The following is a 72,089-nucleotide window of genomic DNA, read 5'->3' as shown; positions in this document are numbered from 1 at the left end:
TTCATGTTAGTAAATTATTTTTACTATTCTCTACGTTATTGGAATATGCATATTCAGGGTGGCTACAAACAAGCAGAAATGAAATTCCCTGACTTTTCCAGGTTTTCCAGGACAAAATTTACATTTTTCCCTGACAATTACAAACTAAACTAAATCGATGTTTTTGCAAATAGAAATAATAAACTCATACAGATCCACGTATGGTTTTGTTAAGTACCAATATTATCTTCTATGAAATTGACTTAATTTCTCTATTCTCTATGATTTGAATTCAAACTGCAAAATAGTGAATTTGGAAAATTATTACAATTCACAAGCTAGGGAAGGATTACGGAATTTTGTCATACGCAGTAAGTTTAAAATAAAATACTTGATTATTTTTAAAGTTACGACTAAATGAGATAAGAGTGAAGAGTGAATGATTTAGAAATACAATTTGTAATTTATCACTCTCCTTCTACATTCTCGGTATTATATGTTGATATTTCCACTGAGGTTTGGAACCCTCTGCTTGCAAGAACCATGAGTGCGGACTCATTTTTCAATGCATAAAGCTACTTCTCTCTTCTCTGTAAAGCATACAACTTAACTCTTGCATATAAGTGAAACAATTGAATTGTACAAAAGAAAGTGTCATATTTCCTTACATTATCTATGTGATTTCTGCTTCAGTACAGTATATCCAAGTGAAGTACTGTGAAACTGACAACATGCAGTTATACCATTAATGCTGACGAAAAGGGTACGTAGGTACGAGGGATGATCGGAAAAAAAGGTTACAAAGCCTATTATGGCGTATGTGTTAGACATAGCTGGAAGATCAACACACCTGATGATGGAGGGCACTCAACACTAATCCTCGATGTAATCACCTTTTTTGTTCAAGCACTTGTCACAACGGTAGATGAGGTTTTCCATACCGGTTGCACAGAAATCCGCGTCAAGTTCTCGTAGCCACCGTGAGGCAGCGGTTTTGACATCATCACATGTCAGATAATGGTGGCCAGCCAACCAAATGGTAGTCCCAGCTCAGCTGATATTGAGCGTAATGTTTTTCTTCTGTCCTCACGAATACGCTCATCCACAAGAGCACAGTTCACGTCAGTGGTTGAGGTACTGGGCCTACCGCTGTGTCCAGGGTTGTCATTAACAATACTGGTCCGTCCTTCTTTGAAGGCACGACACCTCTTCGCTACATGTTGCCTTGAAATTGTCCCCTCCCCATACACCTCCACAATCTGCCTATGAATGTCAGCAGGTGTAGTGTTTTTGGCCCACAGGAACCGCACCACTGCCCTCACTTCTACTCTTGACCAATTTTCTAGACGAGTCACCATTTTAAATGTCCGCTTCTCGGGTATACATGGTCAAAATCTGAAGTCCTCAAACCCGCAACAAGACAAACATGTTATTAATTTACACATAAATTTTCGTTAAGTTACAGTGAATAAAACAAAAGTTATATGCTTTGTAACCTTTTTTTCCGATCATCCCTCGTATTAGAAATTAAAAGCAAGGAATTTATAGAATTGCATTGTATAGGTACCTGATTTAGCTAACCACACATTAAAACAGGAACACTCTAATAATAAAACCTTCTGAAAGTTCATATACGAGGGGAATCCTGAAAAAAGCTCCAATGGTGCCTATACGCAGCAATAGTGGTCGGAGTGAGGCAGGCAGAAAGAAGTGGCATATAGCTGTAATCTGGTACAGTTGCAATGCAGCCGTTTTAGGACAGTTCTAGGTTAAAGATTGCAGCTCTCATACAGTCTCCCACCGACTGTGATGTAGCCTACATTGCACGCTCAGAATTTGGCACAGAGCCACCAGCAATCGTGTGAGGTGTGCAGACCGGAAGTCGTGAGTGATAGTATGGTCAGACGATGGTGGAGACAATTCACGGAAGGCCAATCGAATGTGCACAACCCCATACAGCTGAGTACACATGGGCCCTTTGCATTACTTCAGGTGAGAGATCTTGGACCACTCCCTGTACAGCCCTGGCCTTGAATGTACAGACTTTCATCTCTTTAACTGAAGAGGTTTCTGGCAGGACAAGGATTTGACAGCTACACTGCGGTAGAGATACTTCCAGTCTTTGCTGTCAGAAACATATACCATGGGCATACAATATTTAGTGCCATGCTATGACAAATGCCAGAACAAGGGTGGTGATTATGCCGAAAATTAGGTTAGGACTCATTGTTCCTAATGCAATAAATTACAACTGATATTCTTGTTTTATTTATGCCTAATCGGTAGGGACCTTGATATTTTGTTATTTTTTTCAAATTGATGTATTCTCTTATTTTTTATTTTTACTATACAGTTTTATTTTCCCCAAAATTCATATTTTCATTTTAGCGCATTTTCTGGCAAATATCTGAAATTATACCTTCATGGTGTTTTTAAGCTACTGTTTCAAATTGTAAGTCACATGGCTTACGCCTCTTCGTGACAGTTTGATATCTTGAAAGTTATTTTGGGAAAGCTATTTTCCATACCCCATTTTTAATTTTAAGTTAAGGATTTTAGATAATGGAATATTCCCCGTATATACTGAAGGGTGCACAATGATCATAAGTGGCGACGCACACAAAAAATTGAAATCAATCATCTCACGTGACAGATACCGATATATTATGGCAAATATACCGAAACGTAATACTCCATTGTGCTTTAAACTATTATTTTAAATTGTAGGTCACATGGTCTACGTATTTTCGTGACAGTTTGATATGTTGAAACAGATTTTTGAGGAAGTAAAAGTACGGTGCTCCCCTGCACTTTTCCATGAAGGTGTATAGGAGTGTGTAGTTAGGGCCGCACACTTTCTTCATCATGGCTGAAGGTAGGGGTGATGTGATCAGCACCATGCTCCCGGCTACCTTTATCCCTCAAAGTTTCCTCAAGGTACCAGCTTCATATGAAACTGGGTGGGCGCCAGAGCAGTTTGAATAGGTGGAAAACATCCCGGTTCTCCCCCGCAGGGGATCGACACCGGGTCTCTCGCATAGTAGTCAGATGCCCTAACGACTGAGCTCCATTATTACTCGCTCGACAAATGCCGATGGTGTACACTTAGCTTGGTAATTCAAAACATATCTCGTGCGACAAATCCGAAGATGTGGCTTCCGTGTGACGGTAGATACGCACTCGATCTTCTGTCAGAACCCTGCCACTTTGGTCTGTGATGCAAATGGTTTTGATAAAAGTTGAAAAAATCGTGGGAAATACATGATTTAATGTGGCTGTCGGAATTATTCCATGTACGTATAACTCTATAGTTTACTCTTGAGTAAAATGTTGGAAAACTTGCATGTTCTATGTACACAAACATGGCCTAGAAAAGACAAGAATGTTGGATTTCATGGAATTTTTTGTTGTTTTAGGACATTCCTTTCAAAAAATTGCTAAAAACGCCAACAGTTTGCATTTTGTACCAAATTCGCATTATTTTGATATTTCGAAAGGGCGAAAAATGTGTCCAGATATCACTGCACATTCCTAAACATAACTTCGCAGCAATTATCATTTTTCACGGTTTTGGCGTTTGCGAAAAATCAATGTCCCTACTAATTGGAAATTACTTTCTGGCCACCCCTCGTATAAATCAGTAGATGGAAAGTGAAAATTTAGCAGGGCTGGCAGAGAAAAGTCAATTCTTGAAGAAAGTGATTTGCTTATATGATTGAATGATTCGAGTAAATATGATATTAAAATATTTACGTATTTATTATTAGTATTTTATTTCATAATATTGGACATTACCTTTGCTCAGTGAGAGATTAATGACCATTCTCACGAGTTTAAACAGACAGGACAGAGAGTGGCGTTAATTTCATTGCAATACTAGTGTTGCAGTAAATTTGAGGTTGGGAGCATGCACTTGCCAATCTTTATAACGTTCACCAATGCAGTTTTATGTTTCACTTTTTCGTGATAGTATTCAATATATATCCCGTTTGGGTGGATTCTTCTTTATATCTAAGAATATTGCAATGTCATTGTAAACGTATGTTAACGTGTACGAAACCAGTAATACGTCAGGATGATGAAAGAAAACCTTCGTAAGCACTGCTACATTAAATAAGGTGAAGTCAACCAGAAGAGTCATAAAATTCCAGCAGCATATTTGCAGTCTAAAGCTCTTCTTGTTTACGCATGCGATTTTTCTTGTATGTTGCAGTCCATGCAATTTCTGTCGCATGTTGTAGTGAGATACTTTGTCGGGTGGCGATATTCGACAAAAATCGTATGTATCAATTGAACATATTTGTTTCCATGTTCCTTCAGTTTGCCCAACAAAATGCCTTACTACGACGTCCGACAACTATCGGACGGCGCCACCCACTCCCATCCCCTCCATCTGTTGACAAGGCCCCTTACTACTCCCATACGGACAAAAAAAAAAATGATAATTCGATGCATTTTCCACGTAATATTTAGAGGTTTTAACCTTTACTCCTCCGATGATACCGTATGGTATCATCAGAGTAAGGTCGTACTCGCCCGATGATACCATATGGTATCATGGTGCTGATTACGAAATGAATGTGCTTTTTGGACCTTCATACTCTTATATTTGGGTGGAAACTTTGACACAGGTCTGGACCAAAGCTGGGAAATTCATATTGATGACCAACCTCTCCACAACATATCCATGCCAAATTTCCGAACAGAGTTTCACATTTTGGCTCATTATTCAACTTGTATGGCACCCAGGAACATGAAACATGTTTCAATCTCTTTGGAAACGTCTATTACTTGAAGAGAATACTAAAGTTTGCGCATTCTCCCCAAAATAGCGGGAGAAGAGGAGGTAAACTCCAGATTTTTATTTTTTTTCATTGAAATTCGGTGGTGGCGTCCCCAAACCCCCCTTCCTCGGTTCGGTGTTCTGAATTGTACACGGTTGCATGGTATGAAGTTTTAGCTGAAAAACAAAACTTATCCGAAGTAGATTGCTCCCATAGTGCCCGAGTTATAACAATTTTCATCCAAAAATGCAAATTACCTATTTTTCGTAAAAAACAGTTTCACATTTTGGCTTATTTTTCAACTTGTACGGCACCCAAGAACATGAAACATGTTTCATTCTCTTGAGAAATGTCCATTCTTTGAAAACAATGTAGCAAACTCCAGATTTTTGTTTTTTCCATTGAAATTCGGGGGTCGCACCCCCAAACCCCCCTTCCTCAGTTCGGCGTTCTGAATTGTACACGGTTGCATGCTATGATGTTTTAGCTGCAAAACAAAAGTTATCCGAAATAGATAACTCCCATAGTGCCGGAGTTATAACAATTTTCCTCCAAAAATGCAAATTACCTATTTTTCGTAAAAAAAAAATAAAAATAAAATCACATTTTGACATATTATTCAACTTGTATGGCACCCAAGAACATGAAACAGTTTCATTCTCTTAAGAAATATCCATTCTTTGAAAAGAATACTAAAGTTCGCGCCTTCTCCATAAAATATCGGGAGAAGAGGGGGCAAACTCCAGATGTTTGTTTTTTTTTCATTGAAATTCGGGGGTCATGCCCCCAAGCGCCCCTTCCTCGGTCCAGCATTCTGAATTGTACACGGTTGCATGCTCTGATGTTTTAGCTGGAAAACAAAACTTATCCGAAGCAGATTACTCCCATAGTGCCCGAGTTATAACAATTTTCCTCCAAAAATGCAAATTACCTATTTTTCGTAAAAAAAAAAAAAAAAAAAAAAAATCACATTTTGACATATTGTTCAACTTGTATGGCACCCAAGAACATGAAACATTTTCATTGTCTTGAGAAATGTCCATTCTTTGAAAAGAATGTAGCAAACTCCAGATTTTTGTTTTTTCATTGAAATTCGGGGGTCGTGCCCCCAAGCGCCCCTTCCTCGGTCCGGCGTTCTGAATTGTACACGGTTGCATGCTATGATGTTTTAGCTGAAAAACAAAACATATCCGAAGTAGACTGCTCCCTTAGTGCCCGAGTTATAACAATTTTCCTCCAAAAATGCAAATTACCTATTTTTCGTAAAAAAAATAAATCACATTTTGGCTTATTATTCAACTTGTATGGCACCCATGAACATGAAAGAGGTTTCATTCTCTTGAGAAATGTCCATTCTTTGAAAAGAATACTAAAGTTTGGGCCTTCTCCCCAAAATAGCAGAAGAGGGGAGCAAACTCGAGATATTTATGTTTTTTCAATTGAAATTCGAGGGACGTGGCCCCCAAGGCCCCTTCCTCGGTCCGGTGTTCACAAGTTGTACACGGTTGCATGCGTTGATGTTTTAGCTGCAAAACAAAAGTTATCCGAAGTAGATTGCTCCCATAGTGCCCGAGTTATAACAATTTTCGTCAAAAGAGTGTTTGAAGTCAATGAAGACGAAATTCCCTGACATTTCCCTGACTTTTTTTGACACCTCAAATTCCCTGACTTTTCCCGGTTTTCCAGGTTTTCCAGGTCTGTCGCCACCCTGTTATTCTGTGAAGAACAAAATATAACTTTCAGAATACTAGAGATGCATTTTTGCTACACATAATATTTTCTTCTTTGAAGTTAGAAAGTTAAAATGAAATATGCATAAATTCTCATTTGAAATTAAGTATTTTTTTTAATGTACATATAAACGCACAAACATTGAAATTTAATTTATTGGTTGGAATAAACCTGATGTGAGTTGTTCTTTACAGCACTTTTTAAAAATATATTTTGCATTTTTCACTAGTAAATTTGATTCAGCAACTTTTAGCGCATGTTGAAGATTTAGCAACTTCTGCGTTTCAGTTGTTGGCAACACTGTTGCTGTTGGAGACCTGCAAGGGACACGTTATTTTTGGAAAGGTCAAGTTCCCTTCCTTTTGCGGGGCAATAAAAAAGCCTATGCTCTTTGGCGGCAACCGGCAAAACGCGGTTAGAGTGGTGTCGACTGTTGGAGAGCGCGATATCTATTGGCAAGCGGTTGGGTGACCTTATGTGCATTGGCTTTCAGACGTGCGTGCGTGTGTGTGTGTGTAGTGTAGTGTTGTGTTTTGTACACTATGAATACTGTTAGGAGTTTGAAAGAAACTCCATTTTCGCGAATGAGCGAAGCAGAACGAACTGAAGTAAAAAGGATGGGCCCTCACCAGCCGGACCTCTACATTGTACAAGATGTAGAATACAAGTAAAATTCACCACAGTGGTTGCAACAGAAATTACTAAAGGAACTGTATCCTCTATAAAGGTAAGTGCCAGCATAATGTAGAATTTAGTTTCTCTTGATATCATTATGAAGTGCATTGTGCGTCGGTGCGTGGCGTTCAATTACTCGACCCACAGTGAGAATTTTATTTTTTTCTGTGTAATATCTAGAGCTCAATTATAGGCTTCGGCCGGTTATCCTTCAGGAGGGAGTTCATGTGCAAATGTATAATTGAAAGTGCATATTTAGAGTGTGTTCTTTGGCCACTTATTCGGACAAATCAGTAAGTAGTCTTGTTTGTAATAGATACATTTAAAAAATATTTTAATATATCTAAAAGAGAATTGTTATTCTTTTTTCATCGGACAGTTCTTGTAATTGAACAATTCACTCGAAGCATGGATGGGCAAAGGACACATTCTGGGCGTTTGTTACCATTTGCACATAGCTATACAAAAAGACTGCCTCTGGAACGATTAGTTTCGTGCAATGCATAAGATCAAGGATGGTAAATATGTTTGATTGATTTTTTTGGTGTTTTAAGTCCAATTTATGCTCAGTAAGACTAATCGGGACTGGACCTACAGTTTTAAGTGAGATTCGAATAACTAAGTTCCTCCACGGGTATCGAACCGAGGACCCCTCGATTAGAAGGCAACGACGGGTAAATATGTTAATAATAAGAGTGTGCCGCGGCATCCTGAGGGGCGCGAAATGTTCCAATATTTTCACTGAATTGTTAGTCAGTGCTATGGATGTTTCAAATATGTGCTTATTTAGTACATTTTTACATATGAAATGTTTCTGAATTTGAAATACGTGTTTAATTTTTAACTTAAGGTATGCAATCTTACAAGTAACTGACTGATGCAAGTGTTAGAGAGGGCTACATTCTGGGCGCCGCGAAAAAATCTTGAAACTCTAAGGGCCCCGTGAAGCAAAGAAATTTGAGAACCCTTGCATTAAATGGTCAAAAATCAATCTCTCTGAACCATGGCAAAATGATGCTAGGAGGGAAAATACGAAACACAAGGGAAGAAGGAACATATGGAATCTCACATTGATCATAAGCATCCCAACCGAGTTATTGTGGGCGGGGCGAGGTCATTCTGTATAATTCCCAAATATCTTACATACAAAATATTTTTTTTCTGGACTGGACGCGTCCTCCCCTCTGTCCCGCTAACGATGCACGTGCTTTCAATGCTGAATGAATGTGGTTGGTTAACATATGGTCGGTGTAATAGAAAGTAGATTGCGAAGTATGGTAGTCTTGCATTGTACATACCTGAGATTGCATGTTATTCTAATTAGGTTGCACTAACCATTACTAATTGTAAATTGCGTAATTAAAAGGGTGTTAATTGAATAAAAAAATGTATTACTTCAAATATAGCGTGATTTTTGTGGGAAATAGTTGAAAATAAGTTGAACTGTTATTCCTACTTTTTCAATTGAAGATGAAGTTACAAGGGAGAGGAGTAAATCTCCATTCAGTATAAAAAAATTATTGTGAACACCCGTATGTGAACCGCACGCGACGCCACTGCCGCTGTGCAATTGTTACTTCATGGTTCATTGCTTCTTTTGTCCCTACCGTTGTCGATCGCTACCCTTTCCCTTCACTTGTCTTGCGGGACACTTCTATTTCCTTTGTGGAACCCTATGCGCATGCATTGCGCAGCTGCCGCCTGGTGTTTTTCGGATGGGCGACATTGGTGTTCCTTTTGACTTCTTTTGTTCCGCCTTTCTATCTTCACTGGTACTGGCTGTACAGAGGTGTGAAGTTCATTTTCACACGTTTTCGGCGTTGTCCAGCTCCTCACGGAGGCATCTCTCGGCAAAGTGGAAGGGGCACTTTCGTCTCTATTTCATGGGAGGTATCTGTGGTTTTCGTTTGTACCCTACCTTTAGAATCACCCTGTATGTAATAAATAAGATTACGATTTAAAAGGGAAGAAATAAATTAGAAGAAGGAAAAGAAGAAGAAGCCTTTTCCCAAAATAGAAGGAAGAAAAGAAGAAGAAGCCTTTTCCCAAATCAAAGAGAAGAAAAAGAAGAAGTCATTTTTTCAAAAATAGAAAGAAGAAAAGAAGAAGAAGTCATTTCCAAAATAGAAGGAAGAAAAAAAGAAGACGCCTTTTCCCAAATCAACGATATAAAAGTAGAAGAAGCTTTTCCCATAATCAAAGATAGAAAAGAAGAAGAAGCCTTTTTCCTAAAATAGAAGGAAGAAAAGAAGAAGAAGCCTTTTCCCAGATCAAAGATAGGAAATAGAAGCTTCGCTGTATATTTTCTCTGTATTGTGTATAGTTTCCAGAAAATAGATCCGCATTTAACTATATCCTCTTGGCTATAAAACGCTTTCTTATTTGGAATTCTCGAATAAAGAACCTATCCCCCGAGATTAAGATATCTGTAGCCGTGGTATAACTTTAGTTTAAGAAGTGCACTAGAGGGAGGTTGCAATCAGGAAACCACCTTGCTTTTGCGCAGGGGTGACTAATTTTTTGTCCGGTGAGCTTATATGCAGAATGTAAAAATATTTTGTTCTTATACTGTAATTGCTTTTATACCATACCTTATATTTTCATGTATCTGGACGAAATCCATACCCATGAAAAAATGGGTCAACGGATGAATAAAGATTATGATTATGATTCCTCCGTTTCTATATCATAGTTGTTTCTTTTTCCTATTTCTCTGCGTCTTTCTTTGTTTATCACCTTTTTCTGTTTCCTCTGGTTCCCTCTTTGTTGTCGTTCTATCTTTACATCAATCTTTCGTTTCATTTTTTCTTAAAACCTCTGCAGTGAATCTCTACTTTCTCTTATCACTTTCTCTATTTCGCCCTCTCCTTACCACCCATCTCTCACACTCTCTCTATTATTATAATTATTTTTCCTTGTCTTTCTCTTTCTTTCTATGTCAGTTTCTCTACTGTTGTTCTGTTTCCGTTCTTCCTTCCTTTTTCTCTACCTCCTTTCTTCTTTCCTCTCTTTATTCTTCTCTCGCGCTCTCTCTCTTTCCCTCAGTCTTCCGTATGCTTTTGTTTATTCCCCGGCGGAACTATGAAATTTTGAGCGCACGCCATCTCACGTACAACTCTAACCATAGGAGACTTAATTACGTCACAAATATGGATTGAGCCAAAGTTTTTCTGTGCGATCTACATTCCTAAGAATAGCAGATCACATTCGCCTGTTTCACAAAAATGACATCGGAGCGACACAACGTATGGATCTAGCATTTATCAAAGAACTCTTCGATAAAGACTTGGATGCATCAAAATCGGTTGTTCACTCGTACTGACGCACGAGCGGACAAATTTAAAATCTTCAAGCCTACGCACTCAGCTTTCAGAGACCTTTCACATCTAGCTTTTACTTAAATCATAGGCAACAAAACCAGTCGGACGCCAGGGGTCCCGGCTTCGAATAGTGGCCTGGACATGGATATTTGTGAGTGTCCATTCATCAATTTCATCATATCATCACTCATCCCCATCTTCGCAAATTAGCCAAAAGTGGCACAAAAGTGAAGTAAAATAAAGTAAAATAAAGCAAATAAATCAACCAATCATTACATGGAGAAAATAAGTCTAAAATAATTGAACCAGCTTTTGTAAAAAAAATGTAAAAACAAACTCTGCTGGGCATTCACTCATCTGGGTCGAGACGAAAAGTCTCTCCGAGGATGTAATAATAATAGAAATAATAATAAATTTGGAATACAATTGTTTATTCTTATTATCCCAAAATAGTTATTATTGTATAGTAATAACCATGACTACCATAATAATTATTATTATCTATGCTTAGGATTACCAGATCGCTATAAGGGAAATGTAGGACATAATGTCCCAAAATGTAGGACACAAAATAATACATGTTTGTAGAACACGTTAGAAAGTCATTAAAAATGTACACTTTTTAGTTGTTTTTTTAAAGATTTCTTAATGAATTCTTAAGTGCATATTTTCATACTAAACAATACACCTCTTACTATATGTTTTAACTGGTACTTCTCAGAGGCATTATGCAAATTAACGGGGAGGTGGCGGTGATTCCCAAACCCCTCCACAGAATGTTATCCCTGTCAAAAAAAAAATATCTTTATCCTGCCAAGAATGTTTTTATCCCCCTCAAAGAAAATTAAATTGAAAGCGTATAGTATACCCTTTCTTAACCCTAGTTTACCCGATGGGGGAGGGGGTGTTGTCAGACCCACCACATCTATTTTTACGATTTATAAAATCAAAATATTGAATATGAATGGGAAACAAGTTGTTCCATCAATATAAACCTCAAGGCAAGAAATTCCGCTCAGACACTGAACAGTGACATCATCAGAATGTGGCCCCAAAACTTTGTTCATTAATTGCTTCCATTTTTCTTCTAGGAAGACAAACTTTTATTTTCTTCTGTTGTAATGACGGAATCAAAATTAATTTCACTTTTAGGATTGGGAGTGCAGTTCAGACTTGTAGCTTGCATGATTTGTCCTTGTTCAATTGAAACACATATTTTACTAATTTATATTATGTGACGCTCAAAATGTAGGACATTTATTATATTTTTCAAATTCCTCCCGGACGCCGGACATAAGACTAAAATGTAGGACATGTCCGGGAAAACCGGACGTCTGGTAACCCTATCTATACTATTCAAGTTTTATCAATGGCCTGATACCCTGATATATCGGGGGTAGAGGGGGTAATGTGTATCAGAATATATAAAATATGTATCACTGTTTTGTGTTTGTGCAGTTATTAAAAGCTTTATTTTCACTCCCGTTCAAAGGCAAACTACAACATTTCCAGATCTCATACGCAACTAAACTTTGACTTAACGATCTCATGGCAATAAACAAAACGAGTATATAAATGGTTAAAATATAGTTTTTCTAACTATGCAAGGTTTTACAACTTTCGCCACTGCTATAATTTTCATGTCTCGTGTCTCGAAATAGTCATGTCAGCCCACTTGCTTCTTGGAAACTAATGCAGAAAACCCAACCGATTTATTGGAAATAGTGCCAACCAAACGAATTTTCCCGTAGCCAAGAATCGCTTGGACGACGATACCACATTCTTCGTACAGGATAGACAAAACCAGAGTGTCTCCTCGTTCAGGGCAGAAGCTAAGCAGGGAGGGGAATGAACGAAGATAAAAGAGCTGAAATGCAAACAGCAAATGCAGCCATCTTACGTAACCACGTTGCATCAACAGGGTTGCCAAGTTTGCAACGATCGTTACAAGTATACTTGTGAGACACAAGCGTAGAAGCGTATTTAGTGGCTGTCAAATTGGATGACTACATGTTATGTGCTAACCGTAAAATGTTTTTACTAGATCGCAAGAACACATTCTTTTGTTCCGCAACACTCCACCCTTACCAGGCCGCTTCTGGCAGGAAAAACCCAAATAAACAACTAAATAGGCTCGTTAGTCCTGGGTTCCCATCCCGTTCCTCACCAGAGCGCTCGGAACCAAAGAATCAATCACAGGCAAGAACTTACTGAATTAATGTTGCAGGGTGATTGCTGAAAACTCGCAGAAATGGGCTTTATACATTTATTTACAATTTAACAAAACAAGGCTCGGATTCTTCCAATAATTCTCTAATTTACATTATTTACATTCCTCTAACTTGAGCCCCACGGCAGAACTGCCAAGTGGAAGCTAAGCATCGGCAGAACTGCCTCGGGATGCTTTTTCTCAAGGGAGGCCACAGGAGCCCGAAGATCGCTCTCCCTTCTGCTATCCAGTTCCTAAACACACTCTCCTGTCCTCTGCCAGAGGCCATATTTATACTTCCTCCCTCGTCGCATGGGGGAGGGCTGAAAGTTCAAACCTTATTGGCTCTTTTAAACTACACAGAACCATGGAAGAAACCCAAGAATAAAAAATAAAAAAATAAAAAAATAAAAAAAAAAAACCGTTTGTAACACTTTCTAACGTACAGTGGGATCCATGAGTATTACCTTGCACATTGTCCATCACCATGTTCGTGCAATTTATTTGACCCAATAACAGCTTCAAGAATTAAAAGAAAACTCAAAACAAGCTGTTGACAACTTCTTCACCAGCATACATAAAAATCCATCGCTTAAAAACACACAGGTTTTAAAAAAAATAATAATGAAAATAGTCATGGACAATTTGCACGGTAATACTCATGGATCCCACTGTACAGTTTCGCATAAGGCGTACATTTTTCAATTCTGTCAAAATGTCCACGAGTATAGAAAAAATGGAACATTCGAGTTCTAGTTTATTCTTCACACTTTGCAGTTATGAACGAATCTCTTGTTAAACTAGATAAAGTTTATTTAAAATGTCGTAAACAAATGTGTTTTGAGTGAAAACGCTCTTTAACTTTAGTTTTAAATAATGAGAACAATGATTTTGAATTTTTGTAACAGCTAGTTCTTCTTCAAGTCTTCCTCTTTCCGTTCATATGCTGTGTATTTATAAAACATATTCGTATATTACTTACTTCCGTAAGTAAAGTTCTAGCTTGTGACCCGATATTAGGCCTCACAAGGTCTCACTTTTGTTCAGCTCTCCTTGCTCCGTGAAGCAAACTATACATCTTGACGTTAAATTACACATTTTTAGTTATATTAGGATAAAACGAAGTAATTAAAACTAAATGAAGTCATCTTACTCACCTTATACACGCGATTTCATTAGAGTCGTTTCAAAACAAGAATTATATACCCATCACGATAACCATCATCCATTAGCATCCTTGATCAGCACCACTCACATTTTCTTTAGTTTGAGATTATCACAAATAGTTGATAATCGATGTCAATAATCGAATATCAACTAATCGACAGTTGATGTTCGATTATTTATATGGAGGACCACCAAAGACATTGCTATCACTAGTAGATCCCAAAAACTAGAAAATCAAGTCGCATATTACGAGTTCTAAAAGTTCATAATACTTACATCTGGTACAGTGGGATGCATAAGAATTACCAAACAAATTACCCATCATCAAGCTTATATTTTCTTTATTTTACGCAATGAGAGCTTAGTTTCGAGAACTGAAATACCAAACAAGCTGCTGACAACCTCTGCACCAAATACGTAAATATCCATTCCTTTAAAATAAGTATGCAAGAGAAAAATTAATGAAAATAGTCATGGTCAAATTGACGATCAGTACTTGTGCACTACGCGTATAGTGGGATGCACAAGTATTGCTCGGCAAATTGTCCACGACTATTTTCATTGCTTTTTTGTATTGCATCCTACGTTACTAAACTAATATATTCCATAAAAATTTAAAAAAATAGTGTGTGCAAAGCCGTTCTTAAAATCGCTATTTACTGCTGAACTAGGCCAAGAACCTTTAGTATAATACCTGAAACAAATTCCCAAGTACAATCAACAATGTAACATAAAATCAGATATACACATAGAATAGGGAAGTTGTGTCTGATCAGTCTGTAGAATGATTTCAGCGTTGAAAAAACAAACAAATAGGTTTCCTGCCCTTGCACAAGAATGAAAGGCATTCACCGCGTCCTAACGAAACGAAAAAGAAAACATGCGTAGTTATTGTCACGGAGCTGGTGACTAATGCTTTCAGTATCATAACAATTCCATATTTGAGAGGTGTACTCTGAGATTCCACCTACCCACAGAAAACCGCTAATGATAGAGCCAAGGTTATTTACCCATAAGGCAAGGCGAAATTTCCATCGGCTTTCCTGAATGCGAAGTGACTGCACGAACCTGTTTATGGAAGAACTTCATTGAATATGTACTTAATGGTCCCTTCGAACAAGTTAAGTTGGCATGGTATCATTCAGCAGTGTGTGTAAGTTACCAGTAAACGATTCTTGGTAGCGGTGACTCTATTCTACCGACAAGTTTCAACCTTACATAGTTACGACATACTAGCAAGTTACATAAACAGCAGTGGGCGAACGTCAACACTGAACTCTTAATACACATGGAACGCTCGCTATTGATTTGATTTGTTGTTTTAAGTCCACTTTATGCACAGTAAGGCTAATTGGGACTGGACCTACAGTTTAAAGTGGGATCCGAACCACTTGTGCCTCCACTAGGCATCGAACCCGGGACCCCTTGATTACAGGCGACGACGCTACAACTGCGCCGTCGGGGAGGCAGAACGCTCGCTATTAATTGACCTGGAGAATATTATTTTTGCGATTATTTTCCGAAACGAAACTATTCCCGTAGAACCTACAGTAGCTTACTTTTCAGGTTGCTGGAGAATATTTAATTTTTGATTTAGTAAACAAATATCTTAAAAGAGTGTATGTTGCTTCCAGTGCCGGATCTACAAGTCTACCTACCTACCTCTACACACACGCATATATACCGATATATGTGTATATATATATATATATATATATATATATATATATATATATATATATATATATATATATACACATACACATACATTCATACATACACACACATATATAATGTATGTGTGTAATTATTGACCTCATGTTGACAAAGTCAGATATAAGGGCCTAGGGGGTGATTCAAAAGTCCCTTAACACCCCCTATAAAAAGTAATGGAGTTAGGCTGGGTACAATTGGTCATGATAAAAACAGGTTAGGTTTAGGGGGAACTGCATTGGTGTGTTCCAAGCAGACGGCCGCCATATTGACTTCAACTCAAAAATTTTAAATGGAAAGGGAGTAATGTGATTATATATATATATATATATATATGATACTGTTTTCTCACATCTGGAAAATTATACATTTGTTACAATCATGCAGTCATAACATTTTCCTGATTAAAGATTGGTTGAAGAAACCTTCACCACTGCATTTCTCGTGAAATTCTAGTCTGGCCTACTTTGATTCTAATCTGACTGTCACGCGGGAAACCCGGGATGAGTGATCAAAGGTCAGAATTTTTCCCGGTTTGCCCCCCCCCCCCGCATAAAGCGGCTCTGTGGCCCACCCAGCCTCAAATCAAATGGTACCCAGGGAGGGGGTCATGAAGGCCGCAGCGTGGTGCTGATCACATCACCTCCAAGATAGTCGACGTTAGAAAATATATGGGGCCTTACCCTAAATGTTTCTCCATGGCCAGGTGCCATGCAAAGGGAACTTTAACTTTACCTGTATATATTGTATTCGTTTCTGTACCCCTGAGTAACTAAGTTTATTTTTTACATACGCATATACGAACCCTCTACTTTGCAATGGCTGAGGGCCCCCTAAAGGTTTACTTGCCTCCGCCCCCCCCCCCCCTGCGGGGTTTTGCCGGTTGTAGATCCGGCACTGGTTGCTACCTTGACCAAAAGATTTGTGGCTGTGATGAAGGAGACAGAGGACGTTATAAAAGTCAAGGATTGTAGAATTCAAAGAGTGTCAGTATGTTTCACTGTAAAAATTAATCTCATCCAAAGTGTAAATGATGAAGCAAATAGTTGCGGGTTCTAGAATAAAAGTGCTGGGGTTGTGGTTGTGGCAGTTTCAACGTTATTTCTTCCCAGTGTATCGCAGTATTAACTTTTATCTCAAATATGGATCCTTCTTTCCCACAAAATATTATTTTCACTCGTTCTCTCCACTTAAATATTTGCTGACAATGTTACTCGACACTGTACTTATTAGCTACCGTGTCTAGTTAGTGTTTTAAGTTAAATTTATTAATAACAATAATAATAACAATATATCTGATAAAAATATTTTTTTAAATAGGTATGACTATATTCTTTCTATCTCTGCTCCAGAAGAGTTACGAACTGAGGCAACAATAAGCAATATACATATGAAGTAACAAATTAGTAATTCATTTACGTATATGTATTTAATAACAAAGGGCGAGAAATCCTTCGGGCGGCCTTGATAATGATGTATTTTTGAATATTTAGTAATTTAATTTATTTAATTAAAACATTATAAATATGCAAGGTTCCCTATAGCACCGTGCCATGAAGGCACATTTACGAGATGTGGGGGTAGGGCCCCACAGATTCTCGATCTCGACCATTTTGGAGGTATTATCAGCACCACTCTCCGGCCGCCTTTACCTCCCAGGGTTTCCCCCAGAGCCGGAAGAATTCCGATCTTATATCACCCACCCCGGGAAACGAACTCCGGTCTCACCACGTGGCAGTCAGACGCCCTTCCGACTCAAGGTTCGTTGACTTGCTACCGACTAGACCACAAAATAATTTATGTATATCTGTGTGTCTATATTAAGATCTTCCTTTCCCACACCAGTCTTCAATGATTTGGCACCCTGGGCAAGCAATAGAAATATGTATATCTTTTACAAATTTCTAGTGAACGAATCCTAATTTCGTTATGCTGTGCATTCTCGTTGGGATTTCCTTCCTCGCTGCGTTCACTTGCCCTTCCTACAAGGAAGTTCACGAACTCCTGAAGTAATTACGTCATCGCAACGCGAAAGCCAGCCAACCGCAAAGCGTCCAGCCGTATAAGGCTTAACACCTGAGGGACAAGTTGTGTAATCCGTGATTTGTGTGCAAAGAATTTCAACTCGTTACGCCCTTCGCACGCGCACGCCGGAATCCACTCTAATGTTTCGACTGCTCTGTAGTCGAGACAAATATGTAATTGCTTGTCGCGACAACACAACAAAAACATAGCTACGTACAGTGGCGTGACGTGCCCAGGTTTTTTGCATTATTCCGAACCAAACGTTCTCCTAAAACGGTGGACGAGTTAAGCTGTAAGAAAAATGATGCTTTTACCGTGCAAGTCACTGCTGTGTTACCTGGGATAACCTTTTTGCAAGGCATCCAAATGCCAATACCTGGACTGCATTTTGTAGACTAACGAGGTTCTGACGCCTGGAGGGACAAGCAAGGTATTTTTTCCAGGGGGGCAAAGGTGTCATATTTTTCCCCATAATAGTGATGCCCCTCAAAAAACACTATTTCGGTCTGAAATTATCATGTTCCTTCAACGTATTTATACTGATTAACATAAATTACTGTGGCTGAAATGAAATTATGTGTGAAATATATAATTTTCAGGTGGACATTCATTGTCCAGGGGGGCCGCGCCCCCCTTCCGGACGTGCATGGAACAATAGGAGTTGTGTCGTGTCGTCCATATACACATAATTGTGATTGTCCCTTCATCCCTGGGTGCGAAATCACGGAAGACTGGTAGGGTGGGGGAGGGGGAGATCTGAACATAAACACACACACGCGCATTTTTTAAAATATATATTATGATATACATATTTACAATGTTATTAAATGTAAAATAATTACGTAATAATTAAAATACATTATTATTAAATACATATAAAGGAATTATAATTTGTTACTTTTATATCACATATTTATAAAGTAGCAAAGTAATTCCGTTACTAACTGGTTAAAGATGTCAAAAAATACGAAATACTGTAGTTGAAATGTACCGTACCGTACCGCATGATATGGCAACACCGTGACGCGTGTTCCTTCAGCTCTCAATACCAAACTAATTTTGCGGCAGGTATATGTATAAGTTTTCTTTACTATTTCCTTTATATTAATAGCTATATACCAAGAGAGCTTTCAACATTTATAACCACGCTACTTTGTTCGCGTTTTCGATATTATCCTTAACAAAGTATATTTGAAGTAAAAAAATATTGTTTATCTTTTGTTTCAACAACCCCCTCCCCGGAAATTTTTGGTGGGGGAATCCCCGTCCCTCCCATGATTTCGCATCCATCTCATCGTATCACACTTTCATCTGATTAGCCAAAAGTGGAAGAAAGTCGACGTAATTCAATCGATGCAAATAATATCTGGGGCATACGAGTACGTACTGTACAGTCAACGGCAAAGATAATGGTAGGCAAATTGCACACCGCTATTTTAATTAAATTTTTATTCTACATCCTGTGTTGTTTTAAGGAATGAAACTACGTTGGTTCGAAGCAGGCTTATTGACGTTTTTATTTAAATTCATTGTCATCACTAGGGGTAGGATTTTGATGCAAATGCATCTTTTTTTGCTAAGGCAGAAACATTACATAAGTAGATATGAACGTGTTTTACACGTAAGTGAATAAATTGGGATGCCTTTGTTAATACATTTTTTTTACCCTTTTTGGAGTAAAGGTCATTTTCTAAACTATTTAAACAGTTTGTCATTTTTCGGTCTTTTAAAAGTCATATTATGCATTTTTCTACATTTTGGTGAAAGCAGGGACATTTTACATGCAAATGTAACCCTTTGAAGGGGAGAGGTTCCAGACTCTCGTCTCATCGCCTTCAGCGCAGACATTATGTGCAGTATTGTTGATACAAGCTGTTGTGTAACAATTCAGCTCAAACAATGATATTTCCCCCTCTCTGTAAATATGTATGTCGCCAGTCGGATTATTGTTAAAAAACAAGAGGTACAAAGTTTTGTGCTCTATATCGGACATTTTGTCAGGGAAATAATTTGCACCCCATGGAATTGAAAGTGACTTAACAGCAAGTGATATTGTTCATTTCAAGTACGCTCCTCGTGTCGGTGGAAGTCGAGAAGTTTTTCCATGTACAAGGCTCTCTCGTCCGACAACAATTCACTTTTGAAAATTTTGCATATGATTTTCGTTGTGTACTGCAACTCGGCACTTAAAGTGAAAAAGATGACAAAAAGTGAGCTTTCTTACTTGTACTTATACGCAATGAACATATGATAGATACTGTAACGTTAATTTCTAATTTGAATTTCTCTTGGTAGTTTATAAATTTCTTTTACAAATCTGGCAGAAAAATTTTAGGTCATTTTTCTAAGTTTATAGGGCATTTTCTTGCATGTATTATTAGGTCATAAATGCATTTTTTAAAGGTCATTTTTTTGCAAATTTAAGGTCATCAATATCCTAGCTCTAGTCATCACAATGTGTAATACATACGGAATTAAAATGGTGGTGGACAATTCGCCTACTGTTTCTTTCGCCGTTGGGTGTACATAAATCACCATACAAAATTATGGTTTTTCTTATAATTGACCTTACTTCTCAAGCAATAGGGCTGATCTCCATGGTGCAGTTGTTAGGACAGCGCACAACGACACAAGGGATCCCGGGTTCGAATCCCAAGGGTGTTCTTTGCGTCCCTTAATCAATTTCACCATGTCATCACTCTCACTCATTGTCGCGAATAGCCAAAAGTGCAGAAAGGCCACGAAAAATAACCTAATTCAATAAAGCAAAATAGCTTACTTTGAATTTTATTACTTCTATACGTTTACATGCAATGCAAATTTGTTTAATTTTTATGGTCCTCTTAACTCTCAGGGTTTCCTAAACCCCAAGATTCATCACTTTTGAAACACAAATCTTCCATAACTCTTTATTCTAGCAAAGATCATTCCATTCTTTACCATCCTTACCAATTGCCTTCAGGTCCATGCTAATATTGTCATTCCATCTTCATGTTGGCCTTCCAAAAGGCCATCAGGTTTGCCAAAAATAATAATCCTATAAACTTTTCTATTCTCTCCCATGCATGGTACATGACAATGGCATGCCCATGGAAACATCATTATAAGAATATCAGGGGTGAACAGTGCCGTTCAGTGTTGTGTAATCTCTACTCATCTGCTTCTTCTTCCGAGTATCTTTTCATGGTCACCAGGGAAATAAAATCAGACCGCTTCCATTTCATCAATGAATTCCTTCCTATTAATTTAGTTACTTTTAAAGTAACAAAAGCTCTCTCACTTTTAGAAAGTGACTTCCAAACATTTTGGTGAATTGCATGTACTGGCATGATTCCAGAATACTTTTCTGGGACTCCCTGTTGCCGTGGTGGAAACTTCCTCGCCTTGTAATCAAGGGGTCCCGGGTTCGATTCAGTGGAGGCACACGAGAGGTTCGGATCCCACTCTTTAAACTATAGATAGTCCCGTTTTGTCTATCTGTGCATAAAGTGGGTTTAATACTATGCTGCCGGCTATAGCATAGGGTCAGTATAAACCGTTACAAAGTCTGATATCGCAGATTCAAACCCCGGTCAAGAAATGGGTGTGGCATTAGGTTGTCCCATCACCCATTCCATCAGTTGTTCATTCTTCCTCATAGTCACGATAACCCAAGTAGAATAGCGACTAAGAATAACCAAAATAGGAATAGAGAACTCTACTTTCACAAAATTGCTCATGCTCGATGAAATTGTAATTAGCTGCAAATACAAAAGTAAATAAATTTACACCCCCCCCCCCCAATCCTTCAGCACATGTACATGTCAACCACATTTGGGTCACCCATCCCTATGCACAAAGTTATTATGTCCAGCCTGCTAATTTAGTCAAACTTTTTTGAACTCTCGACAAAAACTCATTTGTAACTATAAGTGAATTTTACCCTAAATGCCCACTTTGTTCCAATGAATTGCCATTTATATCACACTATAAAAAAAACATAAAAATACTGCAATCAACATTTTTCTAAATTATAGGGCATTAGCCTGTTTTCGGAGGAATAGTATGTTACAAGTCCATGATTTTAAGTTTGAATTCTGGTTGACATACGTTCCCATTCGATGTAGAATTAGAAGTAACAGACAGAGGTTGTTCGAGTTTCTTCAATACAGAAGCTTTCCAAAACTCACCTCTAGGTATAAATTCCCGTTATTATCTATGCTCCTAGAGATACGGATTATTTAGTACATAACGACCAACTGCAAAACTCTGCAAAGTTAAGTTATATATTCTACTTTTTCGTGTTTATGTGCACAGCAAGTCCCGAGAAATAAATTGCAAAATACACCTTTACTAATGAAGTTTCTCAGCAAGTGTGGATATCTTCACATCAGAGTGTATCTTTCAGTGAATCACTGGAACTTGACATTATTATTTAGCTGTATCCTGATGAAACGAACAATACACAGTTCCAAGGATAACGAAAACATGAGTGAGAGTAATTCAGTAAGCAAAGACTTCCAACAGTCTCACCTCTTAATTAGGCAAATGTACCATCATCTTGATTATAACTCTCATAATATAAAATATTACTATGTATTCGGTTCATTTCCTATCTGGTATATGTAGGTTTTACTTTCAACTACACTTGGAAACATTTCATCTAAGGATAACAGTATACTATAAATAGTATTTTAAAAATTTTATTAATAAGAACACTTCAATTACCTTTTCATAAAAAAATATTTAATAAAAGTTTATTTTTCGGTTGCATAGAACAATGAAAAGTGAGAAGCCGTATTATCTATCTTTCTTTCTATCTCACACACACACTATATACAGAACGACTGTAGGCTGTACTGAAATATTTTCTAGGTTAGGATTTCAGATTATCAAGAAGTCTGATACAACTAGCAATTATATATGAAAAAAATTAACACCAGCAGAAAGCCTCCCTAAAAATATAGACCAGATTATCTAGATCCAATTATTTATTTACATAAATAATATATACATAGCATGTTAAAATATATAAAATGCACTTTTTCTCCAAACAATTTCAACAGCATCCTTAAATTATCAGATCACTTATATTTTATATATTAACATTTACTCTCACATTTTCATACACACACTTCAGTGAAAAGAAACGAGGCTGCACATTATCACAGCTGGAAAATATCTCTTCAAACTGCCAATATGGCGACTTAATATCTTTGGTAACACATACATTGGTAGCAGCAGGCGAGACCTTTCTAAAAACCTATTTGAGAAGAATTGAAAAAAGCCAATAAGTAGCAACCACATCTTTCATATAATTAATCTGGGTGCATTGCTCTAGATTTTCGATCGACTTCTAATGAAAAAAATTACATGATTTGAACTATTAAGGCCTCTCTACCCACTAAAAATATATATATTTGCTGATAATTCCACAGATAAATATTCTGTCTCATTAGGCATATACTGTAACGTTAATACTGTCTCACTACTCCACTTAGTTACCCTGTGTTACCCCTTTATCACTGTCACCTTCCTTCTTGTTTTCAGATTTATCAACTTCCATTTGCTGTGCCCCGCTACTGTCCCCCGATGCATTCTCCTGTTCACAACCATCAATCGGTGCAGCTTCACCACACTGGTTCGTAGGCGCTTCTTCGGTAATTTTTGAGTCCACTTTCTGTTCTTGAGATTGATTTTCCGAACCACCATTCTTCTTCAATTCACTGACAATCTTTCCATTCACAGAAGAACTACTCTGGCATCTTTCCACTTCCATCGTTTCTTCAGGATTGTTTTGATTGGATTCTGCCAATGTAGCACCACTCTGCGATCTTTCCACCTCCATATTCTCTGCTTTGTTTTCGTTGATGCCTCCCTGGTTTGTAGTTTCATTGTCGGTGTCCTGTGAAGGGTTAGGAACTTCCTCTGTACTGGCAGAAGTAGGTGTTGCTTCTTCGTTCGCATTCCTGGCCGAGCCGGCTTGTGCTTTTGATTCCAAGAAGCTAATGCACCTCTGGACGCTGTGTATTGCCTGTTTTCTAGCCTGCCTCACGTTATCTTTCCCTTCTGTATCTATATCGTCCAAACTAATAAGGTGTCTTGTGAGCATCTCATCAAGATACATGTACTCCTTGTCTGACTTCGAACCCGTGAACTTCTCCACCTGTTGCATCAATGCTTCCACCTCCTTCTGTATGGCTTCTACTTTTGATATTGGATCCTTTGAAACTGGATCCTTGGGTAGTTCTGGGGGTTTGGGGGGCTGCTTGAACTGTTGCGGCTGTGGAGATTGCTGCCGTGGGAATTGCTGTGGTTGTGGTTTGGCCTGTTGCTGCTGAGCTTGTGCCTTTGGTTGGAAAGCATGGGGCGGGGGTGAGGAAGAATTAGGCCGTTTGAACTGTTGAGGCTGGGGAGGAGTGCGGGACTGGGGTTGTCCGAACTGATGGTACTGGGTGAACTGGGGTCTGCCAAATGGTGGCGGTTGTGGTGGTGCTCCTGAAGTAGTGTTGTTGCCTGCAAAATCCTTGGCAATAACAGGCTCGTCACGACCCTCGACGAAGATTGGGATATGTCTCACGTTCCCTTGCTTGGGCAACTGCTGTTGCTGGGTGCCAGGTGAGCCTGGACCATGTTTTGGTGGCATGGGTGGTTTACCAGGACTCGGAATACTGCTGCTCTGCTTGTCAGGCTGGGGGATGTTGTGGTCTGAGTGCGACGCCTGAGGATTGACAGGGTTGATCTCAACACGGGATATGTAACGGCGAGGCTCGTTACTTTGCACTCTGTTATCTGGAGGGGCCGACATAGAACGCTGGCTGCGGTTCTGCTCGTTTGCTTGATGCTGCTGAAAATCACTGGGGTTTGAGGAATTCTCATTCATACTGTGTACAGACTTAGTTTTTGCATGGACTGGTGGATGTTCTTCAAACTTCTCAGACTGCTGCTGTGGAGATTGAGATGTACGTTTCTCGCGACGTACTGGAATTGGTACACCTTCACCCTCACTGAAAGTGCTGGATCCGCTTGCGTTACTGCTTCCGCTAGCCTGGCTGCGAGTTTCCGTTCCTGAAGTGTCGTCTTCAAACCCAGTGCTTCCTCCAGAAGCATGCCTGTTGCGGACTCCATGCACCCATTCAGGTCCACGGAAGTAACCGTCTGGGATGTCTCCAAACTCCTTGGCCCAACTGGGATTTCGCAGATGATCTGCGAACTCAGGATGGCGACTTGCCAGATCATCCAGGCGTGATCTCATATTCGGACGCTTCATGATATCATCATCAAATGGGAAACCACTCTGAAAGGACAAGAATACCAGGTAAGGATCTAGTTACGAAGGCCCAGATTCTACATGAATATTCTAGTTAATGTACGTGGATGGATCAACTGTTGCATGCAAATGGATTTTTAACACATTGTTGGGTCATATTTTTATATATTTGCATTACTTCAAGTAAGGAACTGAAATCATGCTTTTGATTAAGTGAGGAATTTTCAATACTTCCTAAAAATGGAAATTTCTTAATACTGCGTAGCAACAAATAATGTAAAATAATTAAATACAAAAGAAATTATGGAGATTTGGTGATGTTTTAGATGCTCCGTGCATCACTGTCCTAACATTGACTATACAGAAAATGAAGATACACAGGCACACCATAAGAAAATATTTTGTACGACCACAAGGGGAATTCTCGTGATTGGCTATTTGACTACAGTTTATTGTGGATGATTGTTATTCCAATGTGATCAAAATATTGCAGAAAAAGGTGAATTCAATTGAAGTGCAATAGGTCTGCTGTTGTGATGAGGGCCAAAAAGATGCAGAATTTGAATTGCTGCATTGCCCATCCTATGACCTATTTGAAAAAAAATATTGCAAAGGGGCAAAAGATGACTGTGATGCAACGTCAGCCCTTTAAGAGTATTTGGACAGGCAAGAAATCAAATTCAAAGGTATTAAAAACGTTTTTTGTGTGTTGAAATCTAGGAAGAAGGTCTCACTGTGCCAGAAAATCAACCATAGTTATCAGCAAATGCACCAAATGAAAAGGTACTCTCTTGCAGGCTACTACAGTAGACCACTTTAATTTTGCGAATAAAAAGTGTTAGAAACACAAACCTTGTGTGCAATTGACCTAATATGATGTGCAATTGAAAAACATTCTGTAGCACAACTTTTAGCAGTTCCTGTAATACAATTCATTAATGCAAATTACGTCCTAAGATTTCAGGCATTAATGCAAAGAAAATATCTTACTATACCTAGTTCTAGATTAATGAAATTGTATTTCATTAATACATGAAGATATCCACAAGGTTACTTTACCAAAGTTAAAATCATAGCTTATTTTTACAATTTCACATTTAAATTAAGTGTTTAGAGATTTAGAACAGGGTTGATCAAGGTACAGGAACCCCTAAATTCTAACGAGTTCGGCAACTGAACCAGAATCTTTTTCCTTGCACAATTTAAATTCAGTCCAAGTTGTGTAATGTTTCCTTTCAATATGAAACTTGGGCCGGATTTAAATTGATCCTGAAAAAATGTTCCCGGACCTAATTTAAATTGATCCTAGTCTGAATTGAAATACTTCACAGATAAAAGGTTCTTTATAGTCCAAAAGCAATTACACTTGCTGATTTTCTCCCCTGGACCAGAATTGAATATATTTAAAATTTCTGGACCTTTAACAACCCTGATTTAGAAAACAATTATCATAAGATGATGGAGATTAAAGACATCAATGACAATACTCAGTCAATGCAGCAGTGTTGTCATTCATGATAAGCACTTCTATCATGGTGCATACAAGACAATTTAATTAAAAATTAAGGGCTTCCATAAAGAGTATAAAGTGCAAGAATTTTAGCATGTATCAATAACAATAAATATCTTAAAAAAAAAAATGGTTTGGAAAAGTTTCTGTGAAACAACATTATTTTGATTGGATTATGTGGTTACGTAACAGATCAACTACAGATCAAATTTTTCACATCAGACAGACACTTGAAACAAAGTGGGAATATAATCAAAATGTCCATCAGCTATTCATTGATTTCAAAAAAAGCATATCATTCGGTCAAAAGAGATAAATTATATAATATATTAGTAGAGTTTGGAATACCTAAGAAGCTTGTTAGTATGATAAAAATATGCACCAGTGAAACAGAAAGTAAAATTCGTGTGGGTAATAATATGTCTGACAAATTTATAATTCATGATGGGTTAAAACAAGGAGATGCATTATCTCCATTGCTCTTTAATTTTGCCTTAGAATATGCTGTAAGGAAGGTAAAAGAAACTAAAGAAGGACTAAAATTAAATGGTGTGACTCAGTTGTTAGCATATGCAGATGATGTAGACTTACTGGGGGATGATATAAATACGATTAAGAATAATGCTAAAATATTTTTCAAAACTGCTAAAGAGATAGGTTTGGAAGTTAACAAAGAGAAAACTAAATATATGCTTACAGGCCGAAACCAAGTGTTAGGTAATAATCAAAATCTAATTATTGATAACAACTCGTTTGAACCAGTTTCCAAATTCAAATACTTAGGAGTAATATTAACAAATGAAAATTATATTAAAGAGGAAATAAAAAGTAGGCTTAATTCAGGAAATGCATGTTACTTCTCTCTTCATAAACTAGTGTCTTCTCGTTTAATATCTAAGAAACTAAAAGTTAAAATATACAAAACAGTAATTTTGCCTGTAGTATTATATGGATGTGAAACTTGGTCCCTTACATTAAAAGAGGAACATAAATTGAGAGTATTTGAAAATAAGATCCTTAGGAGAATATTTGGACCTAAAAGGGATGAGGAGACAGGTGAGTGGAGAAGGTTACATAATTTAGAACTACATAATTTGTATTCATGTCCAGATATTATTAGAATAATTAAATCAAGAAGACTTAGGTGGGCAGGCCATGTGGCACGAATGGGAGAGGAAAGAGGAGTTTACAGGATTCTTGTTGGGAAACCAGATGGTAAGAGACCTGCAGGAAGGCCAAGACGAAGATGGAGGGACAACGTTGAGATGGACCTAAAGAAAATCGGTAGGGATGGAAAAGAGTATATAGAACTTGCTCAAGATAGGGACAGATGGAAGGCCTGTGTTGCTGCAGCCATGAACCTTCGGCTTTAAGAAGGCTAGAGAGTTAGTTAGTTAGTTAGTTATGTGGTTACTTCCTACAGAGTTTTTGCATCAACGTGTATGAATGGCTATGATCAAGGATGAATGATTGACACTGTGATTTGTAAAACACCATGGCATCATTGACATCCAGTGCACAAAACACAAAATATTCAACTTACAAGTAAAACTAAGATATTTATTAATTATTATTTTAATATTAACCAAATATTCCTGTAAACTTTCTTTTATTTTAAATATTTTTGGACAATCCAAGCACTTCCACTGGAGTACTGAAGAACTTGCACTGTGTGTCCACCATATGACAATGACAGTAGCTAAATCATTCAACAGTTTCTTCATAAAATACTAAATGCATTGTGTTTTCATAATAAAGGCAAAGGTGAAAATGGAGCATTCAGTGATCTTCACAAAACATTTCACCTTCATTTAGATCACTTCCAATCATATAAACTACAGTATTTCACAGCAAAATGGTTTTCTACTTAAAACCTTACAAATGCAACTTCTAGCAAGGTTCACGCAACTTGCAGTTTTGTAGATGAATGAAAAAAAGCACACTAGAAGCAAAAAAAAAAAAAAATGAAAATTAAGTGTGTGAAATAGACTGATTCTTACAATAAGACATTCTCATACAGTGGAATGCACAAATAATACCACATCCCATGCATTCTCGTTGTTCGAATTTGTATTAATCCTTGAACCTCACATTGCTTAAAGCATAGTGAATGAATGTTAAGCATAGTAAATGAATGTCATGATGGGCAATTTGTCAAGAAATTTTATTCATCACGTTGTACCGCCTCCCCCAAAAACAAAGCATGGATTAAAATCTTGTTTCTATGCCAAAATATTTCATTTAGAACATCCATATAATATTCCAACATTTTAGCTTAGTATTTTATCCTAGAAATGTACTGACGTACGTGCGTGTGTGTGTGTGCGTGCGTGCGTGTGTGTGTGTGTGTATATATATATATATATATATATATATATATATATATATATATATATATATATATATATATATATATATATATATATATATTATTTACGTAACTTTCATGACATCACTAAATTTTTTACAAAATTCTCCTGAATTAACATAAAACTTTGTTTTTTCTAGCAACCAATGATTAAGATAAGAAATCCTCAAAAGCTTTCGTTCTTTTGAGAGCTTATGCCGTGTCAAAAAAGTGCAACTTTTCCACAACTCCAGAGATTCTCTATCTCCTCTCCAGCTGTCCCTTTTCCAAAGATGTTGTTCATGAACAACGAAAAACTAAATTAACATATCTTACGTGGTTTCCTTTCAGTACACTGCTACTAATGTACATATTTTTCAAGAGTTATTTTGGCAAATACATTTTTGGGAAAATATAATTACCCATTTTAGTTTTGAAGACAAAGATTACTGAACATTAAAAATGAGAACCCTGTTGAAGTATTTCAGTATCCAGTTTACAAGCTATCGAATGACACACATGAGAAAAATAAAAATATGGTCAAATATGCATTTCATATTCTCAAACATTCCAATTGTGGCTAACATAATGATTTAAAGATATTCATTTTGAAATACTAATATTATGCCTAAATACCCTAAGCTAGAACTCCCAAACAAATTCATGAAATTACATCCTAAATTTGCCACTGCATAGATTATATTAACTGCAAAAAAGGAGCATAACTATGCAATATTTTGTATAAGTCCACTTTATGCTGATAGGTTAATTGAGACTGGACGTAGTACAGTTGAAAGTGTGATCTGAACCACTATGCAACATGGCTCTCCACCAGGGATTGGATGCAGGAAACCAGTGCTTGAAGTGGATAATGTTAAGTTAGCTGGGGGAATGTTTGGTCAAGCCTTGGGGTTAGCTCGGGGATGCTCTTTATGGTTTAACATGGTGACAAGACAGCTGGGGGATACTTAACAAAAATGTTGCTACCGGTGGGGGGATACCATCCCCCTTTTCAAGCACTGCTGGGATTACAATGTGAAACATCATTGCTACTAATCCATCGGAGAGATCCTAAATATGCAATGATTAAAGATACAGCTAAACAAACTCATTCTGCCAGTCGGTGTGGTTTAGTGGTTGTAGTTCAAGTTTTTGTTTTAAGTCCACTTTAGGCACAGGATGCTAATCAGGACTGGACCTACAGTTTAAAGTGGGATCTGAACCACTATGTGCCTCCACTGGGTATCGAACCTTGGGAGCCCTTGATTACAATGAGATATTGATTACCAATATGCTGAACAAATCTAAAATGTAATTGTAACCAAACACGCATTTATTATAATTTTCTTCATCGTAATACCAATTATAATTGAGGGATTTGGAAATTGATTAGTACCAGTAATACTTGGACCCCCTGATATAACCTTCCCACGATTAAATAATATAAGATTTTGACTACTAGCCATCGGGGAGGCCCTTAGTGGTAGTCTCATGCTAAGATGTATGGGCTCCTAGGGCAGAATCCTAGGAAATCCATCATATTTCATTCACTTTTTTCTTTCATCTACACATGATTGATCCCCATCGTCACAAATAAGCTGTGAGTAGTAAACATTTTCAGGTTAATAACATTATCATTTATCTATTAACATTTGACACTAACATTAAAGTCAGCAGTAGCCGACCTCTGTGGCGAAGTGGTTAGCACAGTGCGCTATGACGCCAGGGGTCCCGTATTCGAATTCCGGCGTTGGCATGGGTGTTATTTGTGTGTGTTCATTCATCAATTTTATCACAACCATCCTCATCGTCGCGATTAGCCAAAATTGGAAGAAAAGCGACGTAAATAACCTAATTCAATCCATCCATCAATCAAAGTTAGCAGTCAAGATTAAGCATATTAAGCGCACGAGCACAGGTGCTTTGGAAACAAGGTTCAACTGTGGAAGACCTGAGGCATCTGGATTACTGAAATATGTGCCTCAAGGGAATTGAACCAGTCCGTTGCCCCCACCCCACCCCTTCTTGGAAGTTAGCATTTTTTATTTAAAGTTACAAAAAAAAGGTTGTTATTTTTATAAATAACAAGAATAAATACAGCTAGAATCGAACAGAGTAATCAAATTAAGAACTATGTTAGATGAAAAAAAAATCAGTGTAAATACGGTACATGAACAAGGTTATATTTCCATATTCTACCATTTAATCAAGGACAAATGGTTCCAAGTTTTCAAAATTCCAAAAAAACAGACTTTATCACGAGATAAACTTTGAGAAAAATTCTTCCCAACTTTTAACGATTTTTCTTAAAGGATGTGTTTAAAAGTTAATTACAAAATAGAGTAACTACGCTTTTCAGTGCAAGAACTGTACGAAATGTAAAAATATGATGGAAAACAGTTGTGCTGAATATTCACTAACCTGGTAGACCAGTAGAATAGTGTCACCATGTATGTAATAATATAAAAAATTAAATAAAATTAGTTTTCAATAGCTGTTTCACAACCATAATTATTATTATTGCTATTTTTTTTACTATGCAAGATTTTATCATTTGTCGGACCACCCCTACAAAAATTTCTGGGGACGACCATGATTGAAAAGTTCATTTTATATTCGGAAAAAATAATCCACTGAACCGTACAATTTAAAGTGGAATCCGGGCCACTGAGCAACGTGGTTGCACCGGGAATCGAAAATTAGGTCGAAAAAACATTCGGTGACCAAGTTAGACCTGAAACATGATGTGACACCATCGGGACCTGCTGTAGCAAATCTTCAACACAGAGTTCCTGGAGATGTTTGAAAATAATCTAAGGCGGCTTAAAAAAGTATTCAATGTCAATTGTTTCCACGTTCACGACTTACTTGTAAGTGTGAAATGACTTCACATGTCAGCATCAGTTATAATAAGTATTTATTTTTTAAAATCTGTAGTAGAAAGGGTTGGGGAAAGGAGATCAATGCTGGAGATAATCATATAGAGAAAAAGAAATTGGTTGGGTGACTTGATGAGAAGAAACTGTATCCTAAGGTATGGTCAAGGAGGAAAAAATCCGGAGAAGAAGATATCGAATGATTGACGAGTCTAAATAAATGGGTCGGTCCTGCACTGCTACAAAGTGAAGGACTCAAGAGCGAACAGCATGGAGGTTGCAAGGAAAGACCTGCCCCTGGGCAGAAAACAATGAATGGTCGCTATTCTGCCACATTTAGCTGATCGTTGTGATGACGATTGAATTGATGAAGGGACACTAAAAGGTGATGCAATCCTCAGGCCGGGACTCGAACCGGAAATCTTTTTTGGTGGCAAGATTGCGAGTCGACGAGATGAACAATTCATGCAAATTCGAAGTGAGGGAGCTTTTTGGAAGGTGCTGGCAAACTGCTCCACATAATACACCCAGAACTACATTATTCCAGGTTGACGAGGCTGTGGCGTATGGATGTCCAACCAGTATAATTCTCACTGAGACACGTGTTCTGCGCAGTTCTTCTAAGTTTCCTAGTGTAGTTGCATCAATTTAGGCATGTATGAATTTGAATTTACAATTTTGGGTGCGCCAGCACTTAAAGACCATTTTGCACCCGTCACATTATACGGGGTTCAGCCCCTTACCATAAGTAAAATAGCATAATTGCAATGTCATGTTAGTAAAATATTCTGACCTTCGTTAAAATCTGAGGCTGTAAAGGGGCACACAGCACACACAAGGACAAAAAACAGGACAATACACACAAAACTATATTGGCCATAGTGTCAGTCGCCAGAGCCTCGTTAGTCTGCAAAATGCAGTCCAGGGTGTACTATGTGGAAGGTCACCCCAGGTACGTATGATGTAAGACCTCAGATGTCAAAATACTCGCAAGTATTGCAAAAAGTAATAGTTTACAGATTTTTCTTCAAGTTGGAACTGTAATCGGACCCTTAACTCTATTACTAAATTTTTCATTAGTCAGAACAATGTTTTGACAAAATATAACTAGAGACCGGATGTTAGGCAAAATGCCTATTCTTCCCTGTTAGAGATATATGATGAAAACGAATGTTGCGAAGGCCACTGGGGAGGGATTAACTTCATTTAAAGGCAATTAATTTTGCCTATTTCATACGATATTGCCTATATTATTTCATAAATGCCAGATATTGCCTATTTTAGGCATTTTCTTTCAAATTGGGACATGACAACTCTGTGCAAACAATTTCCTGTTCCCAGGATTAGTTTCCGATGCTTCCAAGAAATATAAAAATAACAGTTAGCGAGTTATTGCAGCTAATAAGGACTTGGACAAATTAAGGGCAATTCAACAAGTTCTGAAAGGTGAAAATATACAAACTGAGTTAGATCCACATGTTCTCGCGTGCTTTAAGTATGCTCCGGTAACATCTGTGGAGGTTTAAATATCTTTTTCAATTCTGAAAAATGTGTTGTCCGATCGCAGACATAACTTGTGGTTGATCACCTGAAGAAATACCTTGTTGTGATGTGCAACCACGATTAGTGCTTCTTATTCAGAGACTGACAATCTGTACAGTACAAACTTGAAATGCATTTAAACAGATTCTTAGTTCGAACTGCTGCGTGGAATATATAGTGTAATTTTTTTAACTGAAATAACCCTGTGTGCAGTGATAAAGTGTATATTTAAATAATTTGCATACTGGTTGGAAGTAGACAACAATTTCTTTTGTCAGACTATTGTGTGTAGCCATTATACAATGGAAAATTTTGGGCTGACATGACTCCTGTTTGCAGTGATTTATTAAGTACAATATTGAACTGCTGTCTCTCTCTAATGATGAGCTCCTGGTTTATTTTAAGCAACTATAAAGAATGTACAGGTAAGTTTCTATATTTTTTAAACACCTATTTCTTTTTGTATGTCTATCTTCATTATTTTGAGTTAAATTTCATTGCCTATTTGTATTTTAATGCCTATTTTGAAAATTATAAGTGCTTATTTGCCTGCCTATTTTATATGTTTTAGTGCCTAAACATCCGGTCTAAATCTGTAATCCTAAATGTTCCTAGCTGTAGTTTTATCTACAGTTCATGTGCATGTACACTCAGGTATGTCAATGGTTAAAAAGTAATAATTTCATTTAAAAAAGGTAATCTCTGTAATTGACGTTATCCATGCCGTTTCATCGAGGGTCTACGGGGAAAAACACCAAGAAATAAAGTCGTGAACTTTCGTTCTCGCCACTGAAGTTCCCCGGTTCGAGTTAAGGCCTGGCTATTGGTACTCTATGTGAACGTGGGTTTCAAAAGTGGCAGATAAGCAACGTAAAATAGTATTTAAGAAAATATGCAAATACTAAACATGTTCCCGAAGTACTTCCATATAAAACTTTAGCTTCGTCCGATAGAAAGAGAAATAAATAGAGGGGAAAAGTGTGTAAGAGAAAGAAGAGAAAAAGTGGAAAAGAAAGAGGAATGCAAAGACGTAACACAAGAAAGAGAAAGACAAAACTGGAGAAGATCTTGTACCAAAAAGTGCAAAGCAAAGATAAAATAGGATATGTAAAGCAAGAGAGAAAATGATAAGAGGAGAAAAGAGTAAAAAAGGAGAATACAAGCTACAGAGAGAGCGAAAAACAAAACAAAGCGTGGAAGTGGAAGAGAAGGAAAGAGAAAAAGACAGGAGAAAAGAGTGCAAAGCAAACAGTACCTATCCCCCTTAAACCAGCATTCATCCTCATCGTCGCGACAAGCAAAACTGCAAAAACCGCTTCGTAAAATATAACAGTATATAACGAATACCGTTTTGTGAATTGTCACAATTTTCACCGTTGTGACTGAGCTAACGAACATAAATGAAAAGTAAACAGAAAAAAACCGCTGCTTTTTTAAGTACTGTCTATCGATAATTCTCTTGTGAGTATAAAAGTACAAAAGAGGCCGCTGTAAAAAGCAAGGAGAGAAAAATAAGTAAATCTTACCGGAAAATCGTCTGTTTCCATACCGGAATAACCTGGCTCAACGTTTACAAACACGGGAGCAGAGTTCATCCCACCTTCCGGAGAACACGCGCGGCGCACTCACACACACACAAAAAAAGATTTTCCACAATCCACACACCGCGTATTCAAATCCACTCGAACACCGCCTGGGAAAAGCTTAAACTAAACGCCTTCAAGGTTAAACCTTCCTTTTTATATCCAGGCCCGTGGGCATTCGACGGCATCCACCTTCGGACCACGGAGTTCTAGGACGTTCCTTTTCCACCTCCACCTTATCGAGTCGGTGAGTCATGCGTGCACTTTCGGAGGTTGAGCAAAGCTGCACACCAGCTGATTTCTGCGAACGCCAGGTCTTGAACTTTGGAACCATAAAACCATAGCGTACCTTGGCGACAAGGTGACAAATGTTTCTTGCGAATTCACGTTATCACTTTGATTTTCGCGTCTTTTCCGTGGCCAGCACAGATCATTACGCAACCAAGGTTCGTCTGCTAAATTAAGAACCTCTTGGCAAGCCTGCATGCTCAGAAATCGCGTTGATGCTGCTATTCCTTACAGCCGTGTACCGGAACGTTTCCTTGATCTAGAAGAATCTACATATATATATGTAGAACATAGGGGAACGGATTTATATGTAAATACATATTTATGTATGAGGCTGAAATCAATTATATTTTGTATGATCTGGCATGTGGACTCGTCGTTTATATTTTTCATATTTCTACATATATTAGGTTTTGGCTCATATATTACATATTTCCATAATTTCAGAACATTTCTCAACATATTCACGCAATAACTACAAGTCCCCGAGTGACCAAAAGAGTTGGTTGAACTTTTTGCGAATTGAAGTCCGAAGCCAACAAACGAAAGTTTAAGACCTTTTTTATACCCTCCAATTGCGTTAACTACAAGTTTCCTGTCATCAGAACCAGCCACGTATCCAGGAATTCCTTTCGGGGGGGGGCTCAACACCATTTTTTAAGGGGTATAGTAAGAACCTCACAATTGTATGTTTAAGACCAGTGGTGGCAATTGGGTTCCAAAACGGGGGGGGGGGGGGGGTGCGGAGGGCGTTGCAAGGAAAGTTTACTTTCTCTTGGTAGCCAAGGCTTATTTAAAGGCCATAATTTTGAAGCAGAAAAATAAAAAATGGGGAGCAACATCCCTTAAATCGTTGCCACTGTAAGGCTATCATTTTAATCAGAACGTGAAATCGGAACATTTTTTACCACTCGACCCCTCTGTTTCCATGCATTAATAATGTGTGCCGGATCCATCTCAGTATGTGTGTTTGTCCATTTCTTCTCATCAGGTATAAAAACATCTATGGTATCTTTGAGTGTTTCTACGAAGCTGTTACACATGCACGGGATGGACAATCCACTCGACAACGCGAGATTCAAATTGTGGGTTGCGAACTGGACGCAGACAGCTCTCGAATATTTCTCTCTGATTCGAGCCTGAACACCACTAACGTGTCTTGTCCTCCCATTTTTTCAGCTCTTATAAAAGCCGAAACCCACCAAATTGTTCAGATTCAGGCCTTAGCACTCACAAGTGTTCAAAAATGCCTGTCACAGCTTCCGCTGTCTTGTTATATATCGGCACGAAACAAAGGAAGTCTTCTCGAATACAGGTGGATCACGAAACAATTAATGCGTAATGAAAACCCTTCCGTTCCCAACACATCTAATGTTTCGTCTCCCAGTATGATCAAATGCTTACTCATTTATCTCCAGTGACGTGCCCAAGGGAGGGTTGGTGAGGTAATAACCCCATTTGACCCAGTATTCCCCCTCTCCCTTCCGAAAATCCTGGGCACGCCTCTCTTTATCTTGGACATTTTTTTTAAATCAACTCACCAGAAGTTTTTATCATCGTATTGGAGATTGAAGTAAGATGCGTTCTTCCTTCAGGTTTGGATATGATCCTTTAGGGTGCTGTCGTCTGCCTGCCTTCACACCTAACCTTAACAAGGCCCTAATTTTCCACCCTTGTGACTTGGATTTTCAAGACTTAGGAAGGTTTCAGACCGAAGGGACACGCGATACATGTCGATTGGAATGGGCCAATCAACAGCAACGTTTCACACCGTAGCGACACAAAAGGCCGCACAAACCTAATCTTCAGGCGACACGGTGTGAAATCTCCCTTATTAGGCCACTGTCATTGTCACCTTGAAGTAGTAGCTCTTGTTGACCACAGAAAAAAATTATCCTCAACCGGTGATAATGCTCCTCAGTTTTCTTCTCTCTCCTATATTTTCTGTGCTTGTTCACTATACAGGCAACACCTTACGATTTGATATACACAGGACATGTACTATGTAGACATTTTAACGAAAAATCGGTTGAAGTCAAGGATGACTAGGTGGCTCAGTTGGTAGAGCCCTGATTTGGGTCCTGGTAGAGCCTGCAATTTCCTCCAAAAATGTCTACATATGCAACATCTTCTTGCTTTCACATCTCGACATTCATAAAATTTTCGGCTGTCTCTTTATGGTAGTTAAGTGTTTGAATGTGTTTCGAACCCAGTAGGCTTAAACAAAAGTATTTTTTTATATCATGAAATTCTCAGACTGCATATACGAAATTTAGTTCTGGCAAAACTAAATCATCACTCAAAACTTTGATTTTCAGTTGATCTATGCAGTTTATTTCCGTTTAATATCCGGTACTGATGAAATATTTACTTTAGAGAGAGAGAGAGAGAGAAAGAGAAAGAGAGAGAGGCCTTGATCTCTTCAGCCCTCGAACCGAGCTAGCACTACTCTGAGGCCCCGGAAGTTCTGCTGTCGTCAATGCCTTCATTTTCGAATCACTATATCTTATAAAGCAACCAGAGGACGCTGACTGATCTGATCACCAATCGACTGTATGAATTGTCACACTTACCTCTGAAATCTCATTAACCGATTCTTTGTACAGATCAATCGAATAATTGAATCGGCGTATTTATATTCTCATTATATTGTAGAACGTTACGCAGATAAAACGATTCGTTAATATCACCAGTAATTAACTCCTTCTCTCATTCAAGAACGTACCCTCTCCCGCCTTCCAGAGATTAGAAATTACAACGAATCGCCCTACGTGTGGCTCTACCTTTGTTGTGCAGCTTCCAAATGCTGACAAGTCTCTACATAGTCCTCAAGTGCGCTGAGACAACACCGAAAGCGCAAGAAAAGTGTACGTGCAATATTACCAACAACAGGGTTATAGAACATTCTCCGTCTTGCCTCGATACTTGTCTATCTCTTTAAATCATCGTCACATTATTCAAAAAGCCAAAAATCTAAGTTTATCTAGTGTAAAATAAAAAAAATCCTGGGGGGGGGGCCTCGAGCCACATCAACCCCACCTTGGATACGTGCTATTAACAATAACAAGGTTATAGAACATTCTCCATCTTGTCTCGATAATTATTTCTCCCAAATTATCATGACATTATTCAAGAAGCCAAAATCCTAATTTTATCTAGTGTAAACAGAAAAAATCCTGAAGGGGGCTCAAGCCTCCTGATTCCCACCTTGGATACGTGCTATTAATGATAACAGGGGTATAAAACATGCTCCGTCTTGCCTCGATAATTATCTCTCTCCTTACATTATTTTCACATTATTTAAGAAGCCAAAAACCTAATTTTATCTAACGTAAAGTGAAAAATTTCCTGGGGAAAGGGTCGAGCCCCCTGTGCCCCATCTTGGATACATGCTATTATCAATAACAGGGTTACGGAACATTCTCCGTCTTGCCTCGATAATTATTTCTTTCCTTAAATTATTGTCACATTATTTTATTTCACACCACAAGAAACAAAAAAAAAACTCATTTTATCTAGTGTAAACCTAAAACTTTCGGGGGGGGGCTCGAGCCCCCTAAGCCCCCCCTCTGGATACGTGCCTGATCAGAACAATAATGCCTTTTCCCCGAATTTTTCACCTCCAAACGGTTTGATTTTGCTATTGTGAAACACTTGAAATTCCTGTTTATTTACAATTGTTTTCAACAATAGAGAGAGGGCTCAAGCATCGGCTTCTGGTTGTTACAAAAGTTACTTTGGCAACGTTGGAAGAGTGTCCCAAGTCGAGCAGCCCATTGCTACCTCCCCCCTCCTCCTCCTAGTTGCATGCCCGACAGCAGCGCCAGAAGCGACGATTTTGAGGCGCACGTACGGGATTAGTTTCTAGTTTCTCTTCAAGACAGTCACGGTCAGTGTTGCCAAGTTGGCCCTTTTGGGGCCAGAACTGGCCCTTTTGAGTACGTACTCAGCCCCAAAATTCAGCAAAAGCCCCAAGGGGCTTTTTAGCCCTACAGAGAGAAATCTTGCTACAAATCTAGCCCTTTCAGTAATGAAATGTTTTTTTTTTTTTTTTTTTGGTATTTCAGTAAACTGCAAAAAAAAAAAAAAGAATTCACTTAACCGACCCTCCTCTGCACCTGTAAGCTCGTCCTGCGACCCCTCCTGGGGAGCAGGTAGCAAGTGCACATTGTCACTTTATCCCCTTCTTTCTGGTTTTGGTACGACGTGTAGACCGAGGCGAATTACGGATAACGTCGATTCCAGAAAATGCGAATCTTTGTTCAGTTGCATTGCATCTGGCCCTTGAAAGTTCACAGAAGTGCGGTGTGGAATCGACGAATCGTTCGTAACAGTGAGGCTCATCCAGAGACTAGTTCGTGCGTGCGGCCGTGTGTGTGTGTGAGTGTACGTGTGCATATATATGAAGGAGGAATATGCCGAAAATGTGTAATGCTTTTGTGTAATCTACTGCACCACAATTTAAGGGGGAAATAAATTATTTAAGTTAAGAAAATTTATTAAAATTTCGGTAACCACCAAACGTCTCTAATTCCCTTATTTTCGTATTTTTCACATTGATACTTACATATTCTGCATTCGTAAGGATTCTTCTATTTCGCGTTTCGTTTTTTGCAGGCAAATAATCTCAATTTTCGAAATATGGAGTATTTTTATTTTCTTCGCTTTTGCTTGCGTTACACGCGATATGGCGGAGAAATCTTGACTAGCGTAGTCCATGATCAGTGGTTATGCAGTGTTGCGACCTTCTTCATAGCAAAATATCTAGGTACTAGTATGGAGAATACGTAAGTACGAATGTCAAAAATTGACGAAACTCGGAAGTTATAGGTGTCGTGTGGTGGGTGTGTTGTGAAATTGGTGCCGGGTGTTGAGGATCCGGTGGAGTTTTTGGTTGCACACGGGGTGGTGAAGAGAGGAAAGGAATGTGCAAAGTGTGAAATTGGAAATAATTGCGAATCATTGGCGCTAGCCCCACGAACCATTGGCGCTAGCCCCACGAACCATTGGCGCGTGGATAGGTTAGTAGGGCCACGCAAAGGTTTCAATAGTGAAAAAGATAGCCCCACGAACCATTGGCGCTAGCCCCACGAACCATTGGCGCGTGGATAGGTTAGTAGGGCCACGCAAAGGTTTCAATAGTGAAAAAGATAGCCCCACGAACCATTGGCGCTAGCCCCACGAACCATTGGCGCGTGGATAGGTTAGTAGGGCCACGCAAAGGTTTTAATAGTGGAAAAGATAGCCCCACGAACCATTGGCGCTAGCACCACGAACCATTGGCGCGTGGATAGGTTAGTAGGGCCACGCAAAGGTTTCAATAGTGAAAAAGATAGCCCCACGAACCATTGGCGCTAGCCCCACGAACCATTGGCGCTAGCGCCACGAACCATTGGCGCGTGGATAGGTTAGTAGGGCCACGCAAAGGTTTCAATAGTGAAAAAGATAGCCCCACGAACCATTGGCGCTAGCCCCACAAACCATTGGCGCTAGCCCCACGAACCATTGGCGCGTGGATAGGTTAGTAGGGCCTCGCAAAGGTTTCAATAGTTAAAAATTGGTTTCGAAAAAAATATTCGTAGCCCCACACACCATTCTCGGATAGCCCCACGAACCATTGGCGCTAGCCCCACGAACGATTCACGGATAGCCCCACGAACCATTCACGGATAGCCCCACGAACCATTCACGGATAGCCCCACGAACCATTCATAAATAGCCCCACAAACCATTCACGGATAGCCCCACGAAGCATTCATGGATAGCCCCACGAACCATTCACGGATAGCCCCATGAACCATTCACAGATAGCCCCACGAACCATTCACGGATAGCCCCACGAACCATACATAAATAGCCCACGAACCATTCATAAATAGCCTTAGAGATACTGGGTGAAAGGGGGGGGGTTGTAGCCCCCATCAACCTCACATTGAGTTACGTTCTAGAACTGTTACACAGTTACAAAACCGCGTATTTGGAAACACTGACCGGTTGTTACGTCATGAAACGCTCGCAAATATTTGGTTCACGTAGTAGACGGACATCAAGGGAACAGCTTTCGTGCATTGGAGTGACATTAATGTCGAAAATTACATGATTTACCGGCAAAAAAATTTCAACGAGGTGAAAACAAACTTCCAAGACCTTCCTAAAGTATAAATAAACCCATTTCGGTAAGAACTTTCTCCTGTAAAATTGAAGAAATACGTTTTGGGGATACGAAAATTTTACCGAAAATTTAATTTAGTTGATCGTATTCCCCTCATCTTGACAGTTGATTAGTTGTGGTTTTTGAGTTTCAGAAATTTTGCCCCAAAACACCCAAGAATTAAGAACCAGATTTTTTTTTCAGTGTGCAGCCGCACCTTTGTAAATCTAGCCCCTTGGATGTGAATTTTAGCTCCATTTTGGGTGCGATTTAGCCCGTTTTTCTCTCGTCCTGTTGGCAACACTGGTCACGGTAATAGTTACAATGCCGAGAGAAGCCCAATCAATAGTTTCAATGCCGACAAAAGCGCAATCAGTGGCGTGCCCAGGATTTTCGAAAGGGAGGGGTTATGTATACTTTTCCTTGGTAGTCAGCCCTCGTTTTGTCACATTTTCCTACCTTTGACGTTCCTTTTTTAGGAATACTGGACCAAAAGGGAGGGGGGGTTATAATCCCACCAACACCCTTGGGCACGCCACTGAGCGCAATCAATTGTTTAAAAACTCAAGAGTTAGGTGTGTAGTGTTATTAAAAAGGTAAATTTTCGCAATTTAAAGTCCATATTTTGGTGAAAATAACTATTTACGTATTTAGCACATTTTTACTACATATAAATCCGTTCGCTGCATATTATGTACACAGATGCGAGTCTAACTTCGTAACTCCTGCTGAAAATTCTACCTACTGTTTTCAGTATATCAACAGGTGTTTTGGAACATCTACTGGGTTCAGATTTTCAAACAGATATAACAACAAATTCTTAATCAGTAAGAATGAAAAGTTATATTTACAGCCAGCATGTTGAGCTTGACCAGAGTGGCTGCTACTCTAGGACCATGATAAAATTCATGTAAAATTCCCGCTTTTCAAGGAGAAATTTCCCAAAATTCCAGGGTACAAACAGATGTTTTCTCTATCTCAGCCTTACGTATTACCGCCTCCCACCACCCACACACAAATATATTAACAATATAATGGGTCTGTGTGATTCCAAGGTAACCAAACACTAATTAAATTAAACATACATACATACATACATATATATATATATATATACACACACACCACACACACACACACACACACGCATACGAGGCGTATTCGTAAAGTAAGTACCGTTTGCAAATATTGTCGCTGTAGCGCTGCAGTCGCGACCGTGTGAGTTCTCGCTGACCTCCTTCATCTGTTAGTAAGCCACAGGCAGTCGTGGGAGCAGGCCATGCTTTTCCTTCGTAGGTTTATGAAGGTTTGAAATGTTCAAGAAAATCAATCGGCCCGCCGACTGTGAAGTCCGGTCTGTGATTCGTTTTCACAATGCAAGAAACGTGAAACCGGTAGACATCCACCGTCAACTGTGAGAAGTCTTTATTTTTGATATTTAAAGAAGGTCGTGAGACAGTTCACGATGAGCCAAGGAGCGGTCGGCCATCTGTTGTGACCGAGGATTTGGTGCGTGCGGTCGATGCGGAAATTCGTGAAAACAGACGCTTCACAATATCGTCGCTTTCCATGTAATTTCCACAAATTTCAAGAAAACAGTCCTCTACGAAATTGTGACAGATCGCCTGGAATATCGAAAATTGTGGTCAGCGTATCGACGAGGATGATGACGTCGAAGCAGGAGTGCATGAATGGCTTTCACCACAGGAGGGACATTCTATGACGATGGGATACAAAAACCAGAGCCACGCTATGACAAATGCTTGAAAAATGGTGGAAACTAGGTAGAAAAGTAGTTTAAGGTCAGTAGAATGCAGTGCAAATAAAAAAAGTACAACACTATTTTACACCCTTTCGGTACTTACTTTCCGAAAACGCCTCGTATATATTAAAATATTTAATTTAAGGTGTGAAGTTTACGTTTGCCATTTCACATGCTCAGGCTCGAAATACATCTACAAACACAGGTTACAAAACGGAATATACTAATATACAAAAAAATGTTAATTGTGTAAGAATTTCAAACTCAAATTTAACTAATCAGTTCAAGATAACAGTTGGGCTGAAAAGTTCGTAGGCTGACTCATAGATGGCGTTACTAGAATTAAATCCATGTGATTTTTACTTAGTACTAACCTTCAAAAGATACGTGTATACATTTCACAGCTGCCGGATAATTAGTTCGTGAGATATAGCATTGTGAGTGAAGCATCTTTTGTTATTGTGAAAAAATAAATGGATAAAAAAGAATTTCGTGTGTTAATAAAGCATTGCTTTTTGGCGAAAAAAAATACTGTTGAAGCCAAGGCTTGGCTTGATAAACATTATTCGGACGCTGCACTAGGAAAATCAACCGTTGAGAAGTGGTTTGCTAAATTTAAACGAGGCGAAATGAGCATCGAAGACGATGCACGCAGTGGACGCCCCAAAGAGGCTGTTACCGACGAAAACATCAAAAAAGTCCACAAAATAATTTTAAATGATCGTAAAGTGAAGTTGATCGAGATAGCTGAGACTTTAAAAATATCAAAGGAACGTGTTGGACATATTGTGCATGAATATTTGAACATGCGAAAGCTGTGTGCAAAATGGTTGCCGCGTGTGCCCACAATCGATCAAAAGCAACAACGTTTTGATGATTCGGAGCAATGTTCAGCGATATTCAACCGTAATAAACACGAATTTTTCCGTCGGTATATTACAATGGATGAAACATGGCTCCATAACTACACTCCAGAGTCCAATCGACAGTCAGCCGAGTGGACTGCACGTGATTAACCGAATACAAAGCGTGGAAAAACGCAACAGTCGGATGGCAATGTTATGGCATCATTTTTCTGGGATGCGCATGGTATTATATTCATCGATTACCTCAAAAAGGGCCAGACCACCAACAGCGATTATTACATAGCGTTGTTGGAGCGTTTAAAGGATGAAATCACGAAAAAACGGCCCCATTTGAAGAAGAAAAAAGTGCTGTTTCATCAAGACAATGCACCGTGTCACAAATCAATGAAAACGATGACAAAATTATATGAATTAGACTACGAATTGCTTCCCCATCCACCATATTCTCCAGATCTGGCCCCAAGTGACTTTTTCCTGTTTGCAGACCTTAAAAGAATGCTCGCTGGAAAGAAATTTAGCACTGATGAAGAGGTAATCACCGACACTGAGGCCTATTTTGAGGCTAAAGAGAAATCGTACTATAAAAATGGCATCGAAAAATTATATGACCGCTATAATCGTTGTATCGCCCTCGAAGGCAACGATATTGAATAATAAAATCGAATTTTGTCAAAAAAATATTTTTTACTATGTTAGCCTACGAACTTTTCAGCCCAACTGTTATCTTGCCAAAATCTTCCGCAGGTCAGATAGATTGTTCTGCAAAGAACACAAACAAAATGAACAGATTGAACGAATTCTGTTTTATTTTGTACGCAGCTTTCTTTTCCTTCCTCGATAAAAATACAAGCTAAACTGTGAACAACTTGTATTAATAGAAGTTGCAATTTTTTCACGTCTATGGAGAAAAATTCACGCAGAAATCACGCATACTTCCCGGAGCCAATAATTCAAGCAGAATTCCCGGTGAGTACTACACACAATATTACATGTAATACTGATGAGAATATTTAACTTGTAGTAGTGCCTCTACTGTACAATTACAATAGGCCTACTGAAGGTGTTCAGTAAGAAACCATTGAGTGTCAGAAGATTTCAGAGAACCACAATAGAGTACAATTGACAACAGTTGTTTTTACATAATATAAATATTACATTGGTCTACAACGTCTGGTTTATTTGCTTGAATTGCCGTTTTAAGTCCCCTTTATCCACATAAAGGCTAATCGGAACTGGACCTAAAGTTTAAAGTGGGATCCAAACCATTGTGCCTCCACCGGCTATCGAACCCGGGACCCCTTATTACAAGGCGCCGACGTTACCACTGCGCCATCGGGGAGGCCATTGGCCTAAAAATCACAACTGTAATTACATAAGGAGGGGGGACCTAGAGAAACAAGCCCGTCGACAAACTCTGGTTTCGAACAAGTTCGTACAGTTTAAAATGGGACCCAAATCACTGCACAGCATGTACAGAACGTCTAGAGTCAGGTGAAGATAACCTGAGTACAGAGCGCCCCTCAAGTCTTGGGTCCCTGGTTTAAATGGCATATCGTCATTTACAGAACGAATAACTAATTCTCCAGTTGCTTGTTGTCATTAAATTAGTTACATAAACACAACGCAAAATACAGATGTGGAAAAAAAAAAAAGTAATTTATGCCATGAAAACTTAAGTGGAAAACCGCGTGGTGTCTCGGCTCGGGGAGTTGTCCAGTTGCAGCAGAATTGTGTCATTTTTCAATTCACAAGGCTACATACTTTTCGACAGGGAAATCTTTGATTACAATACAAGTAATGGACACGAATGATTTTTCACTCTTGTTTGTTAGCTAGTTAAGAAACGTTATACTATAAGCTTTTATTTCCATTTTCTTTGAGTGAACCCCCGTTAATTCGCAAGCTGTAATGCAAGGGGGAGAATTTAACTTTGCTTTCACAAACAGCTTAATTCGGGATCAGAACCGCTGAAATATGGCACAGGGAATCAAACTCGCGTCCCCTCTATAACGTCAATCAAGACGTCAAAATGAGAGCAGAAAAAGCCTGCTGACTGCAACAGTACCAAAAACCCTAGAGGCAATGGGTAACAGGACACGCTAACATCATGAGTGAAATCTCTATGAAAGCGAACCGCGCCTTCCCGATCGAGCATGCCATCGACCTACTCTCTTGCTAGAGCCTCGGACGCCGTGGACTCATTTTCGGCGAAAATCACATGTCGGAAATGACATCATTAGGTATTTTTGGATGCAGGCAAACTGCCCAGGACAACATTCAGGAGCTGGCTCACGCTGCCCGACTTCCTTCGGCTCGCCTAGAAACAACCCTATCCGCTGCTCCGTACTTTCCAACGTATGCGAACAATGTAAAAGATCAATCAAGCACTCGGTTGCCCACTCAACAGTACAACTACAGGGTGGTCATAAAGTCTGGTACCAATAGAGATTATAATATATTTCTGGAAGGAAGAACTCTGTAAACAGGCCACCAGGGTCCCCTGACCTCAATCAATACTGAACCCTATCTAAGGTGTATGCTATAAACATCAGGGACCTGAACCATCTCCTGGAAAGGGTATCCACTGCTTTGGATTTCACATTTATAGGAAAACTCAAGGTAACATGTTGGAAATGTACTGCTCATCACTTCTCCCCATGATTTCAGACTTTATTGTGTCCTGAATATAGCAACATTGCCACCAGCAAAAACGTAATGGGGCGGAAGGTAGTTATACTGCAGTGTCGCTTTTCTGCCACTTTGGATAATTGTGACGATAGGGATGAGTAAATGAAATTGATAAAGGCATACTCAAAAGGACACCCATGAACAGGCTAGCACTCGAACCCAGGACCTTCGGTGGTGGTATAGAAATTTGACCACCCAGCTGACTTGTGTAGAAGGGTGAGAATATTTGTGGGTGAAATGGAGATCCCCTCCCGAAACGGGTATAAAACTCAGGATAAAGCATCAATTCTGTAAATGGCGATCCTTTCTTTGAGTATAACATTATGTGGTGCACGTCCAGACCCCAAAGATTCGACAAGAGTTGAAAACTGCCAAACCGCCACACAAAAAATTGTTAATCGGCCACTGGATAGAACTTATATCATGCGGTGAAAGTATAACAATTTTGCCGTCTCATCAGGTACGTCTTCCATATGAGGAAGTTCAGAGGGCCATAATCAATGCTGATATAAAGACACCGTTTAACAATAATATTATCAAAGTTCCTGTTCTGTGCAATAAATATCACCAACAACACATCTCTTCCGACAATTTTACACTTCGAAAACGAGAAAAATACTTTGCAATGTTTAATATTTGACAGGAACTGATGCTTGTCAACATTCTCGTGTCTAAGTTCTACATTTAACCTCAAACATTTGTTGGAGTTGAATTCATATGTCAAACTGTTGAAAATATAATCTAAAAAAAGGCATTATCATCTGGATACTAATCAATCAGAACATGACTCTCACAGCACATGGAAGAAAGAAAACTTTCTTGGAATATTTTACTTTGAAAAGTGGACAGATGAAGATTTTTACTTTTACATGCTTTAAAATGGAAGGGGGGGTTCCCTGCCACCAACTCCTAATTTGGTGTTAAATATTATCGATAATGGCTATTTTTAGTACAGGAAACTGCCAGACGAATTAGTTTGTACTTAATTTCAAAGGCAAAATAGCACTAAATATTATGGGAGTAATTGCACACAGGGGCATCCATTGCGTCCTATATGTGGAATATGTATGTGGGCCTAAAATTATATACTTCAGATATAAAATTCACTTCAGGCAGTAATTTGCATTTTGTTATGAAGGATTGATAATTACAAGCAAGACTGGTTCAAATTATTGCAGCAACATGATAACTTTAAAATGAGGCAGTGTTTTGGGAGAAAAATTCCTTGCCACGAATCCCACAGACACACGTAATTGCGTACAGTAAGACTGATACAAGTTCACTGCCAAGAACTTAGGCAGGAGGTTGGAGGGATGCTCATTCCTCTCTGGATAAAATTCTGCAACCATCATGTACACTACAAAATATAAATTGCAATGGAAATAACTTGTCAAATTCTTACCCCAAATGCACTACTACTCAGCCCATGCTACATTTTCTCACACCCACAAGTTTCAAGAGGGTGTTAATTGATACATTCTGTCAAGGTTTGCATCACATGCTACAGACACAATTTGCATTTGAAAACTGCTGTTATGTAACGATCCAGTCAACTGGAAGCTCATTGCATAACATTCAAGAGCAGGGTAGTAATTTTCTTGCAAAGAAACCCATAGGAGAGCCAAGCAACCCACAACTGACCAAACCTCACTCTCATGATCAGCTGACTATAGGCAACATTCTCCAATTGCAGTGCAAAACCACCTGAACATCATTATATTAATGTATATTTTAGATTATATACATTGTGCAATATGGCCTGAAGTCAGATAGAGGAAGAGGTTATTTTTGGAAGTGAAGTGGTCAGCATCATGTTCTGGCAAATTTAACCCTCAGACACCACATGTTAAATTTAGTGGTATATAATGCAAAAATGGCTACGTAACACGTTTCAATTTGTTGTTTGACTGACTCTTCAATTTCATAAATAACAAAATATACTGCATTTATCTACGGCATTGCAGATAGCTCTACCTGCATATGTGATATTTTCACACTATTTTTTCCCACTCTATTCACATACGATTCTTCACGTTTGGGCCATGTCTTTACTATTCGGAACGTACGAGTTACTTGATACAGGATAAACAACAAGTATACAAATAGGCACAGGCAGAGAGTGAAATGCATCACATTATGTTTTGACTATTCTCTACTCTTATATACCTCTTTCCTTTCTTGTCACTTTATTTACCATGCCTTCTCTAACACAATGATGAGTGGAAAAGAATTGAAAGAAACTATACCCTTCACAAATGAAATAATAGGAAACAGATTTTTTAAAAAGATGGGGACTATTATCCTTCATAAAATGTTTGTTATTGCAATATAATACTAAATAATTTCTTTTATTCGATTCATCCATATTACCCTTTACACAAATCAGTGGCACAGGAACTTTTTACGTTTGGGGGTACAAAATTCAACCTCCACCTACACACACACATATACAGTGTGTGTTTAAAAAGAATTTTCCCATGCACCCCCTATATCTATCTATCTATCTATCTATCTATATATGATGTACATAGGAAATTCCAGTTTAGAACAGTACACACGAATTTCTTAATTTTTAATCTAAAGTCTGGATAAACATTGGTTATGTATTCCTTATTTAAATTTTAAGTTTTTTTTTTTTTTTTTTTAAAGTTCCGAAACATAAAGCTCTAGACTTCACTGTTGGCTCCTTTGGAATATAATGGAACGGAAAATAAGAAGTTTGTAAGATGTAAGATAAAAGTCCCAAACAAACATACATCTGTTCATTTCATTGTAGGGTGTGATTTGTACCTACAGGTGAAATAGTACCACAATGTAGTAGAATAGCTTTACAGTGCTTTGAATTGTTCTGGAAAAGAAATGTTTGCAAACCCACTAAACGTTTTGTGTTGAGCTATTACATTTTTTTTTCCAGTAGCACCTTGCGTCTGTCAAATTATTCTAGCGGGGTACAACTAGTCTGCAATTTAGGGAGTACTGTACCCCACTAAAAAAATTTAGGGGGTACAACCCCCCCCCCATTTCTGCACCACTGTCAGAAATCATATTTTGCACAAAAATAGATTTCTCTCAAAATTGTGCTGCCCTCCAAGAACCATTGTTTCAATTACTGATCGTAATTATGCGTTATTTATAATAGTGAACACAAACTACTATGAATGAAATGAAATTATGTTAGATGTGTATAATCTTAGGTTGACAACCACATTCAAGGGGGGGGGGGGCAGGGAACATGCTCCCTTCCTTTCCAGACGAACATGACAATCTTGAACAAAACAAGTACCTACCTAGTGATAACCATCTATAGTGTAAAAATAACTACAATCATGCGAAGTTGTGTTCATAATCATTCAATAATATCTTATAAATAAAATGAAAGCTTTATTGTATTATGCAATACTAAAATGCATAACAGGTACCGATAACTACCCTAGTCTATCAGTATGTTAGGTTAACATCCTTTCATTGTTTACATGTGTTGCTATTGGACACCAGTTTTTGTAGCCACACACTAAATACTGGGCTGGGGCTAACAAAAGTTTAAAGAAACACTTCTTTTTTTAAAAAAATTCCAATTTTCTTTAAAAAATTTAAAGAAATTAATATTTTCTCAATGAGTGATCTTTTGTGGTATGTCCATCCAAGTAACTAGATTACACATGCATATCCTGTTGCCAGACCATTAGCCTACTGAGGAATAATTGTTAACGCTATTTTTTTTTTTGCTGCATACATTTTCATTATTATTTACAATAAACTATGGGGCAATTATCAATTATACTTAGCATGACTGTAGGTATGTAGCAGTGTAAAATTTTGAGGGGCCAAAGGGGCTCGTCAAAGAAGGATTAATAGAGTAAATAGACCCTTTCTCTTCCTTTAATTGTGCCAGTATTGAGATGAGTGTCAACTAGAGTGCTGCGATGAGTGTTTTTCGCTCGAGGGGCAAATAGTTCGCACAGGCAACGCTAGATGGTATACAGAATTGATAGTTCTTTCGCTCGAACGAGCGTAATATACTCGAACTCTATTTGTACAAGTGCCTAGACAGGTCTGTCAGCATGTGTATCCATTTTACGTTTTGGTCTGTTTCATCCATGTACTTTGAACATTAATTTCATACACACTCATACCCAAACCCACACACACCCTTACATTTTCCTTTCCTCTAGATGTGTATAACTCTCAAACTTTCTTTATTTCATTGCTATTATAGAAAACTTTATACTGTATACTCATGTAAATTCATCTCATTTTGCTTAGATGCAGCTTTTGTATATTTTTTTACTACATAGAGCATCATCATTGTTTGTATTAATATTGTTCTAAATGAAATGTTGTATGGCTTAATTGTAACCCTATTGAGATAATAATATATTGCAAACTTTCATATGTGCTGTATTTGAGTCTTGCATAATAATATACGGAATTATTATTTAGAATTGTAATTGTGTAGAGTGGTTTCCTTCCATGTATAGTTTTAGGTTGACAGTGCTGCTTATTAGGCTCTGAAATACAGGACGTTGCCAATCATTTCACTACGAGTACGGTACAATCGAGTGTGAGTTTGAGCGAGCGAAAGTGGTCCGATGCAGTACTCTAGTGTCAACACTGTATATTTTGTGAAAACACTAGCCATTCCACCCAAAACAAAAGAAACCTCAACTCTCTGCAACAAACAGCTCTAATTCTACGATTTAGGGGGGGGGGGGGAGGGTGCCTTGTCTGGCACCAGTGGTTATGCAAACGCATTCAAGAAAGTGTCGAGTTGTGGCTAAATGCCAACCACTCTTCAGTGCAGCATACCTTAGAAATTGTATTATTACAGGCAAATGTAACATTGGCACCTGAACCCATAGCCAGTATGATCCTCTGTAGGTGTATTCTGTGTTAATTTTTATTATTAGTGTGTCATATCGAAAAGCAATGTGTTATTCCTTAATATTTAAAGCATTCAGAGAAATGTAGTGGTGGGGAAGATAATGACAGTGTGTTTCAGTCACAGGAACAATTGTAAAACTATTTGGCACCCAAGACAAATACAAGGCCGTAGCAAGGGAGGGGCTGAGCCTCCCCCCCCCCCCCAGCATTTCAGTCAGTCTCTCTCCTGAAGTTTTGTTAAACTACTTTGTAAAATTTGTTTGCAGTGGCAAGTGAAAATGTAGACCGCAGACATCATTTTGCTCAAAACATGATAAAGGTTAAATTCACAGAAATAACATTCATTCATCAAATGTACGAGCCAAAGTCCAAGTAGCAGGAAGTAATTAGAATATTTTTTCTCAGCTTTAGCTATGAAAAGGACCGTATGCAAGATTATTTAAATAAACTGTATATATTCGAACAAATATTTCTAGATTTTTTGTGTCCCATATTAACTTAATGAACAATCCCCCCACCCCCCTTACACACAATTTCATATAGGTTTAATACTGTTAAACTTTTAAAAATTGACTTGGTTTATGAAGCCCCTGATAGCAGCCCATGACCCTGCCCCCCCCCCTTTTCTGGATTGATTTGTGGTTTTAAATTCACATTATGCACAGCAAGGCTAATAGGATTTAAAGTGGGATTCGAATCACTATGTTCCTCCACTGGGTATCGCCACCCCCCCCCCCCCTTTGAGATTAATTCTGGCTAGGGGCCTGGACAAATATGCAAGATTTTTGTAGATGTAACTTGCAGTTGTTTACAAAAACTTGGCTGGCTGGGGGATACCATTCCCCCCATACCCTCTCATTTGAGCACTGTCCACACCCTAATATCCCTTCTAAATGCATATCTAAAGAACTATAGGCAGAAAAATGAAGATTGGCCAAAACCGCAAAATAGAAACAAAAAACAAACCACTAGTAGCGGTACCAACAGGAATTTCAACACAGGGACCCACAGCGCTAGACGAGTGCTTTCAACCTCCCCGAGACAGTGTTCAGTCAAGTTATTTTTTAAAAAGGTTAATGTATCTTTGAAATAAATAAATTATGGCATATTCATAAAGAGTAAAAATTAGATTATGAAATTAATTGTCAACGAATGGATCTAATGAACTTCTCGCAGCATGGTAAAATTGATGCCAGGGCCTGATACCGGGCCGCGGCCCGAAGGTTGCTGCCCGGTTGTCAGCTAACCATCATGGTTAGCTGACAACGCAAGCTACGTGTTTACCATTCATTCACTTCTCATTTGGAAATCTTCCGAATTTGGGAATCAAATTGTCAACATAAATGATGACCTATATTTTAATAATTTGATATGATACATTTGCACCCAAGGACTACAATTCTGTACAAGTAGGTATATCTGTAGTATAGGACATGTCAAATAGAAATACATGATAATAAAATTTGGTAATTTTAACATAAGATACACACATATAAATTGGTGTATTATAACCCTTGCATATAAAGATATTATAATTGACAATTTCAGTTTGATGTGCAACAGCAAGCTCTGCATGTATGGTAACTAACCATACCTCTCAACATTTATTTTGTTTACACATACACAAGACCTTGAGTCCTCTTTCTCTGTCAAATAGACATGTCTGTATGAAATCAAAAGATGAGTGTTGCCTCTGTATATTCTTTTATGCTGTAAAATGGGTTACACTTTACTATACCGGAGACGGATTTCTTCAAATTTACATGAGGAAGTACTTACGCAAATCATTTTCTGTTAATTTTTAAAGCTTTCCACTTTTGGCTCGTGTCTTAACTCTCTGGGCAACTTGTTTATACAGGTAAACTGCCGTGTTTTAGGTTCCTTCTTGTAGAGAGTAAGACGCTTACCGCATTGTTCTCTGCCAGGGAAATGATAAATGCCCAAAATTTATGCAAATAGCAGGTGGACAGTGTATTATAATATCAAAGGTTGAAATTTTAATTAATTTTGGGTCACAAAATTGATTATTATCGATTAAAATTATTTTCATTTCCACACACACACAAGCTTATCAAGTGTATAACATAGTCTAAACAATAATACACCGAATTTTTTGTTAAAATTTAACTTTTGCACACACTAAACACTTTACAATATTATTGTAAACCAAAACTTTCTAATCATTTGTGCTTCACTTACCCTTCGTTGTGTTCCAGTTGCACTCCATGCTGGATTAGAATCGAAAAACATTTTCCTTTCTTGTTCTAACTGATCTTTAAGTTCCTTCAAAATTTCGTCTCCGGATTTTCCACGTAATCTATCACTTAATCTTGGCTTATCACGGAAAGAATATGACATGGTAGCGTTTTCACAACCACGGAATATATACCAGAGAAACTGCAGTCTAGCACCAGCCAGAACATTCTGCTGCACACTCCTTGTCCACCAATAAGATCATGTATTTCAATATCAAATACAGCCAATAAGAATGAGACTTGCTTCGAATCATCGCGCAGGTTCTAGAAGTTCCCCGAAACTTTGCAGATGGCAGAAGCTGATCATGAAGCAGCTGCCACCTATCGAGAACACTGGAACTCGTACAAAATATTGTAACGCACAGTGTTGCCACATGACGGGAAATTTCCCTTTTGCAGGGAAATTCGGACCGAAATTTTAGCCAAAAGGGAATTTCGATGAAAAATACCACAATTGCAGGGAAATTTTAAGGTCATCTGACTACATTATTACATTTTATGTTAATTTTGAATTTCATATACACATTTTTATGTTATTTATTTATTTTGCTATTCCTACTTGTTTCTGCTCCTTTAAGTTTATTAAACGTTGCTTTTATGCATCTTTGGATAAATAGTAACGATGAGGATTAACGATTAAATGGATTCCTGACTAGGATTCAAACCTGGGACATCTGGTCAGGAAGTGATGAAACTGAAATGTAATTTTTTTCAAACGAATAACGAATTCAACGGAATACTTAACTACGTAGTACTACCGCTTCCACCACCACCACTAATAATGTTGCTACTACCATTACTACTAATTATTATTATTATATAATTTGCTTAGGTGAAGGGAAAAAATGGTCCAAAGAGGGAAATTTTGCCCCTTGGAAAGGGAAATATTGTGGCCTCATATTGTGGCAACACTGGTAACGCAGAGTATTCATTGTCCCTACGCTGTTCCATAAACTAATTTCTTAGATTTTTCGATTTTCGATCATTCGTGGTTGAACGTAAATTCCTTATTTTTAATTTTATTCTCCTACGCCAAATACATCATGTCTCATCTCTTCAACTTCATACACCCGTAGTTTATTTTGTTTGTTCCTAATCCTGTAATCGACACAAATTCCATGGACACTCACAGACGTTTTACTGTCCTCAGAAAGCGTTTACTCGGTCGCGTCGCTGTCCTGTCCTCCGTGGACAGCCACTCGACTGTCCTGACTACTGGAGCGAGTACTGGTTCCAGTGCTCTCCCCAGTTGTTTACACGGGGAAAGTAGCTCGCTTTACTCTACTCTCTCCAGCTACTCGACCAATGTAAACCAGGCTCATTGGCCTTCTTCCCCTGAGATGACTTCTGATCTTCTGACTTGTAGGCTATGAGGTTCGGTCTACTGGACGCGTTTCTCACTCCGTTTTACACCTAATCATGTGGTTGGTAGTTTGTCAATTTTCACAAAATTTGTGTGTTCCTTGCAACCCTGCCGTGCGCTGTTTCGCCGCAGGAAATGACATCACAGATACGATCAAATGTTGTGTTGGGTTGCCAGCATCCAGGCGGCAAAACGGTATTTCTTGAACGGATGTAGCGCCGAAATGATGCACCAACGAGAAAAATGTTACTGAGAAAAGTTGTTTGCTTTGATGTCCTCTATACGAATCTGTGGTCCGTGGGCGCCATTAAAATGACACCCTGTATAAACGTGCATATTTTATTTTTGATTGAAAAATTTGAACACGATTTTAGAATCTGATATCAGCAGCGGCGGCGCCAGGATTAATGATCTAGAGGTGCTGAAGGGGTGCGGAATGAAATTTTGGGGGTATGAACATAAAGGAAATGTGAAACATGCATGGTTGCCAATCAACGTTAATCGACACTAGGCTTCTATAAAAATATGCTAATGAAACTGAAAATTACTAGTGACTTGATTCATTTTTGCTTGCTTGCTTTCACCACAACAACCACATGTGCAGAAAAGTTGATAAAGGCTTTTCTTTCAGATTAGAATCAGTAGCTTGTCGTCGTTTTCACAAGTTACGTACGTAATATGACACTGCAACATATATATATACACACACACACACACACAAAAAGAATTGATTTAGTTTAATCAACCAAACAAATTTGGTTAATACTTTCGGTAAATGTCAAGAAAAGAAATAGTAGGCTAGTGTTTACTAAATTTCGTAATTTTGACCAAATATATGGTAACTGTGAGGAAATTGGGGAGCTTCGAATGAGTGAGCGTAATCCGGTCCCGGAAACCTACTATAATCGCTGGGAATACGTCGGGCTGACCCCCGGCTATTCCAATACTGGTTGCAGATCTCCACGCTTAGAGGTGACGAAGGAAAGCGTGGGAGGGAGACCGGCAGTCGGTAGGTAAGACGAGGCCCTTCAGGGCTGTTGCGCAAAGGATAATTTTTTATTATATAAGCAAAAGTGCACAATTACAAAAATTAATTGTTTCTATTGAGTTTGTTTCTGTAGACAAGCCGGGGCCCGTGGCGGAGTGGTTAGCACATCGCGCTAAGACGCCAGAGGACCCGGGTTCGAATCGCGGCCTGGGCATGGATGTTCGTGAGTGTCCATTCATCAATTTCATCATATCATCACTCATCCTATCTTCGCAAATTAGCCAAAAGTGGCACAAAATGCGAAGTAAAATAAAGCAACTCAATCAATCAATAAAACCTATTTAAACAAATGTTTCGTTTCGATAAACTACTTTTTTTTCTTTTGTTATTCCAAACGTTTTCTCTGTGAAGAGTAAATAGTATTTCAAGTTGACATTAGGTTTTGAAAAGGGGATGCTAAGGGGTGCTTATGTACTTCGCACCCCCCCCCCCCCCGGCATCGCCACTGGATATATTTAAGTATGTCAAAACAATCCACGAAGTCAGGAGAAGTCTGATTAGTGGCTTAATTAGAAGCCCTAACGTCCTATAACTTGTAATAAACCGTTCATAAATAATTATATCTGGCACTGAATCCCTGAACCGCGGGGCCTTGGGCAAGTGCCCGTTTTGCCGGCTCTGCTTACAAATCATAGAACAAAGGAAGATTACAATTGAAAATCTATCAAATTGTGTGCATGGTCAAGAGCAGTGTTGCGTCTGTCAATCCTTTAGACACAGTTAATATTAGAACTGAGCCGATACTGATGTGATACCGATGTATCGGTTGATATCAGTGGTATTGTTATCGGAAAATATAGCTTGAAATGTATTTACCGATATCGACAGATACTCTTCCAACAATTTGGTCTTTCTCTGAATTCACAAAAATGCCGCAGTATATTTATCCCGTAAATTATGCAGAATTCAAAGTTTCTGTTTAATTTGCGCCAGTTTCTTGTCAAAAAACTTAATTTTGCGATAACATGTAATTTAATATTCTGATTTTAAAGCAAAACTCTTGGTAAATTGCTTTTCATTATCAATTTCTCCTTTTCGTTTTTATCATTTCTAGTTTTCTCTTCTTTTCTTGCAATCATTTCTCTCTATCCCTTCTTCTTCCTTCTCTACTGTACCTAGGTATAATCTCCTTCGTTTCTCTCATTTGATCTCCTGCGAATTATTCCGGTTCGCGAAGATGAACATGACCAGAGGCAGCAAATTAAAATAAATTTTCGGGGAGCAAGTTCGGCGTAAACAATATTAGGCTACTACATATATGTTAATACATATACTATTTATCCCTTTACGTGAATTTGGGGAGGGGGCAGAAAGTGCCCACAATCCTACATAGAGGCATGGAGATCTTCAACCAGTAATGGGGTGACGTGGGGTCAGCACGTCGAACTCTCAGCCGTTATATGAGATATCCATGACCGGGTTACGCTACTCACTCGTGGCTCCCCAATTTCCTCACGATGGTGGGTTGCCACCGGTCCTATACACGGGCCGAAAAGCCGGAGATTGAATCCAGGCGGGCTCAAACCCATGCATTCCCGCAGACGGAGTATTATAGTGAGACTATATAGGATAATAGGACGTACTTCAGGCTAAGGAGCAGAAATATCTGATTTTTTCGGATCTCTGGTTGTAGGTCCCCGCATAAATTGTATGCCCCAGGCCCCGCACCAACCTCTCCCGCAGCTGAGCCTGAGACTATCCACCCAACCTAACAATTTCCATTTCAAGCACTGACCAATTTATCTTGAAACAATACAAACCTTGAATCCTGGTATCATCGCGATAACAATCCTTATATTCCCAGTGGAGTAGCACGGACACGCTCTGCAACAGCAACTGCAAGCAGCAAGCAACCTCTGGTGGAGAATACGAGTAATATGCCAGGAGAGACAGATTTCAGGAGAGCTGCAATGGTTGTGATCGATAAAGAAATAGCGCAATTGCGTGATCTTCTCGGACAGGGCCAAGGTCACACGAAGACCTTGAAGAAAAATGTTCTTCAATATATCACACCCAGATGTTCGTTTTTAGGGAGCTATGTAAGACCAGTGTTCAAACAAACGAAATGTGCAAAGGGAAAATTTCAGCTTACGAACTTACTTGGCCTCCATGTACTCACGGTTTGAACTGAGGGAAGGGAGGGGGAGGGGGGAGGGGGAGGGGGGAGGGGGAGGGGGAGAGGGGTGAGAAAATATATGCCGGTTCTACTTTTAGGGAGATTTCAGACCGAAGCGACAAACGACACGTGTCGATTTGAAGCTAACCGTTAGTAATCAAAACAACCTTTCGAACCGAAGCGACAAGACAGGCTGCAGATGTCGCTTGAGTGTCGCTCAGAATAGGCCGTTTTCTCATTGTGTCGCTTCGGTTTGCTGTTCGCGCAGTTTTCGAAGTGGAAATTCCTAGCTGGGTGATGCTTGGTCGAGTTTGGAGATAGAACGGGACCGGGCGGGGGGGGGGGGGGGGGTGTTATGGTATAGTTCAACATTAAGACGATGCACTATGAGGAAGCTTGTGCAAATTATCCTAGCTAGCGGGATGCTTTATAAAATTTGTTTAACTGAAGTGCTTAGCACCCCACTGCGTTTCACCCCTCCACACTTCGAGTGCTGATCTTGTGTGCATGTACATGATACTTTTTTCTGTTCGATAGCACACTAAAGACGTCAGTACTCTATGCAAATGGGATCATGCTAGCAGACAGGATGAAACCCTTGAGATAATCTCTTTCGCTTAATTCATACATTGCTGCTTATCGTCATGGGCGTAACTTGGCGGGAGGCAACATGAACATGTTTTGGAATCAGGGGCGGTGTCAGAAATTTTCGACCGGATGGGCAGAAGCTCCATATTGATGGATTAGGGTGGGCAGTATAAATGTAAAACCATATATGTATTAGGGATGGCCAGATCCGGATCCTCGCGGATCCGAAATCCGGATCCGGTTGGTTCCGGATCCTAAGGATCCGGATCCAAAAAAATTTCGGATCCGGAGCTTTCGGATCCGGATCCGGATCCCTTTTGCCATCCCACATGCGCTTCTTTGGAAAGTAAGAATGTGTTTATAACATATTGTTACCTGCTAATATATATATATATATATATATATACACATATATATATAGTGTGTGTGTGCGCGTGCGCGATATGTAATTAATTAATACACTTACAAGGGAGGTCTAAGTCTCCCCCTCCGATTTCCATGAAACTTGGCAGGTGTATAGAGGGGCCCAAAGGAAGAAATACGTGTTTTTGTGTTTCGCTAAAAAACTGTTTTAGGGGGCAACCCCCCCTCAAATGTCAAGATGAGGAGAAATTGAAGTGGGGATCTGACCGCGAAACTACGTAAATATATGCATAGGAAGAAACAGGGGGCATAGAGCCTCTCTATACACCTGCCAAATTTCATGGAAATCGGAGGGGGGACAAAGAGGTCAGATGATCCCCACGTCAATTTGTCCTCGTCTTGACATTTGAGGCGGGTTTTGCACCCTAAAACAGTTTTTTAGCCGAAACAAAAAACACGTATTTCTTCCTTTGGGACCCTCTATACACCTGCGAAGTTTCATGGAAATCGGAGGGGGACACGGAGGTCAAATGCCTACTTAAATTTGTCCTCCTATTGACATTTGAGGGGGGTTGCCCCCCTAAAACAGTTTTTAGCCGTAAAAAAACACGTATTTCTTCCTTTGGGCCCGTTTATTCACACACCTGCCAAGTATCATGAAATCGGAGGGGGACACAGGGGTCAGATCCTCACTTCAATTTGTCCTCATCTTGACATTTGAGTGGGTTTTGCCCCTTAAGACAGTATTTTAGCTGAAACAAAAAATACGTATTTCTTCCATTGGGCTCCACTATGAACCTGCCAATTTTTATGGAAATCGGAGGGGGACACTTAGAACACCTCCCTTGTTAGTCTTATACTTTGTAATTATATAACACTGCATATATCAATTTGTAAAACTGAAACTGTTGAAAAATTGTATAATTTTTGTATAACATTTCTATCTTGTTATATGCGTTAAAGGTTTCATCCTGGAATGGAATGTCTCACATTTATGTGTGTTTCCATTTCCAATACATTCGAATGAATACATATTCGTTTCAATGGCATCTCTGACATTTTATGTTAAACAAGTAAGATTATTTTTGTGCACGAGTGTGTTAGCCGATGCGTAGCCAATTATTTTAGGAACAACACTTGAAAAACAATTTTGAAGGACTAACTAATGAAACATTTCTTTGTAATCGAAGATCATAATACCTTTTAAGGTGTGGTAATATTATAATGGGATTGAGATACGAAACTCTCGGATCCGGATCCGGATCCAGATCCGAAACTTTTGGATCCGGATCCGTTTGGCCATCCCTAGTATATACAACAAATTAACAGCTACAAACCTAATTTAGTTGTCCTAGTTTAGTAATTTCATATTGTAAAAGCTGAAGACTCCTTCAGAAACATAAAGTAATATCTCAACTTCTTTCTGAAACAGCAGTTCTATTTATTTATTCTGCTGGATGTTTTTATTCTCTTTGCATGCTACATTATACTAATAGTATGTAGACTTAAAGTATTTGTAATTTTCTGTAAGTTTTTAAACACAAATATGATATACATGGAATGTTTCTGTTTTGAAAATTGTTGTCTGTGGACATCGAATGTTTTTTCATACATCCTTCTGAATATTACTTTTATTTTATACTATTTCAGTAGAAACAATTTATGATATACTTGAAAAGAACCGTAACAAAGTTTCACGTTCCTGTTTAGAATGTTCAAGTCAGGCTCAATGTTGCAAAGTACAATATGCGACTTGTGACCCTTACCATGAATTTTCATGTGGTGGTGATGTATGTTTGTAACATTTATTTTCTATACTGATATGTTATGTTATTGTAATATTTTATTAACGATAGACATAGGTAATGATAAGGTAATTACGCATTATATTTTATATATATATACGTATATATACAATTTATTATTTCGTCTTCCTATCCATATCAAAGTTAAGACAATGGAGAAAGTTTTTATATAACCATTAATATTTGGGACACATGAGCGCTTCTATGTAAAGTAAGAATGTGTTTGTAACATATTGTTACCTGCTAATATATATATATATATATATAGTGTCTGTGTGCGCGATTTGTAATTAATACACTTAGTCTTACACTTTGTAATTATATAACACTGCATATATTATAATGTTTTATTTTAATTTTTAAAACTAACTGTAGAACAATTGTATAATTGTATAATGTGTTAAAGGTTTCATCCTGGAATGGGATGTTTCACATTTATGTGTGTTTCCATTTCCAATACATTCAATGAAGACATACATTCGTTTCAATGGCATTTACAAAATCTCGTCTGACATTTTATGTTTAACATAAACAGGTAAGATTATTTTTGTGCACGACTGTGTTAGCCGATGCGTAGCAAAGTATTTTAGGAACAACACTTGAAAAAAAATCTTGTAGGACTAACTAATGAAAAATTTATTTGTAATCGAAGATCATAATACTTTTTAAGGTGTGGTAATATTATAATGGGATTGAGGTATGAAACTTTCGGACCCGGATCCGGATCCCGAATTTTCGGATCCGGAATTTTCGGATCCGGATCCGGATTTCTCGGATCCGGAATTTTCGGATCCGGATTTCTCGGATCTGGAATTTTCGGATCCGGATTTCTCGGATCCGGAATTTTCGGATCCGGATTTCTCGGATCCGGATCCAAGCAGATCCGGATCCGGATCCAAACGGATCCGGATTTTTCGGATCCGGATCCGTTTGGCCATCCCTAATATGTATATGTGCATGTAAGACGTATATGTATCCCCTCTCTCTTACACTACCGATATTCGTCTTGCTTCTTTCCACTTTCATTTTCTTATTTTCCTCTTTATTCTTTCTAATCTATTGTCGCATCTTGTTCCATTTCCTTTCGCTTTGTCTCTGATGGACACAATCATTTCAAGGAAGTGTTTACCCATGCGCAGCCATACATCTTAATCACATTCTTTCATGCATGTTAATACAGTGAAATAAATGTGAATTAGATTTAAGCTTGTGTTGCAAAAACAAGACACATACTTGATTTTATGTATTCGGCGACAGTGATAGAAAGTGCGATGGTGGACAATCGTGAAATTTCTCGTAATTTAAATGCATGTTCCTCAGCATAGTATTTTCATCGTATGAGTTTTTGGCTGAAAGAGTTTTCTTACTCCTTGGGGACCACTTTTCTTAGCTTACAAGGTTTGTACAACTGAGATATCTATCTGAATGTTTGTTAGCGGAGATTGGGTGCCAACATTTTAGGTGCAAGGCAATATACTTTTTCTTGGTAGAAAAGGCTTAGCATAAAGAGGCCATAGTGCGGGGGGCAAAATGTGGCGGAGGGAACTGCATCGCCTACATCCAGGCACGTATCCAAGTGGGGGGGGGGGGGGGCTTACGGGGTTCGAGCCCCACCCGAAAGTTTTCAGTTTACACTAGATAAAATGAGGTTTTTGGTTCCTTGTGGTGTGAAATAAAATAAAATGAGGATAATTTAAGGAGATACATAATTATAAAGAAAAGACGGAGAATGTTCTGTAACCCTGTTATTGTCAATAGCATGTATCCAACGTGGTGATCAGGGTGCTTGAACCCCCCCCCCCCCCCCCCACACACACACACAAACAGGAAATTTTCAGTTTACACTACATAAAATTATGTATTTGTCTTCTTGAATACTGTGACGATGAGATTCGTAATTATAAAGACGGAGAATGTTCTATATAACCCTGTTGTTGATAATATTGCACGTAAACTTTTCTTGCGCTTTCGGTGTTGTCGCAGCGAACTTTTTTGAAAGCTGCACAACAAAGGTAGTGCCACAAGTAGGACGATTCGTTGTAATTTTTAATCTCTGGAAAGCGCGAGGGGGAACGTTCTTGAATAAGAGAAGGAGTCGAACTACTGGCAATATTAACAAATCGTTTTATCTGCGGAACGTTCTAGAATATAATAAGGATATAAATACCGGTTGATCTGTACAACAGAATCGGTTAATGAGACTTCAGAATTTTCAGAGTACGGCAATTCATACAGTCGATTAGTGATCTGTGAGTGTCCATTGCTTGCTTTGTAAGTAGTGTTGCCCACGAGACGAGACTTTGGCCTGTCTCGTCTCGTGGAAATGCTGTGAAATGCTGTCTCGTCTCGAAAATATTCGTTTGTCAAAGGGACACATGATCAATCTCGTCTCGTCTCGAATTTTTAAAATCCTGTCCCGTCTCGTCCCGTGGGCAACACTATTTGTAAGACTGAATATCGTAAAGTAACGAAGTCTAAGCCGCGCGTCAGGCTAAGTTTGCAGCAGGTTTTATGTATCAATCCGCGCGAGAACTGAGCTCAGAATCTTCCGTGCCAGTCTTTCCTCAACCGCCGAGCTGCTTACATCGCAGACACTGAGAAAATCCACAGTGTTGCCAACCGCACACCACATCAAAACCCGCATGCATGTCAAGTGGAATGTATTTTTGCTTCTCTTTGTCTCCTGAAACATAAAATTTTAAATGTACTTCCTGCGCATATATTATTTAATAAATGTGTCATTACTTAATATAAGAACGAAATAACTTCTAAAACATGAGAGCATGTGTGTATATTTCGAGCACGCAAAACGAAAAATAAACGGAGATAAAAGTAAACAACGATAGGCCCTCTTGAATTTAATGACAAATTATTGAGTTTGGTTTAGAAAGAAATACATTTATGAGAAACGTGGTTGCTTCGTTCGCAATACATCCGTTACTGTAAGACACACGCAATTCAAGTTATACCACCAAAAAGGCATGATTTGTTATGGGTGATATATACAATCAGGTGCATTGTCTGTCGCTATTACTCTGGTTTCAATTTATGAATCACTTCACTAAACCAGGATTCAAATCTTGGTCTGTCCATTTCTTGCTGATAATCACCCTTCCCTTTCTTTGCGCGGAACAGTAAATATGCGCCTTCAACAAAGCTTTCATTGCCGCCAGTGGGTGAAACAATAAGCCTCCCCCTTCCCCTCATCGTCGGTTTCTTCAGCCCTGGCGGTGGTTTTGTATGGTTGTATCCTTCCATGTTTTATTCCCCCTTCTCCGACCCACCGAGTTGAAGGACGTCTCGTCCAAATAATAAACATGTTTCTTCTCACTGCGATATCTTTTAATACCGCGGAGATTCTTTTGTCGTCAAACAATCGTTTCCTCTTGCTAAACTCAAACTGCAAATCATTTGTGCGCACATTGACGGCAAATCACCTCACGTCCTGTTTTACTTTGATCTTGTTGCCGCAAGGAGGATTATACATTTAAAACAACTTGCTTGACTTTGAAGAGCATTTCCCTTCAGATGAAGCCCAAAAAACATTCGGGTAAAACCGCGCGCTGAACAGGAGATTCAGCCATTCTCGCCGCTCTACAATAAACATAGGGTTAAAATAGTGGGATGTGCAACACTGGTATCACCGATTCCACGCGCTCTGCATCGCATTCAGTCTCGCTCGACTCGCTCTAAAGTTTCAGTGTCTCTCCAATGCAATACATATTCCAGTTGGCGAATCTGCGGTTCTAAGTTCGTCTGCACAGTGATTGCAACCAATTAAGTCCATACTTGCTAATGGATGTATTATTTTGTCTGTATATTACAAATTAAATAACTGTTTTCTTGCAAGTATGCAGTTGTGTCGGAATGGAACCCGTCTCAGTGGAACTATATTCTTGCGCGAACGTTTGGATCTACATATGCGAAAACCTGCTGCAAGGTTGACTTGACGCTTGGCTGGAAGTGCCTTCGCGCGGACGCCATACTTGTAGCACAACAACTTCCGGTTCGTAGGCTCACAACATGCCGCTAAAGGGAGCTGAGATTGTGTCATGTATGAAAGGAACGAATGGGTGTGTACAAGGAGCATAAACTACGATCAGGGCTAAATAATCTTTCATGGATCTTTCTTCATCCATTTCCTAGAGATCTAGGCGCCAAAATTATTACATTCAAGCTGTCAGGCGTGAAAATTGGAAGCCCATTAGCAGGAGTAGACTCCGCAGTAATGACAACGGATGTGCAGGAACCCAAAAAGTCGGGACCTGAAAAAAAAAATCCCGTTCCGATCCAGACTTCGGAAAAAATGATGAGTTTAAAAGTAGTTTATTCCCTACATATTTTTTTTTTACTAAATGTCCGAAATTTATTGAAATTAGTAGTTTTTATTCCAGAAATGCAAAATAAATCATTGCCCGAGGGTGAAATTGTTTGTATAATTAACATTTATTTTAGTATCGGCTAATGTTGAATATTTTCTGCTCCTATAAGCTCCCAATTTAGTAGGGAAATAACATTATTTTTTCCAGTTTTGAACGTCAGGACTTTAAAAATACCCCGTCCTGTTTCCTTCCCAACGAAAAATTTTGCGACCCGCACCCCTTGCACTTCATTAAAAGTAGAAGAGAAATCATTCAAATCTCGATTTTCTCTCTGTTTTAGTGATATGAGCAAAAATATTACTTTTCCTTTCAAAAGATGCTCGGTCATAGTCAGATAGGTTACACGTTACGTTCTTGAAGTACATACGAACTGTATTAAATTTTTATGTAACCAGATTTTTTTTGTGTGTAACCAGAGGAAATATTTTTTTTGCAACCAGAGGAAATATTTTTTTTGCAACCAGAGGAAATATTTTTTTTGCAACCAGAGGAAATATTTTTTTGCAACCAGAGGAAATATTTTTTTTTCAACCAGAGGAAATATTTTTTTGCAACCAGAAGAAATATTTTTTTTGCAACCAGAGGAAATAATTTTTTTTTGCAACCAGAGGAAATAATTTTTTTTGCAACCAGAGCAAATAATTTTTTTTTGCAACCAGAGCAACCAGAGGAAATAAATTTTCTTGCGACCAGGAAATACATTTTTATGCAAACAGGAAATACATTTTTGTGCAACCAGAGGAAATATTTTTTTGTGTAACCAGAAAATTAAGTTCGGGTACTATTATTAATTTTCGTCTTTGCAATGGAAATCTTTTCAACATCATTGATAGAGAAAAGGTCCTAGGTTTGAACACCATGATCAGGCAATGGTGTGTCATTGTGTTTGCCCCATCATTAATTTTTGCAGTTTATTATTCATCTTCATCGTCATGTTTAACACAAATAGCAGAAAATTGACTTAAAATAACAATGAGCGTTTTGTATTTCTGCGTTCAAACGGGAACGAAACCAGCAAGTGTGCATTACCGCATCCCTCTGACTCGCCCTGACTGAAGAACGAAGAAAAAAGCTCCTTTTCCCGTTTTTTATATGTCCGTATATCTCGCAGTTTTCCACTTAAAACATAAATGTATGCATCCAAAGATTTACATGCTTTAAGCGCTCTCGCTCTGTAGGAAAAATTACTTTCTATTAAATATGTAGGCTACAAATATCGCCAATGAAACAACGATCAGCAAATGGATCTCATCCTGGAATAATGCCGTATTACTTCCTAGTTGCTCATCCAATTGATATGCAAAGGCCTCTACTTTGCCCTGATATCTCTTATTCTCCTCGTCGTCAAGTGCTTTTGCATGATCCATTTCATCCGATATAGAAAACGAGAAGAAAGGCCACAAGTACGCGCTTGAATTACCCGGCCGCCGTGAACCGGAAGTTGTTGTGCTACAGTTCAACAATCGATTGTGCCGTTCGATATATTTTTGTTTACTCGTGGATAGCCCCTATAGTTCGGGTCCAAAGCTGAAGACATTGACGACAGCGGAACTTCCGGAGCCTCAGTGCAGTGCAGCTAATTCAGATCGAGGGCCGAAGAGATCGAAGGTCTCTCTCTCTTTAAAGTGAATATTTCAGCGGTTTATTAAAACAGAAATAAGCTTCACAGATCAACAGAAAATCAAAGTTTTGAGTGATGATTTAGTTGTGCCCGAACAAAATTTCATGTATGCAGTCCGAGAATTTTATGGCATAAAAGAAATAATTTTGTTTAAGTCTACTAGGTTCGCACACGCACAAATACTTAACTACCATGAAGGGACAGCCGAAAATCTTATGAATATCGAAAAGAGAAAGCAAGAAGATGTTGCATATGTAGTTATTTTAACGGAAATTGCAGGATCTACCAGGACCCGAATCAGAGCTCTGGCATACCATGCCATTACTCTACCAACTGACCCACCGAGCCACCATGGACCATTTTGTTGATTGGCTAATTCCATACGTCATGCATCGCGTATCCCTTTGGTCTGAAATCTACTTAAGTCTTGAAAATCCAAGTCACAAGGATGGAAAATTAGGGTTTTGTTAAGGTTAGGTGCGAAGGCATGCGAAAGCACCCTAAAGGATAATATCCAAACCTGCAGGAAGAACGCGCTTTACCTAAGACTCGAATACGAAATGATAGAAACTCCTGGTGAGTTGATTTTTTAAAAAAATGCGTTCGAGATAAAGAATGGCGTGCCAAGGATTATCGGTAGGGAGACGGGTTACGAATACTATTTTTGGTAGTCAGTCCTCATTTTGCCATCTTTTCCTGTCTTTCACGTTCCTTTTTTAAGGAATACTGGATCAAATGGGGTTATGACCCCACCAATCCTCCCTTGGGCACGTCACTAGAAATAAATAAGTAAGCATTTGATCATATTGGGAGACGAAACATTAGATGTGTTGGGAACGGAAGGGTTTTCAGAGGCCTGAATATAAACAATTTAGTGGGTTTCGGCTTTTATAAGAGCTTCAAACATGGGAGGACAAGACACAGTTGGTGTTCAGGCTCGAATCAGATAAATGTCTGCGTCCACCTCGCCGCCCTCAGTTTGAATCTCGTGTTGTCGAGTGGATTGTCCATTCCGTGCACGTGTAACGGCTTCGTAAAAACACTCAGACACCATAGATGTGTTGATGCCTGATGAGAAGAAATGGACAAACACACACACTCAGATGGTTCTGGTACACAGTGTTAATGCATGGCAACCGGCGTAGTCGAGTGGTAAAAAACGTTCCGATTTCACGTGCTGATTAAAATGGCAGCCTTAAACAGTGGCAACCATTTAGGGGATAGTTTCTCCCCATTTTTTTGCCTCTTAATCCTAGGCCTTGTCTACCAAGAGAAAGTAAACTTTCCTTGCACCCCCCCCCCCCCCCGTTTTGGAACCCAATCACCACCACAGGCCTTAAACATACAATTGTGAGGTTCTATCTACGTATACCCTTTAAAAATATGATGTTCAGGCCCCCCCGAAAGGAATCCATGGATACGTGGCTGCCTACATCCCGCTTCTCCTAAACGCAGCCACTGAATGTTTGGATTAAAATGCGTCTGAGTACCATGCGAGAGACCCGGGTTCGATCCCCGGCGAGGAAGAACAGGGATTTTTTTCCACCTGTTCAAGCAGCTCCGGCGCCAACCCAGCGTCGTATAAAGTGGGTACCTGGAGGAAACTCTGGGGGGGGGGGCGTAATCAAGAAAGCGTGTGCCCCTAACTGGACCCCCCATATACGCCTTCATGGCATGGTGCAAAGCACAGGGGAGCACTTTACTTTTTTTTACCTTTTTATTAGGAATGATTTAAACACACACGGAAAACCAATTCTTTGTTCATTGTCCATGAAGTATTCCTACATTAATGAAAGGCTATTTTGACAAAATATCACTCATAAGTAATAAAGAAGTAAGATTGAAAAATCTGTTCAGAATTGAAGAGATTATTAGCTAAGTTGCTATTCGTTTCATGAACTGTCATGTTACTCGTGCGGGAGAAGCAATACACATATGGTTACATGAACATATTTTTTGAGGTAACAAAATGATTTAGGACACAAGGAATTCATCGAAGTTGATCACCGTACCAGGATTTATTCATCTATTTTTCATAGATGACTTGGGTTGTATGGCGTAACCATGTCGAACACACAAAATTTCAACCTCTATCCTGTGCAGCATACCCTGGAAACTTTATTCTTTCAGGGCAACGAGTCCCTGGCGCCTAAAACCACAAAAATTTATGACGGTTTGTATTTTGAGTGTCAGCATGTGTGTGTTTTCGCTCCTTCATTACTTTCATCTAATCCCCATTGAACCTTATCGTCGTCATTATCAAAATTAGCAGAAAAATTACTTAAAATAAAACAAATCAACCACAACTTACTCTTCCAAAAATTGAGTTTCATGAGTTCATACCTCTTCGAAAGTTCAGGTGGTAGTTTCAATTGCACAGTGTTTCATTAGTGGATCAAGGCAGCTAATTCAGTGAACAATGAATGACATTGTTTTCCGAAAGTCTCAAATATTTGCCTCAGGCAATACACCCTCTTAAAATGGACGCATCTTCTGTGGTGATAAAATGACACGTTTGGTGCGAGTTCTTTCTGTATATTTTTTCCCCAATTGCATAACGCTGTCGCATTATAATGAAGAGGCCCTGTGTTCGACTCCCCCCCCCTCTTCTGGTGGAAGCACAATGCACACTGGTTCGGACTACACGTTAAACTGTATGTTTAGTCTAGTGTTGTCCACGGGACGAGACGGGACAGGCTTTTAAAAATTCGAGATAAGACGAGATTGACCATGTGTCATGAGACAAACGAATATTTTCGAGACGAGACAGCATTTCCACGAGACTTCCACGAGACGAGACAGGCCAAAGTCTCGTCTTGTGGGCAACACTAGTTTAGTCCCGATTAGCCTATCTGAGCATAAAAGTGGACTTAAAAAGAAACTAACAGAAACGTCTTCTGGATACTTCGTGACATTACTTTTTTCTTTACTTCAGCTGCATCTACAGATTCTGTTGACATTTTCGGCTGATTCATGTGGCAAAATTTATGTGTGGAACGAAGATTTCTAAATAGATAATTCTGTAGCTTTTTCCATACATAACTGGTTTATCAAAATTTATTCACTTCGGTATTGTAGTGATTATTGTGATTCCTTCTTATTAGTAGAACGAAATTAAAGTTGATATTTCGCATACCATATTGATATTTGAAGATGACAGGTATATAAAAATTGTAATGAAATAAGGAAAGGGATACTTCTGGAATTTCAATGCAGAGCTAATTAGAACTATACTATACTCTCTAGCATACTTAAACCCGAAGGTGTATGGCTGCAGCAACACAAGCCTTTCGTCTGTCCCTTTTCGAAGCAATATCAATCAAATCTTTCCCATCCTTACCGTTTTCTTTTAGGTCCATCTCAACGTTATCCTTCCATCTTCGTCTTTGCCTTCCTACTGGTCTCTTACCATCAGGTGTGCCAACAAGAATCATGCAGTGGCGAAGGGTCATATGAGGCCCGGAGGCCGGGCCTACCCTAATATAATTGGCTATTACGGATTATTTTATTACTTATAATTTCATTAAACGACGCCTTAATACAAGAAAACTGAAATTCTAGGGCTTACGATAATTTCCACAAATTTTCATCCCTGCCAGAGTATATCGTCGCATGTTGAGTCACTTCTCCGAGGGCCTCAGCTGATCCCATAACATTCTATGTGATACATGCGGGAAAGCATACTTTCAGGGGCGCGTTCGCCCGAAATGGACACAGTGAGTCCGGCCTCACGCAGTGATGCTAACCCTAGCTTAATTGTGCTAAACGTCGTACAATTTGAACTTCATTGGCACCTAGCACCCTGTGTTTGGAATAATGGTAAAATATAGCATCATCTATAAACATGCGCCCCTGCGAGACAGATACATTGAATTCAGAGGAATATATTTTGAAAAAATAAATTTAAATAAAATCACAAATCTTATCTGTTTCAATCAAAAGGTAGCATGCCGATCCAGCTACATCTGGTCCACTGTCTTCTTTTCATATTTTCTTTATCTTTCCTTACTTAGCTCACGAGGAACATTTTATTAAAGGAAATTGCTAGAAAGTTGGGGTCACAGAAGTGGACCAATCACAGGACCTTCCACTTGAAAAAAGGGACCCAAAATCAAACCGTGTTTGATCCTGGGAACATCTTGCGATGAGCGGGGCTCCACTATATTTTTCCCAATTTAACTCCATGGTTTTGAATTGCCGGAAACTTGTCCCTGCGAGTTTCAGGCAATTAGCGATGAGGGATGTGCTTCACTGTGTTTTTACCCTTAGTTTCTCGATTTACTCCTGTTGCGTTGTTGTTTTTTGTTATATATTATCTTGTTTTTTATATTGTTCTTTGATTGATTTTTTTTACTTCGCTTTTTGTGCCACTTTTGGCTAATTTGCGAAGATGGGGAAGAGTGTTGATATGATGAAATTGACCAGAAATACCCATGCGCAGGCCGAGATTCGAACCCAGGACCCCTGGCGGCGTAGCGCGATGTGCTTACCACTCGGGGGGGGGTCGGATTTCATTGTTGTGAGCGTGAAGTGAGAAAGCGGAATAATGACTTGCATTACTCTGGAATGCTACAAAACAAGCATAAAAGCCTATTACCTGGCATAGGAAGAAAGAAGGAGCGTCGGAGCATTGAGGACTGCCACTCGAATGACATCTAAAGCATCAATTTACAATAAAATGAAGAAATACGATTTACGAGTTAGTACACATCAAGCGTTACTATTCAGGTACGTTAATGGATGCAAGAATATGTTGTTACATTTTCAAAAATGAATTTAAAGGTTATATTTTTTTTATATTTTAAAAAAGTCGCACCCATAACAACACGAACACCACGCTTCGCCACTGGAATCATGTAAACTATTCTTTCCTCTGCCATTCGTGTCAAATGGCCTCCCCATTTAAGTCTTCTTGATTAAATTATTCTAATAATAATTAAAATGTGGTTAGTAGTATAGAAATACGATAGTGGATGTTTGTGCCCTCGGGCGTTTAATATTCGCAATTAATTTGTATGTACTTATAACTAATTTGCACGGGTTTTAATTAATTTGCGCGTACTTAGAATTTATTTGCATGTACTTAGAGTACTTTACATTTATGTATTTGCATGTTTATAACTTTTATGAATATATAATTATTTATTTTATGAAAAATATGTATATAGAAGGTAATTAGAGGTACTAAACGTTATGCATATG

The 72,089-nt window shown here is 38.8% G+C and overlaps 1 protein-coding gene across 3 annotated transcripts; it reads right to left on the bottom strand.

The window, feature by feature from the left end:
• Positions 1–22,555: 22,555 nt before the first annotated feature.
• Positions 22,556–57,875, bottom strand: LOC145989922 (uncharacterized). 3 transcript variants are annotated; one of them, XM_083125437.1, is made up of 2 exons: positions 57,773–57,875; positions 22,556–24,879 (listed from the first exon to the last, which is right to left on the bottom strand). In XM_083125437.1, exons 1-2 carry the CDS (start codon positions 57,788–57,790, stop codon positions 23,080–23,082), a joined length of 1,818 nt encoding a protein of 605 aa, XP_082981563.1. In that variant the 5' UTR covers positions 57,791–57,875; the 3' UTR covers positions 22,556–23,079. The 3 variants fall into 3 exon arrangements, with proteins under 3 accessions (XP_082981563.1, XP_082981561.1, XP_082981562.1); XM_083125435.1 differs by lacking the exon at positions 57,773–57,875 and adding an exon at positions 53,546–53,797; XM_083125436.1 differs by lacking the exon at positions 57,773–57,875 and adding an exon at positions 34,654–34,960.
• Positions 57,876–72,089: the final 14,214 nt, after the last annotated feature.

The sequence above is a fragment of the Lepisma saccharinum genome, chromosome 7 (assembly GCF_977018435.1).
Source record: "Lepisma saccharinum chromosome 7, izLepSacc3.1, whole genome shotgun sequence".
Taxonomy (NCBI): domain Eukaryota; kingdom Metazoa; phylum Arthropoda; class Insecta; order Zygentoma; family Lepismatidae; genus Lepisma; species Lepisma saccharinum.
Note: the sequence above shows the minus strand (reverse complement) of the source record. Positions and strands in the feature narration are given on the sequence as shown.

What these genes read in the sequence shown, in the direction of transcription:
- LOC145989922 (XM_083125435.1), bottom strand. Translation starts at nt 53,704, where the DNA reads ATGTCATATTCTTTCCGTGATAAGCCAAGATTAAGTGATAGATTACGT. An exon ending in CAACTGGAACACAACGAAGG is followed by an intron (nt 24,880 to 53,545) that starts GTAAGTGAAGCA and finishes TTGTCCTTTCAG; the next exon opens with AGTGGTTTCCCATTTGATGA.